Source organism: Pan paniscus, chromosome 8, assembly GCF_029289425.2.
Source record: "Pan paniscus chromosome 8, NHGRI_mPanPan1-v2.0_pri, whole genome shotgun sequence".
Classification (NCBI taxonomy): Eukaryota; Metazoa; Chordata; class Mammalia; order Primates; family Hominidae; genus Pan; species Pan paniscus.
In genome coordinates this window covers 55,222,625-55,280,477 of record NC_073257.2, presented here as the reverse complement: position 1 = coordinate 55,280,477, position 57,853 = coordinate 55,222,625, and the positions used below count along the sequence as shown (strand labels likewise).

At 40.0% G+C, this 57,853-nt stretch overlaps 2 protein-coding genes and 1 pseudogene across 2 annotated transcripts; 1 reads left to right on the top strand and 2 right to left on the bottom strand.

Annotated features, from left to right (window-relative positions):
• Positions 1-440: 440 nt before the first annotated feature.
• On the bottom strand, positions 441-2,035 carry LOC100969258 (eukaryotic translation initiation factor 3 subunit L-like). The gene has a single exon (XM_034931743.3). The coding sequence runs from the start codon at positions 1,407-1,409 to the stop codon at positions 624-626; it is 786 nt and encodes a 261-aa protein (XP_034787634.1). The 5' UTR covers positions 1,410-2,035; the 3' UTR covers positions 441-623.
• Positions 2,036-10,985: 8,950 nt separating this feature from the next.
• LOC117974769 (FXYD domain-containing ion transport regulator 6-like) lies at positions 10,986-14,695 on the bottom strand. Its single transcript, XM_034931742.3, has one exon. It carries the CDS (start codon positions 12,657-12,659, stop codon positions 12,372-12,374), a length of 288 nt encoding a protein of 95 aa, XP_034787633.1. The 5' UTR covers positions 12,660-14,695; the 3' UTR covers positions 10,986-12,371.
• Positions 14,696-15,311: 616 nt separating this feature from the next.
• Positions 15,312-56,903, top strand: LOC100969605 (zinc finger protein 37A-like; annotated as a pseudogene).
• The last annotated feature ends 950 nt before the right edge of the window (positions 56,904-57,853 follow it).

Sequence of the window (57,853 nt, the reverse complement as noted above, 5' to 3'; positions counted from 1 at the left end):
TTTTTGCCATTGAAAGTAATGGCAAAACCCACAATTACTTGTGCACCAACCTAATAGCATGGGAAGTTTCCTGATTACATGCAGCAATTCAGACATATCAAAAAGTTAAGAGTAAAAAATCATGTTACCCCTGAGAAAAAATTTATTTTTACCTTTGGGATCAATATTTTGGTATTATAACAGCAGAAATAGAATATAAGGGAAAAGTTAAAAGAGCTGATGGAAAAGTTGAAGTACAAAGTTACCATTCTAGCCAAGTAAAAAGATTTACCTTTTGAAGGGGAAAAGAAACAAAGGGTAATGATGTGTGATCTGTAAATAATGTGTAAAAAAATATAGTAAAGGTTGAACTTCTGAGATACAAATCTCAGAAGTTTTAAAAAGAAACAGATTTGAGAATTAAAAATTATTACTGTGTGTAATCTCATTGAGAACAAATCTTTTTTTTTTTTTTCTGGCTCCAAAGATCCTTTACTGATATCCACTTGAAACACGTCGGTCCTTAACTTGTTAACTGAGTAGACAGGCTGATGGCTGATCTAGGTAAAGGTTTCACGGTAGCAAAAACACTTCCTGCCTGTAATATATCAAAACAGGTTCCTGAATAATGTGTGTGAATGTCATCAGGGTCTCTGTCCCATCTTCTTCAGGGTTCGATTAAGCTCCTCCAATTTTTGGATCCGACGGATGAAGAAATCCCCATAGCGCCTGGAGACCTTGGTGTCCGCGATGTGGATCATGTCCTTATCAACGTAGAAGTCAACCTCTGAGGCTGACTGAAATTCACCATCCAGGATTGAGATGCCGCTGGTCCACACCAGGTTCTTCATCTTGTGTTTGAAGACAAGAAGCTGGATCCTGAACTCCTGCTCTGTGAGGTCCAGGAAGCCAGCCAGCTTGGCCACAGGCATGGTGGTGTAGAGCTTGAGGAAGCTGTGGATGGTTGAAAGCTGGGCCTGCTGCTGTACTTCATCAGAAAACACCTTCAGCTGCTGCAGGAAGGGCTCTTTGTGGTAGTTGGGGTGCACATTATCATAGTTGGGCACTACAGGCGACAGGAACTTGGGGCAGAAGTAACTGAAAAGTTCTTCATAGACTTGTGGGTCACCTTTCTGCATGCGCAGCATCTTGTCCCTGTGTTTCTTCTGCAGCTGGAGGTGAATGCTCTCATCGATACTCATGGGGTACACCGTGAGGGCAATGGCCAGCAGTGCATGCATCTGCTCATTCTGCTTGTTAATCATCTCATACTTGTATGTGGTCCTCTGGAACATGCTCTTGGTCCTCTGGATGTAGAGGAGGCTGTTGGCAAAGACCCGGATGGCATCCTGGTAGCGACACATCATCAAATATGCAAACCCAACATAATAGTATGTGGTGATCTGGCACTCTGGCACACGGGAATACATACTCTTTTTGTTAAGTTCGATGGGGAAAAAATCTTACGCTTATTTTTTTTAAAAAAAATTTAGTTGGATATTAATGTATTTTTAATATTTTTATTTATTTATTTATTTTTATTTTTTTGAGACAGAGTCTTGCTCTGTTGCTCAGGCTGGAATGCAGTAACGCAATCTCGGCTCACTGCAAGCTCCGCCTCCTGGGTTCACGCCATTCTCCTGCCTCAGCCTCCCAAGTAGCTGGGACTACAGGCGCCCGCCACCATGCCCGGCTAATGTTTATATTTTTAGTAGAGACGGGGTTTCACTTTGTTAGCCAGGATGGTCTCTTTCTCCTGACCTGGTGATCTGCCCGCCTCGGCCTCCCAAAGTGCTGGGATTACAGGCGTGAGCCACCGCACCCAGCCGTATTTTTAATATTATGGCTAATTTTAATAAGACCTTATAAACAAATCTAATCCCAGTCAATCCTGACAGCAAAAGAATTTTGCAACCTTTTATAATATTTTTATAACCTTTTATAATATTTTTACAATTTTATATGAATATATGAATATATTTTTATTTTAATTTTTATAACTTTATATTTTTATTTTATAACTTTTATATCCATTTAATGTTATTTATCTTTTAAATTTTTCTTTAAAACAATCCCTCAAAACCTCTAAGCTAAGCAAAATTATGTTTCCCACCATGAAATTTCAGTTTCTTTTCCTAAAAATCTCCAGATTTAGACCACTCTAATATTTGGTTTCAGATTTTGACTTTTATACTCAGAAGACTTTGGTCTATAATTTCCCTTTCATGGAATGTCTCATACTGTATTTGGTATCAAGATTCTCCTCATCTGATGAAGGCAGTGTGGTTGTGTTTTTTCTGTATCCTATGAAACATTGTGTACAAAAGTGTTTAGAAACAGTACATTTTTCTAAAAATAGGAAAATATTTAAGACAAAACGCTTGGTGGAAGAATCAAAAGTACAAATCAGTAATAATACTATAAAATATGTTCATAAATCCATAGATGAATTGGAGTGGGGGAAACAAAAAAATGAGGAAGAGATTTTGAGTACAAGTGAACTGGCCTATTTGAAGAAACCATGATCGGAAGATGAAAGTGAACATATCTCAGCAACAGTACATAAAATTCCCCATATTTGAGCGTTCTTTGTATGACATTCCGAAATTGACAAATACTGTCAAACTTGAACCTCGAAGCTCACAGAGTGACGGTTAGAATGGAAGGCAAGATATGCTTCATCACATGATCACAGTGATAGGTCACTGTAGAATTTTCAAATGAATACATGCCACATTATGGGGTCCAACTGCTGCTATTTTGACATGGGTAAAAGGGTCACTTAGAGTATATGTTGCATTTCAAAAACTGAATCTCAGACCCACAGTATTATTCTCTGTGTATGAAATAAATGTTAAATGAGGAAAAAAGACCTCTAAAATATATTTGATAGTGAACATTTTAGAGTGAAGAGGGAAAAAGCTAATGTGTTGAGAATAAAAGGAGTTCCTTGCTTGAGTTGAAATGCTCTCCTCACCCATTTCTACTGTTCCTGAATCACTGGACATTTCTAGATTAAATAATTTAAAATTTGTTCCAGATTTAGTTTAAAAAGCACTATTATAAATTTAGTTTGAAAAAGTAATTATATAAAACCTTCTTTTATCACTTATGTATATTACCTATTTTTTCTCTCTATGCAACTAAGTTTATGTACTTATTTCTGAATCTCTTTGAATTTGTTGAGAGATCCTCTATTCATGTATGCATAAAAGGCTGGCTATTCACTGAGACATTAAGAAAAATGAAGCACTATATGTTCAACAGTGGGTTGTTTGAAAGCATATGATACTTTTTTAAATGGAGACTTCTGATAACCCTAAATTCCAGGATTAAATATGTGTTATGGCACATCAATCAGCCTGATCACACACATTCTTATGATCTGGTCATGAGAATTAGGAAGGGGAAGGGAATTGACAAGCCCTTTAAACATGCAACAATGGAAAATTCTAAAACATGAGAGAGTTGTCATGTCTAAAACAAAGTAGATACCCTTTTAGATATGAAATAGTTCAGTACAAATTTCCATCACTGCTGGTTCATTACAAGTTTCTAGAACTATTTTATCAAATGGGTCATTGATGAGATATAAAAACCGCATTAATATAGATGTTGCCATTTTTTCAGGGATTATTTAATTGACAGGGTAGTTGACAGGGTTTGGGAAGGAACGTGTAATGTTTCCTCACTCTGAGTATAGAGTTTTAATGGTTAATCGCTAGATAGAAAAATGTGTATGTGTAAGGCACCATCATAAACATACATATATATATCCAGTGACAGGAATTTCATCACTGTCTGTCTCATATGAAATTTAAGATTTAGTGGTGAAACGTAAGAAAAACTAGAAAACAGAGTCACATCTCTGAATGCTCAATTAGGGGAGAAAATAAAAAGATTTGGTAATATATGAAGAAAATAGAATTATCTGATTGAAGGAACAGCATTCAAAGAGCAGATCAAACTTTCATTTGGTTGAGCAAAACACTTTCCTTCCTGCTGCCACCTGAGTGTCCACAGTGAGTGAAGAGTAAATGAATAAATATAAGCAAAGCCCTTAAAAAGCTTCCTCACAGTGTCAGTGCTATATGATTGTTTAATTAATAAATCTGGAAAGATGTGCAGAAACTTAACCATTATTACTTCCAGAGGCAGAACCTGATAGGCTGTGGAAGAAGGAAAGAAGGAAACCTAGATTTCAATGTATGTTATTTTGTGCCTTGTGAATGTCCTACAAGTGTGTTATTCTTGGCGCTTTTACCATGAATTTTTTTAAAAGAAAGAACCACCACCGTAAAATAATGCATGAAACAACCATTTTATTTTGTTCATGGTTCACAGGGCTAGGAAGAAACAGAAAAGATGGCTTATTGCTGCTTATTGGTGTTTGGGGACTGCAGAGAAGACTCATTGGCGGGAGTTGAATCCACAGCAAAGGGTTGGCATCATCTGGAGGTGACTTCACTCACATGTCTGCAGAGGACATGGGGCTTGGCTTCAGGACCTATAGGAGACCTCCCAGTTACCCTGGGATTCCAGGTAGCAGAGCAGTCTCAGGACATTCAGAGCTTTGACTTGGTGATCAAGGGCACCATAGGTGAGTGACCTGAGTGAACCAGGCAGATGCTCATGGCCTTTTTAAACATAACTCTGGAAGTTACACAGCATCACTTTCATGTCATGTGTCAGTGACAAGTGAGCACTAGTGTCCAGTCTGGTAAGGGTGGGCATAGACCCCCATATCTCAAAGGGAGAATAGCAAAAAAATTGCAAACATCTTTAAAAAGCCACATGCATATTCTAGTTTAAAACTACTCAGGTTTTTTTCTCTCCTGGGCTTCCCACCACAGCTCTGGGGTGATCTTAGGGCTTATGTTTCCTCCCCAACTTGGAGGCAGCAGAAAAAGGGACTTTGGTAGTGGTTGTGGCCAAGAGTCTTTTACTTATGTCCTGGGAGATCCACCCAAGAGAGATGCAGGTCAGCAATCGCCCAGTCTCACTTATAAGTGGGAGCTAAATAATGAGAACCCATGGACACAAAGGGGAACAGCAGACACTGGGCCTACATGAGGGTGGAGTAGGAGGAGGGAGAGGATCAGAAAAAATAATTATTGGGTACTAGGCCTAGTACCTGGGTGATGAAATAATCTGTACAACAAACCCCTGTGATACGAGTTTACCTACATAACAAACCTGCACATATCCCCCTGAACCTAAAATAAAAGGTTAAAAAAAAAGTTCTTGGTAGCTGAGATGCCTCTCAAATATGTGATAAAAGATTTGTTACTTTGTCACACAGGCCAGGGGTAAGGTAATTGTGGGTTTTACTTCTGCCTCAGTCCCTGTGAGTTGATTGACAAGTAAATGCAAATATTCAGGGAAACTTACTGAAGCGTTATGGGGCAATAAAAGCTAATGTCTGCCTTAAATGTTTCTCTATCAAGGAACCATTTAATTGACTCTGTTGAATTTAAAAATCACAAGATTTAGGCCAGGTGCAGTGGCTCACAGCTGTAATCCCAGCACTTTGGGAGGCGGAGAGAGGTGGATCACCTGAAGTCAGGATTTCGAGACCAGCCTGGCCAACATGATGAAACCCCACCTCTACTAAAAATACAAAAATTAGCCGGGCATGGTGGCAGGTGCTTGTATTCCCAGCTACTCAGGAGACTGAGGCAAGAGAATCGCTTGAACCTGGGAGGCAGAAGTTGCAGTGACACAAGATCGTGCCATTGCATTCCAGCCTGGGTGACAAGAGTGAAACTCCATCTCAAAACAAAACAAAACAAAACAAAAACAATTCACAAGATTTAACTATTTGGAATGGAGAGGAGGCTTTATTTCTTATAAGGGGTTACAGCCTGCAACAGGCTGAGAAGAATGCCTCTGGCTAAGACCAGGGACTAGGGACAGCCACTTTGAAGGAATATAGGTTGGGGTAGGAGCATTATGCTGGACAAGTTAGCTAAACATACATCTTCAACAGGTTATAGGAGGAGCTATGAATATGCATGAAGGTGGTCCTGAGGCACATGTATTGAACCAACATGCATGTAACACATGACCCATGTTCACTTTGGGGTGGAGTCCTAACACTTGAATGTATTATAATTAGGTCCTATCAGTCAAAAGGTCTTTACAGGACACGAAGGCACTCAAGTGTGCAATCTCTGTAAAACCAGCCAGAACCAGTTCATGGTGGGTGGTCTTCTTATCAGGAGAAAGTTACTGAAATCAGTCTCTTGTCTAATCAAAGCTGTAGTTATGGTGCTTGGGACAGGAGTTGGGAGCCAATTAGTGTCTGGTGATGAGCTACAATTGTTTTTATTTTGCTTATGTCAAGGCCAGTGTTTATTTAGCTGCTAGAGAAAAAAGAAAAACCTTGTGGCAGTTAGACCATAGTTAATCTTTAAGTTTAGAGTGCTTGACCTAACCCTTGCCTGGCATGGCCTTAGGTCTTGTTTATAATTGGTATCTCATTGCCACAAAAAGTCTGTTCTGCCAGTCTTATGATCTCTATTTTAACATTAATGCTGGTCAGTCGCTGTGTCTAAACCACAAACATGAGGGGGTATAATGAGACATGTCTGACCTCCCATCCCATCATGGCCAGGAACTCAGTTGTAAGATTTTTCTGGGGTCCCCTTGGCTAGGGGGAGTGTCCTTCAGTTGGTGGGGGCTTAGGATTTCATTTTTAGTTTACAATTTCTGCAAAGGGAAAGGCTGCTGATAAACCTTAAACTTCCTGCACTTGTGTTTCAAAGCAATAAATTAGACCTCTTAAGTACTAATGGAGTTGTATACAATTTGTATGGTGGCCAGTTTCCCTTCTAGCCTGAAAGCCCTGTGAAGACAGAGGTCTTGGCTTTTTTATTCCTTAACAGTTTTCTTACTCCCAAATTAGCATGTAGCAGCAGCTACACAGATGAGAATCTCTTTCTTTGTTCCCCACAGTTTCTACCTTGAACAATTCTCCCTGCCAACATGCAGCATCATGTAGCCTTATAGTTTCCCCAACATCTAATATATATTCTTCCAGTAACTGGAGACTGAGATGCTGCAGGGCCAGACAGCTGTGTTCTTAGCCAAGTGACAAGCAAGGCTTTGTTGGGCTCTTTTTACATTATTCACCTTAGAGTCCAAGCTGAGCAACTCAAAACTATACACATGGGGCCAGAAAATCATCAGCCTCTGAGGGTCAGCTATATGATCTTACAAGAGCTCATTAGAGATGAAAAACTGCCTTGTAAATTCCAAAGTGTATCTCTAGCTCAAGATTGCCTCTCTTCATATTGTCTCCTTTTTTCCAGTGGCTCCAATAGACAAAAACTGTAGCAAAAATTGTTAATTTTGGGGACTTGTTCTGTTTCCAGTATTGAGAATTTAAATTCCAAGCTGCCCACTAGCTGCAAAAAGCAAGGAAGTTGTATCACCTTCACTTTCCACTGCAGCTTTTCCTGATAAGTGTGTTCCCTCTAGAATTTATGAAATTGAAAGCATTTAACATTTTATATCAATTTTATCATATTAATACATCTAGATGTAATAGCCACAAAACACAAAGCCATTAAATTTTTTTTTCTGTTGCAAACTAAATCCATAGCAGTAAATCCAGCATTTGCAGTTAGGTTAGCATTACTGCTGTGGGAAAGATTCAGGTTGGAAAGCAGATGGGGGAGGGTACAGGGGATGGTAAAGAAGGAGGCAGCTCTTGCAACAGGGCAGCAGCTGGGCTGAAGAAGAGGCTGGATGGAGTCTTGGTGCCCTCCCCACCCTCCCACCCTCCCACCCCAGCTTTGCTCCAGCCCTGAGAACTTCTAACATTTTTGGGGCCACCTAACACTCACCTTTATAATTTGTCACTGTTGTTTTTTTTCCCTCCCACCTGGAGAAGAGAATAAAAAACAAAGCCAATCCCCAGATGTATACTTTCCCCCTCACTTCATCGAGCACAGCTCAAAGAAGCCAGGGTTGGATCCATTTCTAACCCCAAAGGTCACTGTGGCTTCTAACAGCAGATGGCAGTTCAGCTGCTGCTCTCAAACCATGGAGGGCTCGATAGACACCCAGTTATCAAAGGCTTATCACCATTCCCCTTCATTCTTCCTTTTCCCAAACAGTGATGGAGCCAAATCTTAGTGAATCAGGACTGTTCTAGCAAATTCCACTTCTGGGCCAGGTGCAATGACTCACACCTGTAATCTCAGCACTTAGAGAGGCTGAGGCAGGAGGATCACTTAAGGCCAGGAGCTCAAGATAAACCTGGGCAACATAGCAGGACCCCATCTTTACAGGAAAAAAAAAAAAAAAAAAAGAGCCCGGGATGGTGGCACGTGCTTGTAGTCCCAGCTATTCAGGAGGATACATACCTGTAGTCCCAGCTGAGGCAGGAGGATCACTTGTGCCCAGGAGCTTAAGGCTGCAGTGAGCTATGATTGTGCCACTGCACTCCAGCCTGGGTGACAGAGTCAGAAGTAAAAAAAAAATTGCTTCTGATGCCAACTGTATTGGGGATTCCCAAGAACACTTCTGGGCTAAACAAATTGCTAGGAGGACTGACAGTACTTGGCATATAGTCACAGTATGGCTACAACTTATTACAGCAAGGTCAGCAAAGGGGAGAGGTCACAGGGCCATGTCCAGAGGAAACCTGGTACCAGCTTCCAAGCATCCTCTCCTAGTGGAGCCACATAGGATGTGCTGAATTCCTCCAGCAACACGCTGTGACAACAAATGCAAAATGTTGTCACAGAAGCTCCTTAGAGACTCAGTGCCTGGGCTTTTTATTGGGGGGCTGCTCGTGTAGACACTGTCTATTGTGCACAAATCAAGATTCCAGATTCCCAGAAAAAAAGCAGGTGTTCCGCAGAAACCATACTGTTTAGGTACAGTGAGCCATTTGATCAGTGAGGGAGGAGGGAACCCTTCTGAAATCCAGGTTCCCAAACCTTCCCAAAATTCACATTCCCAGATACCAGACAAGGATAGGATAGCCGTCTCAGGCCACTTCAAAGGCAACTCTACTTCAATTGATTTTTTTTCTTTTCTTTTTTTTTTTTTTTGAGAAGGAATCTCACTCTATCACCAGGCTGGAGTGTAGTGGCGCAATTTTGGCTCACTGCAACCTCTAACTGTCGGGTTCAAGCGATTCTCATGCCTCAGCCTCCAGAGTAGCTAGGGTTACAAGCATGTGCCACCACGTCCAGCTAATTTTTGTATTTTTTTTTAGTACAGACAGAGTGTCACCGTGTTGGCCAGGATGGTCTCAATCTCCTGACCTTGTGATTCACCAGCCTCAGCCTTCCAAAGTGCTGGGATTACAGGTGTGAGCCACCATGCCTGGCCACTTCAACTGATTATTAGTTTGCAAGTTTGTAATGCTTTCAATGGTTCAACCCCTGTTTGATGTTAGTTCTGAGTTCAGACTTATGAGTGACAGACACACTAAGGCAGCTGTGAGATTATCAAATTCACTCAGCTCAATTTTTGTCATGGTTGCTATTACCTATTTTTATTTGTGTATATTTGAATGCCAAATACCAAAATTCAAGCATATACTTTGTGATGAATTGTTTGAAAAGTGGAGATTTATTAAATGAGGAAAGATTCCTTTTGAAGCTTTTTGTGCAGTATGCAAAAATAGAGAAAGGCACCAGCACATAGTAACAGCTAAACGTGGAAGATGTATGATTTCCTCAACTAATACTATATAAAGTGGTAAACAAATTTTTTTATTAAAAAGAATTCAAGGCTGAGTGCGGTGACACACACTTGTAATCCTTGCACTTTGGGAGGCCTAGGTGGGTGGATTGCCTGAGCTCAGTAGTTCAAGACCAGCCTAGGCAACATGGTGAAACCTTGTCTCTACTAAAATTACAAAAAATTAGCGTGGCATGGTGGCGAGCACCTGTAATTCCAGCTACTCGGGAGGCTGAGGCAAGAGAATTGCTTGAACTTGGGAGGTGGAGGTTGCAGTGAGCTGAGATTGCACCACTGTATGATGGTGTCAACTGGGCAACAGAGCGAGACTGCCTCAAAAAAAATAAAAAATAAAAAATAAAAAGAATTCAGATTGAGATATAGTAATTGTAGTGGAAGTTGTAACTATCTGCCACACTATATAACAGCAGCAGTCTTTCAGCTCAAATGACAATTTGAAAGTACTACTGCTAGAAGTATTTTCTGATTCCAAAGATGCAATCAAATTTTGAAGAGCCAGGATGAAATCTACTGCAACAACAACAAAAGTAATAGCTTCACTATGATCACAGAGATGATCAATGATCTAAATGCCTCACCTATTTACAGCAGAGCCATGGATACAAGTAAGCACAAGGCAGAAGATATTTTCCCTTTGCTTCTGAACTGCTTTTGGTGGCGATAACACAAATACAAATTGTGGTTGATGTTTGCATAAAGGCACAGACATGCTTGGTCCAAGCTGAAGTACAGCATGAATGATTCCAACTTGTGGGCCGTCCGACCCACATTCTGCATCATGAGGTCCAAATAGCATCTGATGTTCTTTGCATTTTCATTGAAGTAACTGTCATAAAATTGTTCTCTTACTTCAGCATTTACACGATTAGAATTGAGTGATTAAAGGATTGTTTGATTTTTTTTGGCATTCGATATTCTTCATTTCCTTTGTAGTTAGAAACTCATTGGCTCCTGTAACTAACACAGTTGAGAAAGTTGTTAGTTTATGTAAAGTCTTGAAATAATATTTTAATTCTCAAGAAAAGATTCCAAAATTTTTGTTTACTTTAAAAAAATCCATTGATTGAAGTTTACTTGTTTTTTGTTCATGGTTTTTTTTTTTTTCACTAGGAAACAAATATTTTATTCCTTTTTTCTGTTGTTCAGACAGATCGTGATACAGAAAACAGCAGTCTGGCACAGAGGCTCGGTTGGTTGATTTCCACAGGCACATGGAGGACAGGAAGTGTGGGATCTTGTTTGAGCTCCCGCTGTCATTATGACCTTTGGCCTCTTCCTGTACCCTCTGCAGCAGTGCTGCATGGAGCCTACTGGGTCTCTAACCTACCTCACTCACCTCTCTGACCACTGACAGGCAGCGCAAAGGATGCAGGAGTTCTCTGCTGACCAAGGGGACATGGGCAGAGAAGCAAAGGCCCCTTACTCTCCCTCTGTCCATTCCAGTGTGCTGGCAGCAACAGAATGGGAATCCTTCAGTCATCACCTGCTGGAGACTCAACTTCAAGGACGGAAGCCTGTGTCCACAAAAACTCGGCTGTAGGTTGAAGTCTCAGAAGCAGGAAGGTTGGAGATGGGTGGGATACCAGAGCCCCTGTGGTTATTGCTGATAAGATATGTAAGGGCTACATTCCCCAAGGGCAGATTAGAAGCCCTGCGCCTGGGCTGGGCATGGTGGCTGACACCTGTAATCCCAGAATTTTGGGAGGCCAAGGTAGGTGGATTGCTTGAGGCCAGGAAAAACCCCATCTCTACTAAAAATACAAAAATTAGCTGAGTGTGGTGCTGCCTGCCTATAATCCCAGCTACTCGGGAGACCCAAGCATGAGAATCCCTTGAACCCAGGTTGCAGTGAGCTGAGATCGTGCCACTGCATTCTGGTTTGGGTGACAGAGTGGGACTCTGGAAAAAAAAAGAAAAAAAGCAGCAGCCCCGGACCTGGAATCCCTGGGTGCTATGTGAAGGGCAGGGCAGATGGAGCCCCCTGGGGCTTCCCCAGGGAGAAAAATAACCGTGGAAGGGTATAGTAGCCTCCTGAAGGCAATGCTGGGCTCACAAACTCCTTGCTTTGCTTTGTATCTCTAATTGCTGATCTTCAGAACAGACTGAGGTTGGAGTGGGATAAGGAAGCGAGGTTCTTGTAAAAGGAGTGAAGAGACTCCATAAAGAAAGATGATGAAAGTGATGCAAACCTTCCCAGGTCCCAAGACAACTGGAGACTCCTTCCCATGCTCTAAAGGGAAGGAGCTAGACTCTCCAGGGAAAAAAGCAGACCCCCAGGAGTGAGAGGTGATGGGGGGCAGATAGGAGCAGATGGCCGCATGGCTCAGCCTCTGCCCAGGAAAGTGAGTCCACAGTTCACTAACAGTAATAACCATGAACAAGTAGCCATGAACATTACAGTCAGCAAACACACACACAGACACATCACAGGAGTTGGAGGAGCCTGCAGGCTGCAGTGGTGAGGCAAGAGATTCGTTGGATCATCAGGTGGAGGAATGGTGTTAGAAGGGACAGGGAAGGGCGTTGGGGGACACACAAGTTATTGGCTTCTCTTCGGGAAAGATTTGTTGCTGAAGTGGCTGTTTTCTTAAGCATCAACATTTGCATCTAAAAGTTCAAGCAGCTGCCTTCAGGTTCCAGAGGCTTCCCACTGGAAGGCTGCACTTCATTCAGCTCTCTGCTTTCTGGAGCTTTGTTGCATTTGCAGTGATGAGGTTCTCCACCTGGGCTTCCTCCTCTCCTGGGGTCCTGGGCTTCTGATTGAAACTGCACTTGCATCTGCAACCTAGGATAAGGAGGATCCCAATGGAGAAGAGGACCACAGCACATGCCAACCCCCTAATCCTCAGGGTCTGGTAGTCATAATGAAAAGGGTCAATTTGCTTCTCCCTCTCAACTGCATCGGCCAGGACAATGTGGGCCAACAGGCTGCATAGAAAGATCAGCACCGCCTCCATGGTGCCGGCACAGTCAGTCCCCTCTGAGATGATCCCAGGAGGATGTGTCAAGTCCCAAGGAGGCTGGGAGTGGCATGTTCATAGTTTTCAATCTCTTTAGGGATAGGATTATACAAATTGAAAGAGAAAACAATGTTACTGAAATAATCCATGGCATAATGGAACCTGAACCATTAAAGAAATAATGGAGGCTGGGCGAGGTGGCTCACACCTGTAATCCCAGCACTTTGGGAGGCTGAGGCGGGTGGATCACTTGAGGTCAGGAATTCGAGACCAGCCTGGCCAATATGGTGAAAACTTGTCTCTACTGAAAATATGAAAAATTAGCCAGACATGGTGGCATGTGCCTGTAATCCCAGCTACTGGGGAGGCTGAGGCAGGAGAATCACTTGAATCTTGGAGGCGGAGGTTGCAGTGACCCGAGATCATGCCACTGCACTCCAGCCTGGGAGACAGAATGAGACCCGGTCTGAAAAAAAAAAAAATGGAATATTCACAAGTGTCAAGACTGTTCTTAAAATGGAAAAACATTAGGCCGGGTGCCGTGGCTCATGTCTGTAATCCCAGCACTTTGGGAGGCCAAGGCGGGCAGATCACGAGGTCAGGAGTTCACAACCAGCCTGGCCAACATAGTGAAGCCCTGTCTCTACTAAAATTACAAAAATTAGCCAGGTGTGGTGGTACAAGCCTGTAGTACCAGCTACTTGGGACGCTGAGGCAGGAGAATCGCTTGAACCCAGGAGGCGGAGGTTGCAGTGAGCCAAGACCATGCTACTGCACTCCAGCCTGGGTGACAGTGAGACTCCCTCAAAAAAAAAAAAAAAAAGAAAGAAAGAAAAGAAAAAGGAAAAGAAAGAAAAACAATCATGAGCAGGAAAATAAATTGTGACTTGAAATGATAATCATTACTGTACTTGCCATGATGTCTTCTGAAATACATCTCATCCCTTGAATAAACTGACTCTTTTACGTGGATGGTACTAAATGCTTTTCCAGCATGGGAACAAGTGGGATTATCATCAGTAGTGGTAAAGAAGGGAATAGAAGCCGGGCGCGGTGGCTCACTCCTCTAATCCCAGCACTTTGGGAGGCCGAGGCGGGCGGATCACGAGGTCAAGAGATCGAGACCATCCTGGCCAACATGGTGAAACCCCGTTTCTACTAAAAATACAAAAAAATTAGCCAGGCTTGGTGGTGTACGTCTGTAGTCCCAGGTACTCGGGAGACTGAGGCAGGAGATTCGCTTGAACCCAGGAGGCAGAGTTTGCAGGGAGTTGAGATTGTGCCACTGCACTCCAGCCTGGGTAACAGAGTGAGACTCCGTCTCAAAAAAAAAAAAAAAAAAAAAAAAAAGGAATAGAAATGGAGAAAAATGCTTCTGTTTTGGTCAGTGGACATTTATTTTTTATTTTTAACTTAAACTTCAATAGCTGTTGGAGTACAATTGGTTTTTGGTTATGGATGAATTATAAAATGGTGAATTTTGAGATCTTAGTGCACCTGTCACCCGAGTAGTGTACACTGTACCTAATGTGTAGTTTTTTGTTTTGTTTTGTTTTTTTGAAACTGAGTTTCACTCTTGTTGCCCAGGCCGGAGTGCAATGACGCGATTTCGGCTCACTGCAACCTCCACCTCTCGGTTTCAAGCAATTCCCCTGCCTCAGTCTCCCAAATAGCTGAGACTGCAAATGTGTGCCACCACGCCCAGCTAATTTTGTATTTTTAGTAGAGACGTGGTTTCACCATGTTGGCTAGGCTTGTCTTGAACTCCTGACTCCCACCTCCGCCTCCCAAAGTGCTGAGATTACAGGCATGAGCCACTGCGCCTGGCCATGTGTAGTTTTTTAAATCTCCGGCCTCCTTCCCACCAGCCCCCTTCTGAGTCTCTAAAGTCCATTGTATCACTCTGTATGCCTCTGCGTACTCATAGCTTAGCTCCCACTTATAAGTGAGAACCTACGTTTTTTAGTTTTCCACTCCTGTGTTACCTCTGTCAGTGAACAAAAAGTTATTTTGATCAAGAGATCCAACATACTCCTGAAGAATGGAAAATGCAGGTTTGTCATAAAAGATGGTATTACGTGGTTTAACAAATAAAATTTGAAGAGCAATTCCGAGTTATCTTTACAACAGTGTACAGGCTGTAATGCTCATGTCCAGCGTGTTTTCTCAGGGTGAGCGTCCAGTGGACCAGAACCAAGCAAGTGGAGCCACAGGCGCAAGTGGAGGTGGTGCCGCCGCGGCGCAGCGGGGCCACAGGAACCGACCGTGTCTGGAGAAATTCCACTCCTGAATTCTGCCAAACGAGGAAGTGTTGAGGACAGCCAAATCAGGGAGATGTAATTCATAAGAAACCTGTGTAATTTAAATACTCATAATTTATTTCAGCTAACGAATAAAATTGCAGTATTGCACTCGGTGCATCTGGGAACTAACTAGCAAACGGGGCTGAAACCTCAGGCCGTTTCTAAAGGAGCGGCGCGAGGACTTCTGGGAAATGTAGTCTTCACTTTCTCAGGGAGCGGCGCGAGGGCTTGTGGGAAATGTAGCGTGCACTTTCTAAGGGAGCGGCGCGAGGACTTGTAGGAAATGTAATGTGCACTTTTTGGCCCCGGTCGCGGGAGCCGCTTTGGGCTTTCTGCGCATGTGCGCGGTGTGGCTCCAGGTTTGTTTTTCTCCGGTGCAGCCTGGTAGGGAGGGCTCCCGGCATCTCCCTGCGTCGGGGCAGAGGATGCCGAGGGTAGAGTACGGGAGGGCTGGAGCGAGGGTGGACTGGAGGTGCCGCTTGTCCTGGAGGTGGGAGAGAGGGAGCGGCTTTGCCGCCTGGCCTGCGTCCTAATCCTGCCCTGGTTCTTCTGCTCCCGAAGGGAACGCAGGTCCCGCGCCTGTGACAAGTAAGGTTGGATTTTCTCTTCCCTGAGGTGAAGGATGCCCGGAGGCCTCGGCAGGACCGTGCGGAAACGGGCCTTCTGCCCAAAAGATGCTGCTTCTCTCCTTATTCTTTCCCCTCAGAATCTCGCTGTCTCCTTCCAACCACCTGTGGTCGGCATCCCCGCGTTGTCACTGCGACGCAGAGGCGAGCGAGGGGGCGGGAAGCACCCGCGGGGCGGGGAGGGACCCTGCGGGCGCGGACTCCACACCAAGCCTCTGCTCAGCGTCACCCCGCTTGCTGTGTCCTCGCAGGTCGCAGCTTCATGGCCTGATGCCGTCAGGAAGTATTTTGAAGTCATCGTGGCTGTGGATTGGGGGATTTCTTGTTTCCACTGACCTGTGAGGCCGCGCACGTGGAGGGAGGCACCCCGGGTCCTCCGGCACTGTCCGGCCTCGCCTGTGTCCCTAGTAGCAGTGGGCATTTCCAGACGGTGCAGCTTGTGGCTAAAGTGACAGGAAGATGTAGGAGCTTTCAGTCTTGGATGAGGATTCGAACTGAAGGGCTTAGGCCCAGCTGTCTTGGAGCAAAACATCTGTTGTGGGGTGAGAAGGGAAAGGGGGGGTGAGGGTGCAGGGGCCCTCCTAGGAGGACATCGGACCTGTTGGGCCGAGACCTCATTAGAGATCTAGAGCACGGATGGGAGGAGCAGAGGCTCGATTTGTGTCCTGTCCAGACTCCCACAGGCTGGGTGATGGTGGGAGATTTGTGCCCATTCAGATGTGGCGGCAGAGGAGGGCAAGGCCGAAGGAGCAGACAGCACCGCTTCTTGGGGAGTTGTGAAGGCATCATGCGGAGGGCCGAGCTTAGCAGCCAAGTGGAGGACAGCACCCTCCATGCCTGGATTCGTTACTCGCTCGTTCTAGATGTTGAGCTGCTGGCATATTGCAGCACAACTACAGATGTATGGATGCCCCCATCTTGATCTTACAGAATCAGAGGTGCAGCCGCAAGAAAGGTCTGTAAGTTATCTATTTCGGCTTTATTTAAAAGATGGGATGGGGTGACTGTTGACGTTGACACATTTTGTTGTGGCAGAGTCAAGAACAGACACTGAGTCGCTTGAGGACTCAGGCAGGTGTTTGCTGCATTGACAACAGAGTAAGAAAAAATCCGTTTGCTTTTTAAAATCCAAAGATGGTTTTGAGAACCTGAAACCAAGTTAGAGCAAGTTCGTTTTCCTTCCAAAAAAACTGGGCTCTGCCGGGCGCAGTGGCTCACGCCTGTAATCACAGCACTTTGGGAGGCTGAGGCCGGCAGATCACGAGGTCAGGAGTTCGAGACCAGCCTGACCAACATGGTGAAACCCCGTCTTTACTAAAAATACAAAAAATTAGCCCGACGTGGTGGTGCGCACCTGTAGTCCCAGCTACTTGGGAGGCTGAGGCAGGAGAATCACCTGAACCCAGGAGGCAGAGGTTGCAGTGAGCCAAGACTGTGCCATTGCACTCCAGCCTGGGTGACAGGGCAGGACTCTGTCTCAAAAAAGCAAACAAAAAAAAACTGGGCTGAAAAATACATCACTTTTTTCAAAACCTTGTTGGGATTCTCTGGTTTATAATAAAGATTAAAACCTGAGTATTTTTGTTTAGCATCAGTTTTAATGAAAGTATTATGTTCCATTCTTTGGCTTTTCCTAACTTGCTTAATTAGTTTAATATATTGGTTTGCATACTCTGTTAGAGTACAGCATAAGTTGTTTATAAGTCAGTAGAAAACCAAACGTTTTCACATTTGAAAACTAATGTGTCCAAGCAGTACATAACCATGCCAGAGTCATGCATGGACGTGTGAGTATCTCCCTTTTAGAGATGTTTTGCCAGCTGGGAGGTGGACCTTTTTAGGCAAGTGACATTTCTCATGTTCTTTTCTTATTTGTAAGCTACACCCTCTCGGTTTTCTCTGCTCTGCCAACACTAGTGGAATATGATCACATCCCAGGTAAGTTGTTTATTTTTTCACAGTTTTGCTTAAAAGTAATTATTGAGGTTTAAAAAATGTCTATACATTCATATAAAAGTAGAAATAACATCCTGGAAAATATAGAGGAGAGGTCACATTACAGTTCATGGGTCAAATGCAGCCTACTGTCTGTTTTTTTATGGTCCACAAATGAAGGATGGTTTTTATACTTTTAGGTGGCTGAGGGAAAAAAACCAAGAGTATTATTTTGCTTGGAAATTGTATGAAATTCAGACTTCATTGTCTATGAAGTTTTATTGGGACTCAGCTATACTCATGTATTTATGTATTGCCTGTTGGTACTTTCACACTACAAAGGCAGAGTTGACTGGTTGCAGCAGAGACTGTAATGGCCTACAAGCCTAAAATATTTACTGTGTGACTCTTTACAGAAAATGTTTGCTGATTTCTGATAGAGAGTTGATGAAGAGTAAGACAAAAATGTCATATAGGTGAATGCAGATCTTGTGATCTTACAGTTGTGAAACTGGAACATAAAACAGTTTGTTGGTGGGCTTTATTAGGTGACATTGTGAAACTTCTGATGACAGTCTTGCAGGTACTTAAAAAAGTAGTACAACAAAGTGAGTAATTCATGTGCAGTCCAGGGGAAAACTTAACAGATAGCAAAAGAAAGTATATGATTAAAAAATTCAAATAGGTCGGGCACATTGGCTCACGCCTGTAATCCCAGCACTTTGGAAGGCTGAGGCGGGTGGATCATGAGGTCAGGAGTTCGAGACCAGCCTGACCAACATGGTGAAACCCTGTCTCTACTAAAATTACAAAAATTAGCTGGGCATGGTGGTGCGTGCCTGTAATCCCAGCTAGTCAGGAGGCTGAGGCAGGAGTATCACTTGAACCCAGGAGGCGGAGGTTGCAGTGAGCCGAGATTGTGCCACTGCGCTCCAGCCTGGGCAACAGAGTGAGACTCCGTCTCAGGAAAAAAAAAAAAAAAAAAAAAAAAAAAATCCAGTGAATTGTGTAGCATTAGGACTCATGGTTGTTTAAAGAAACCGTCCTGGTAGGCTAGGGTGATCATGGGTTGTTAGGATGTGGCAGGCTTTGTGACAGCCTTAGAGACTGGGCAGAACTGGAATATTTGCAATAACTTTCGAGGGATTCTACCTAAAAAAAAAAATTGTGGTAAAACACACATCACATGAAATTCACAAGCCATTTTAAAGTATAGAATTCAGTGACTTTAGTACATTCACAATGTTGTACAACCATAACCACCATTTATTTCTGGAATATTTTCATCACACCAAAAGGAAACACAGCACCCTTAATAAGCAGTATTGTAACTTAATAAGCAGTTGCTCCCTTTTCCCCCCTGTGCTCCCAGCCCCTAACAACCAATAATCTCCTTTCTGTCTTTATAGATTGGCCTATTTTGGATATGGCATATGAATGGAATCATACAATTTGTGTCTGATCTCTCACTTAGAATAATGTTTTCAAGACCCATTTATGTTGTAGTTGTATATCAGTACTTTGTCCCTTTTTATGACTGAACAGTATTCTATTATATGGATATATCACCTTTTGTTTATCCATTCATCTGTTGATGGACATTGGGGGTCATCCTGTGTTTCGCTATTGTGGAGAGTGCTCCTATGAGCATTCATGTACAAATATTTGTTTGAATACATGCTTTCAATTGTTTTGGGTATATACCTACAAGTGAAATTGCTGGGTGATATGGTAATTTTACATTTAATTTATTGTGAAACCGACAGTTTTCCACAGCAGGGTGCTTTGCAATCCATAGGAATTTTTAGTTAGCTTTTCTATTTCTGCAAAAAAGTATGTTGAGTTTTTGATAAGTATTGGATTGGGTAAGTATTAGAGTGGGTGATAACACTTTGGGGAGTGTTATCTTAATATTAAATCTTATAATCAATGAACATAAGATTTTTTTTCCCTAGGTCTTCTTTCCTTCATTAATATTTTGTAGTTTTCAGTGTACAAGTGTTGCATATCCTTGCTTAAATTTATTAAATAGTTATTCATTTAAATGCTATCGTAAATTATATGAAATTCAGACTTCAGTGTCTATAAAGTTTTATCGGGACTCAGCCATACTCATGTATTTATGTGTAGCCTGTGGGTACTTTCACACTACGAGGGCAGAGTTGACTGGTTGCAGTAGAGACTGTGATGGCCCACAAGCCTAAAATTTCTTTTGTTTAAATGCTATTGTAAGTGGAATTGTTAATTTGCTTTTTGACTGCTCATTGTAATGAGTACACAAATAATTTTTGAGTGTTGATCTTGTATCTTGTAATTTTGCTGAATTTGTTTCCTACTTCTAGTAGTTTCTTTGTGGATTCTTTAGTATTTTCTGCATATAAGATCATGTCATCTGCAAACAAAACTATTTCATTTCTTTCTTTCTAATTTGGGTTTATTTATTTATTTACTTGGCCTAATTGCTCTGGCTGAAATTTTTAGTACAGTGTTGAATATATGTGGCCAAAGCAGGCATCTTTATTTATTGTTAGTTTTTTGCTTTAGCAATCTTAACTATTTTTGGATGTACAGTTCAGAAGCAGTGTTAAGTATATTCATATTGTACATCTAATCACCAGAATTTTTTCATCTTGGGAAATTGAAATTCTCTACCCATTAAACAATAACTCCCCATTTTCCCCTCCTCCTTGCCCCTGGCAACCACCATCCTACTTTCTGTTTCTATAAGTTTCACTATTTTTGCTATATCTCATATAAGTGAAATCATACAGTATTTGTCTTATTGTGACCGGCTTATTTCACCTAGCGTAATGTCCTCAAGCTTCCTCAGTGTTGTAGCATGTGTCAGAATTTATCTCCTTTCTGATGTTGAATGATATTTCATTGTACCCATGTTTTGTTTATTCATTCATCTGTCAGTGGACATTTGGGTTCCTTCCTCCTTTTAACTGTTGTGAATAATGCTACTGTGAACATGGGGTACAACTATTCTTTGAGATCCTTCTTTCAGTTCTTTTGGTTATATACTCAGAAGTGGTATGGCTGGAACCTATGGTAATTCTATTTTTAATTTCTTGAGGAAACACCGACCTGTTTTCTACAGAAGGTGCACCATTTTACAGTCCCATCCTCAGTACACAGGATTCTGATTTCTCCATATCCTTGCCAACACTCGTTATTTTCTTTTGTTGTTTTGATAGCAGCCATTGTAATGGGTGTATGGTAATTTTTCACTGTGGTTTTGATTTGTATTTCCCTAATGATCAGTGATGTTGAGCATATTTTCATAAGCTTGCTGACCATTTATATATCTTTAATGGAGAAATGTCTGTTCAAATCCTTTGTCCATCTTTGAATCAGGTTATTTTGTTTGTTTTGAGTTGTAGGGGTTCTTTATATATTTTTTATATTAATTCCTCATCAGATACATGAATTGCAAATATTTCCTCCTGTTGTGTTGGTTGTCTTTTCATTCAGTTAACTGTGTCCTTTGATGCACAATTTTTAAGTTTGATGTAGTCCAATTTATTTTTATTTCTGTTGCCTGTGGTTTTTGGTATTATATCCAAGAAAACATTGCCACACGAATCCATTCTCCTATGTGTTCTGCCATGAGTTTTGTACCTTTAGTTCTTAGATTTAGGTCTTTGATTCATTTTGAGTTAATTTTTTTGTTTTTGTTTTGTTTTGCATGTGGCTATCCAGTTTTACCAACACTATTTGTTAGAAAAATTGTCCTTTCCCTATTGACTGTTCTTGACAACTTTGTTGAAAATCATTTTACCATACATGCATGGGTTTTCAAGATTATTTTGGCTAGTTGAGATCCCTTGAAATTCTATGTAAACTTCAGGATGATTTATTTCTATTTCTGTTACTATGTCTTCTTTGTAGACTGAGTTTTTTTTTTTTTTTAAATCAATATGTAGTGTTTTTCTCTTGTAACAATTTTTGATTTAAAGTCTCTTTTGTCTCAGTATAGCCACCCTGGCATTCTTTAGGTTACTATCCTCTTCTGTCATTTCAATTTCAACCTATTGTGTTGTGTGTTTGTATCTAAAGAGAGTGTCTTGTAGACAGTATATACCTGGATCATATATTTATATTTATTTTGCCAATTTATTTTTATTTTTATTTTTTATTTATTTATTTTTTTTTTTGAGACAGAGTCTTACTGCATCACCCAGGCTGGAGTGCAGTGGTGCGATCTTGACTCTCTGCAACCTCCGCCTCCAGTGTTCAAGCAATTCTTCTGCCTCAGCCTCCCGAGTAGCTGGGATTACAGGTGTACACCACTACACCTGGCTAATTTTTTTTTTTTTTTTTTTTTTTTTTTTTTTTAGTAGAGACGGGGTTTCACTGTATTGGTCAGGCTGGTCTCAAACTCCTGACCTCGTGATCCGCCCACCTCAGCCTCCCAAAGTGCTGGGATTACAGGTGTGAGCCACCATGCCCAGCCTATTTTGCCAATTTCTGTCTTTTAGTTGGGAGTTTAGTTTATTTACATTTAGAGTAAATTATAAACTGATAAAGGACTTATACCATTTTGCTATTTGTTTTCCATACGTATTACATCTTTTTTGTTTTCAGTTTTTCTGTGTATGCCTTCTTTTGTGTTTGTTTTTTTCTAATGTGCCATTTTAATTCCTTTTGTATTTCTTTGTAGTCATTATTTACCTAGTGTTAATACTTGGAATTGCAATTAGCATCTTGAATTTATAACAATCTAGCTTGCATTAATACTAACTAAGCCTTAATATTATGTAAAAACTCTCCTCCTATACGGCTTTGTCCCTGTCCTTTGTCTTCTTATTGTCTCATTTTATGCCTTCATAAATAGCGTGCACATTACCATAGATTTATAATTATTGTTTTATGTATTTGTCTTTTAAATCATATAGAAAAAAGAGAGAACATAAAAGCCAAGAATACAATAAGACTGGCTTTTGCATTTACTTACAGTAGTTACTTTTACCATTTGAATTTTTTGTGTGTTTCGATTGGAGTTACTGTCTAATGTCCTTTGGTTTCAACTTTAAGGACTTCCTTTTGCATTTCTTGTAGGACAGATCTAGTACTAATAAATTCTCTCAGATTCTGTTGATCTAGGAATGTTTTAATTTCTCTTTCATTTTTGAAAGGCAGTTTTGCCAAATGTAGAATTTTTGATATATATATTTTTTCTTTTGGCACTTGAAAGGTGCCATTATCCTACTGCCTCTGGCCTTCATGGTTCCTAATAAAAGTCTGGCTGTTAATCTTATTTCAGATCCTTTGTACATGGTTAGTCCCTTATCTCTTGCTACTTTTGAGATTCTTTGTCTTGTGACAATTTATTATTTCTCTCAGTTTGAAGTTCTTTGAGCTTATCCTAATTATAGTTTCTTGAGAGTCTTGGGCATAGAGATTCATGTCTTTCATCAGTTTGGAAGGTCTTCAGACATTATTTCTTCAGATATTTTTTGGTTCCCTTTTCTCCTCTTCATTAGCAACTCTTGTTATTAACTTGTTGGTATGCTTGATGTTGTCTCATGGATCTCTTAGGCACTGTCCATTTTTCACCATTCTTTTTCTCTGCTCCACAGAATGAGTAATCTCCATCAGTGTCTTCAATTTTGCTGATTCTTTGTTCTCTTTGAGCTGCAATCTTTTATTAAATCCTTTGACTGATTTTAAAAAAATTTAGTTTTTGTACTTGTCAGCTCCAGACATTCCTAATTACATTTTTGTAATTTTGTTCTGTATATTAATATTTTATATTTGGCAGGGCATCGCTCACCTGTTTTCTGTTAGTTCTTTGTCTGGTTTCATTTAGCTTTTTGTGCACATTTAGAACAGTTGATTTAAATTCTTTATCTAGTAAGACCAATAACAAAGGTGTCTTTGAGGACAGGTTTTATTCATTTCTTTTTTCTGTGTGTCTGTGGGTCATATTATCTTCTTTGCATTCCTCATAATTTTTTATTGAAAACTGAACATTTTGAATATTAAAATGTGTTAATTCTAGAAATCATATTCTTTTCCCCAGAATTTGTTGTTGCTGTTTATTTTGCATTGTTTGTTTATTTTGTGACTTTTCAAAACTATTTTTGTAAAGTTCTTTGTTGTACATGGTCACAGAAACCTCTGTTCCCTTAGTTTAGTGGTCAGTTTGTGATCTGACAGAGATTTCTTTAATTGCCCAAAGCCAAAACAAAACAAAAACTATTCTGGTCTTTGCATATTGGCCCTGTTTTAGGGCGCTCTTGTAATGGTTTGCCAGGCCATTTACATCTCTGTGTAAAGCTTTACTTCCTGCTTACACTGAGCCTGAAGGTCAACCAGACTGAAAGCTTAGGTTCCTCTCAGGTTTTTTGTGAGCGTGCATATTGCCCTGGCCTTGCACATGACCTCAATTCCCTGGTTTATGCAGGAGCTTTTCAAACCCCTTATCCCCACCCCGGCCCCCATGTATTTCCTTCCCAGTTTTTCCACTCCCAGTTTTATCAGTCCATCTGCTGCTTTTCTCATCTGGCTGCTGAGGCCAGATAATTGCCTTTAAATGCTTTCAACTAGCACTTCCTGGAAGACTAGCCCTGAGAAAGTTCCAAGGCAGGCAAAACAAAGACAAGCCTGTGAGCCACTTCTTCAGAGAGCCCGCATAGACAGATCAAAACACACAACTACAGTTCTCTGAAAACAAAGTGCATACTGTCCACTTTGGCACAGGCATCAGCAAGCCACACCAGAAATGTTCTGGGTTTACTAGGTTTTTAATTAGATTGGAGAATTCTGAAAAGCTTGATGCTGAGAGGGTTTTTTTTGTTTTTCCAGCTTAACTGTTGCTTTAGTTTGGGATGGAATTTTGGAATTACCTATTCCATTTTCAGCCTGCTTCCCACATCAATTTTTGAGTAATTACTCTGTGGCACAACAGATATGCCTGGCCCATCTTGTCCTTTTCCTGCACTACCTTTGCCATCAGCCATTTCTCCAAAGGACATTGTTCTTTCTAGCGGAGGATGGAATTTAAAAACCAAGATCTGGGTGCTCATTGCTAGAGGCTGTCACTGCCTCAGACCCTCTCAATTGACAGAGATAGGAAATACATGTATGTATGTGTACATACACATACATAGAAATACACATGTGTACACTTATTTTTGTATTGGTCTGTCTATACATATTTTTTAAACAATGAGTTTACATAGACATTTCCCAGTTTCAATCTTAACCCCATAGCCTTTCTGTTTTCCATCTTTGTAACTTCTTTCTCCAATAGTGAGAAACCAGGCTATATCATTATCCACAATATTTATTTGCTCCTTCTCCCTGTTTGTATCCAGTCTTTTTTTTTTTTTTTTTTTTTTTGAGATGGAGTTTCACTCTTGGTGCCCAGGCCAGAGTGCAATGGCATGATCTCAGCTCACTGCAACCTCCACCTTCTGGGTTCAAGTGATTCTCCTACCTCAGCCTCTGAAGTAGCTGGGATTAGAGGCATGTGCCACCATGACTGGATACTTTTGTATTTTTAGTAGAGATGGGGTTTCTCCATGTTGGTCAGGCTGTTCTCGAACTCCCAACCTTAGGTGATCTGCCCGCCTTGGCCTCCCAAAGTGTTGGGATTACAGGCATGAGCCACTGCGCCCAGCCTGTATCTAATCTCTTAAACCTGCCAGTGCTACCTGTCTCCTCAGCTCTGGTTTGATCCCTTAGATCACCATCCTCCTGGAATTATCCATACTTGCTATATTAAATATTCAAATCAGATTTGATGTATTAAAAAATTTTAGAAGTTAAAAGGGGCCATTTGACAAAGTCTTATTTTTGGAAAAACATTATTACTTTATGTAAGCTTATCAAAAATAAAATTTCTGCTTATTGGCAGCACAGTATCTAAACCTGTCTCTCCAGGTTGTGAAGCCACTACTTTGTCCATTAAGTTATAAGGACACTTATCTCATTCATGAAGGAAGGCAGAGCTTCCTAATCACCTCCTAAAGGCCATGCCTCTTCATACTATTGCAATGGTATTAGATTTCAACATATGAAGTTGTGAAGGGCACAAACATTCAGACCATAACACTAAGTATTTTATTCTACTGGATACTATCATAAATGGGATTATTTTCTGAATTTCCTTTTGGATGGTTCATTGTTGGAGTATTTTTTTTTACAAAAAACCTAATTGTTATGTGTTGATTTTGTACTCTGCAACTTCGCCGAAACCATTTGTTAGCTCATAGTTTTTTTGTGGATTATTTGCTAAATAATGTTATCTGCAAATAGAGTAGTTTTACTTCTGCCTTTCAATTTGAATGTCTTTTATTTCTTTTTCTTGCCTATTTGCTCTGGCTAGAACTTTTAATACAGTGTTGAATTGCAGTGGTGAAAGCACTATCCTTTGCCTGTTCATGATCTTAGAGGGGATGTTTCAGTCTTTCACTATGGAGTATGTTACCTGTGAGTTTTTTATATATGCACTTTATTATGTTGAAGAACTTTGCTTCCTTTCCTCTGTTTTCTGAGTTTTATTATCCTTGAATGGTATTAGGTTTTGTATTTTTTTCTGCATCATTGATATGATCACGTGTTTATTCATTTGTTTTATTAATGTGGTGTCTTACACTGATTAATTTTCTTATATTGAACCACTCTTGCATTCCTGGGATAGATCCAACTTGGTCATAGTATGTAATGTTTTTAATATGCTGCCAAATTTTGTTTGCTAGTATTTTATAATTTTTTACATCTGTATTCATAAGGGATATTAGCCTGTAATTTTATTTTCCTGTGAAGTCTTTTTTTGGCTTTGGTATCAAGATAATGCTGGCCGGCATTATAAAACTCATGGGAATTAGTTAGGAAGTATTCCCTTCTAATTTTTGGAAATGTTTGAGGAAGATTAGTATTACTTCTTTAATTTGATAGAATTGGCCAGTGAAGCCATCTTACGCTGGATTTTTTTCCCTTGGGCAGTTTTTTAAAAAAATTGCTGATATATCTCTTTACTTGTTATAAGTATGTTGAGATTTTCTATTTCTTCTTGAGTCAGTTTTAGTAATGTGTGTGCTTCTAGGAAATGTGTCTATTTCATTGAGTTACTTAATTTATTAGTGTACAGTTGTTCATAGTATTCTCTTATAACCCATTTTTTTTGTAATGTCACTTTCATTGCTGATTTTAGTCCTTTGAATTTTTTTTCTTTAGTCAATCTAGCTAAAAGCTTATGAATTTTGTTCTATTTAAGGAATCAGCTTTTGGATTTTTTGGTTCTCTGTAGTTTTCTATTTTCTGTTCACTTATCTTTGCTGTAATATGTATTATATCCTTCCTTCTGCTAGCTTTGGGTTTAGTTTGATCCTTCTTTGCTAGTTGCTGAAGGTGTAAAGTTATTGATTTCTTTCTTTTTGAAAATAGGCATTTATTGCTATAAATCTCCTTATAGGCATATTCTTGGCTGCATCCCATAAGTTGTGATACAGTCTCTTTACTTTTTCACCTGTTTCTAAGTATTTTTAAATTTCCTTTGTGCTTTCTTATTTGATCATTAAACTTTAATATCCACGTTAAAAATTTTTTTCTATTACTGATTTCTAGCTTTATCCTATTATGGTCAGAAAATATATATTTTTTTTATTATTTCAGTCTTTTTAAATTTACTGAGATTTATTTTGTGCCCTAATCTGTGGGCTTCCCTGTAGAATGTTTCTTGTGCACTTGAGAATAATGCATATTTTGCTATTGGTAGGTAGAGTATTCCACATACTTCTCTTAGGCCTACTTGGTTTATACCATTATTCAAATACTCTGTTTTCTTACTGATCTTCTGTCTGGATATTCTATCCATTAATGAAAGCACAGCAATGAAGTGTCCAACTATTATTACCGAACTCTGCATTTCTTCATTTAAATCTGTCAGTGTTTGCTTTATATGTTTGGTTCTATTTTCTTTGATCTACGTGTGTTTGCAATTGATTTTTTTATTAACACTTTTCCAGTTGTATAATGTCCTTCTTTGTCTCTTATAACAGTTTTTTACTTAAAGTCTGTTTTTTGTTGTTGTTGTTTTTTGTTTTTCTAGTATTAGTGTAGCTACCCAGCACTCTTTTGGTTATTATTTGCATAAATATCTTTCTTCATCTTTTCACATTCAGCTTACTGGCTTTGGATCTACTATGAGTTTCTTGGAGACAGCTTATGGTTAGATCTTTTTCTTTTGTTCCCCTTATTTTCTGTTTTTAATTTTTATGGATACATAGTGAGTATATATATTTATGTGATTTATATACATGAGATATTTTGATATAGGCCTACAATGTGTAAAATCACATCAGAGTGAGTGGGGTATCCATCACCTACAGCACTTATCCTTTCTTTATGTTACAATCAAATTATACTCTTATTTTAAAATGTACAATAAATTATTTTTGGGATTTGTGTCAAGATGGCCGAATAGGAACAGCTCTGGTCTGCAGCTCCCAGAGAGATTGACGCAGAATGCGCGTGATTTCTGCATTTTCAACTGAGGTACTTGGGTCATCTCACTGGGACCAGTGGGACAGTCAGTGCAGCCCATGGAGGGTGAGCCGAAGCAGGATGGGGCGTCGTCTCACCCAGGAAGTGCAACGGGTCTGGGAACTCCCTCTCCTAGCCAAGGGAAGCCATTAGGGACTGAGCCATGAGGAATGGTGCACTCTGGCCCAGATACTGCACTTCTCACACACTCTTCACAACCTGCAGACCAGGAGATTCCCTCTGGTGCCTATGCCACCAGGGCCTGGGTTTCAAGCACAAAACTGGGCAGCCGTTTGGGCAGACACCAAGCTAGCTGCAGGAGCTTTTTTTTCATACCCCAGTGGTGCCTGGAACACCAGTGAGACAGAACCATTCACTCCCCTGGAAAGGGGGCTGAAGCCAGGAGCCAGTGGCCTGGCTCGGCAGGTCCTACCCCCACGGAGCCCAGCAAGCTAAGATCCACTGGCTTGAAATTCTCACTGCCAGCCCAGCAGTCTGAGCTCAACCTGGGATACTCGAACCTGGTGGGAGGAGGGCCGTCTGCCATGGCTGAGGCTTGAGTAGGCAGTTTTAACCTCACAGTGTAAACAAAGCTGCCTGGAAGATTGAACTGGGTGGAACACACCACAGCTCAGCAAGGCTGAGACTGCCTCTCTAGATTCCTCCTCTCTGGGCAGGGCATCTCTGACAAAAAAGGCAGCATTCCCAGTCAGGGGCTTATAGATAAAAGCCCCATCTCCCTGGGATAGAGCACCTGGGGGAAGGGGCGGCTGTGGGCACAGTTTCAGCAGACTTAAAGGTTGCTTCCTGATGGCTCTGAAGAGAGCAGCAGATCTCCTAGCACAGCGTTCAAGCTCTGCTAAAGGTCAGACTGCCTCCTCAAATGGAGTCCCGTGTCTCCGGACTGGGAGACACCTTCCAGTAGGGGCCAACAGACACCTCATACAGGAGAGCTCCAGCTGGCCTCTGGCAGGTGACCCTCTGGGACAAAGCTTCTAGAGGAAGGAACAGGCAGCAATCTTTGCTGTTCGGCAGCCTCTGCTGGTGATACCCAGGCAAAGAGGGTCTGGAGTGAAACTCCAGCAAACTCCAGCAGACTTGCAGCAGAGGGGCCTGACTGTTAGAAGGAAAACTAACAAACAGAAAGGAATAACATCAACATCAACAAAAAGGACATCCACTCAGAGACCCCATCTGAAGGTCACCAACATCAAACACCAAAGGTAAGGAAATCCATGAAGATGGGGAGAAACCACTGCAAAAGGCTGAAAATTCCAAAAACCAGAATGCCTATTCTCCTCCAAAGGATCACAACTCCTTGCCAGCAAGGGAAGAAAACAGGATGGAGAATGAGTTTGACAAATTGACAGAAGTAGGCTTCAGAAGGTAGGTAATAACTAACTACTCCAAGCTAAAGGAGCATGTTCTATCCCAATGCAAGGAAGCTAAGAACATTGAAAAAAGATTAGACGTATTGCTAACTAGAATAACCAGTTTAGAGAAGAACATAGATCACCTGATGGAGCTGAAAAACACAGCACGAGAACTTCATGAAGCATACACAAGTATCAATAGCTGACTCGATCAAGCAGAAGAAAGGATATAAGAGATTGAAGATCAGATTAATGAAATAAAGTGAGAAGACAAGATTACAGAAAAAAGAACAAAAAGGAATGAACAAAGCTTCCAAGAAATATGGGACTATGTGAAAAGACCAAATCTATGTTTGATTGGTGTACCTGAAAGTGATGGGGAGAATTGAACCAAGTTGGAAAACACCCTTCAGGATATTATCGAGGAGAACTTTCCCAACCTAGCAAGAGAGGCCAACATTCAAATTCAGGAAATACAGAGAATACCACAAAGATACTCCTTGAAAAGAGCAACCCCAAGACACATAATCGTCAGATTCAGCAAGGTTGAAATGACGGAAAAAATTTTAAGGGCAGCAAGAGAGAAAGGTCAGGTCACCCACAAAGAGAAGCCCATCAGACTAACAGCAGATCTCCCTGCAGAAACCCTACAAGCCAGAAAAGAGTGGGTGCCAATATTCAACATTCTTAAAAGAATTTTCAACCCAGAATTTCATTTCCAGCCAAACTAAGCTTCATAAGCGAAGGAGAAATAAAATCCTTTACAGACAAGCAAATTCTGAGAGATTTTGTCACCACCAGGCCTGCCTTACAAGAGTTCCTGAAGGAAGCACTAACCGTGAAAAGGAACAACCAGTACCAGCCACTGCAACAACATACCAAATTGTAAAGACCATTGACACTATGAAAAACCTGCATCTACTAATGGGCAAAATAACCAGCTAGCATCATAATGACAGGATCAAATTCACATATAACAATATTAACCTTAAATGTAAATGGGCTAAATGCCCCAATTAAAAGACACAGACTGGCAAATTGGATAAAGAGTCAACACCCATCAGTGTGCTGTATTCAGGAGACCCATCTCATGTGCAAAGACACACATCAAAATAAAGGGATGGAGGAATATTTACCAAGCAAATGGAAAGCAAAAAAAGCAGGGCTTACAATCTTAGTCTCTGATAAAACAGGCTTTAAAACAATGAAGATCAAAAGAGACAAAGAAGGGCATTACATAATGGTAAAGGGATCAATGCAACAAGAAGAGCTAACTATCCTAAATATATATGCACTCAATACAGGAGCACCCAGATTCATAAAGCAAGTTCTTAGAGACCTACAAAGACACTTAGACTCCCACACAATAATAGTGGGAGACTTAGCCCACTGTCAATATTAGACAGTTCAACAAGACAGAAAATTAACAAGGATATTCAGAATGTTAACTCAGCTCTGGACCAAGCAGACCTAAGAGACATCTACAGAACTCTCCCACCCAAATCAACAGAATATATATTATTCTCAGCACCACAACATATTTATTCTAAAATTGACCACATAATTGGAAGTAAAACACTCCTCAGCAAATGCAAAAGAATGGAAATCATAACAGTCTCTCAGAACACAGTGCAATCAAATTAGAAATCAGGATTAAGAATCTCACTCAAAACTGCACAATTACATGAAAACTGAACTACCTGCTCCTGAATGACTGCTGGGTAAATAATGAAATTAAGGCAGAAATAAAGAAGTTATTTGAAACCAATGAGAACAAAGACACAACGTACCAGAATCTCTGGGACACATTTAAAGTAGTGTCTAGAGGGAAATTTGTAGCACTAAATGCCCACAACAGAAAGCAGGAAAGACGTAAAATAGACACCCTAAAATCATAATTAAAAGAACTAGAGAAGCAAGAGCAAACAAATTCAAAAGCTAGCAGAAGACAGGAAATAACTAAGATCAGAGCAGAACTGATGGAGATAGAGATACGAAAAACCCTTAAAAAAATCAATGAATCCAGGAGCTGGTTTTTTGAAAAGATCAACAAAATAGAATAGCCAGAAGAATAAAGAAGAAAAGAGGGAAGAATCAAATAGATGCAATAAAAAAATGATAAATGGGCTATCAGTACTGATCCCACAGAAATACAAACTACCGTCAGATAATACTATAAACACCTCTATGCAAATAAACTAGAAAATCTAGAAGAAATGGATAGATTCTTGGACACATACACCCTCCCAAGTCTAAAGCAGGAAGAAGTCAAATCCCTGAATAGACCAATAACAAATTCTGAAATTGAGGCAGTAATAGCCTACCAACCAAAAAAGGTCTAGGACCAGACGGATTCACAGCCAGATACTACCAGAGGTACAAAGAGGAGCTGATACCATTCCCTCTGAAACTATTCCAAGTAATAGAAAAAGAGGGAATCCTCTCTAACTCATTTTATGAGGCCAGCATCGTCCTGATACAAAACCTTGCAGGGACACAACAAAAAAAGAAAATTTCAGACCAATATCCCTGAAGAACATCTATGCAAAAATCCTCAATAAAATACTGTCAAACCAAATCCAGCAGCACATCAAAAAGCTTATCCACCACAATCAAGTTGGCTTCATCCCTTGGATGCAAGGCTGTTTCAATATAGGCAAATCAATAAACATAATCCATCACATACACAGAACCAATGAAAAAAACCACATGAATATCTCAATAGGTGCAGAAAAGGCCTTTGACAAAATTAAACACCCCTTCATGCTAAAAACTCTCAAAAAAACTAGGTATTGATGGAATGTATCTCAAAATAATAAGAGCTATTTATGACAAATCCACAGCCAATATACTGAATGGGCAAAAACTGGAAGCATTCCCTTTGAAAATCAGCACAAGACAAGGATGCCCTCTCTTACCACTCCTATTCAACATGATATTGGAAGTTCTGGCCAGGGCATTCAGGCAACAGAAAGAAATAAAGGGTACTCAGATAGGAAAAGAGGAAGTCAAATTGTCTCTGTTTGCAGATGACATGATTGTATATATAGAAAACTCCATCGTATCAGCCTAAAATCTCCTAAAGCTGATAAGCAACTTCAGAAAAGTCTCAGGATACAAAATCATTGTGCAAAAATCACAACCATTCCTATACACCAATAATAGACAAACAGAGAGCCAAATCATGAGTGAACTCCCATTCACAATTTCTACAAACAAAATTAAATACCTTGAAATACAGCTTACACAGGATGTGAAGGACCTCTTCAAGGAGAACTACAAAACACTGCTCAAGGAAATAAGAGAGGACACACACAAATGGAAAAACATTCCATGCTTATGGATAGGAAGAATCAGTATCATGAAAATGGGCATACTGCAAAGTAATTTATAGGTTCAATGCTATCCCCATCAAGTTACCATTAACATCCTTCACAGAATTAGAAAAAACTACTTTAAATTTCATATGGAACCAAAAAAGAGCCCAGATAGCCAAGACAATTCTAAGCAAAAAGAACAAAGCTGGAGGCATCACACTACCTGACTTCAAACTATACTACAATGCTACAGTAACCAAAACAGCATGGTACTGGTACCAAAACAGATATATAGATCAATGGAATAGAACAGAGGCCTCAGAAATAACACCACACGTCTACAACCATCTGATCTTTGGCAGACCTGACAAAAACAAGCAATGGGAAATTGATTCCCTATTTAATAAATGGTGTTGGGAAAACTGGCTAGCCATATGCAGAAAACTGAAACTGGACCCTCTCCTTACACCGTATACAAAAATTAATTCAAGATGGATTAAAGACTTAAATGTAAGACCTAAAACCATAAAAACCCTAGAAGAAAACCCAGACAATATCATTCAGGACATAGGTGTGGGCAAAGACTTCATGACTAAAACACCAAAAGCAATGGCAACAAGAGCCAAAATTGACAAATGGGATCTAATTAAACTAAAGAGCTTCTGCACAGCAAAAGAAACTATCATCAGAGTGAACAGGTAACCTACAGAATGAGAGAAAATTTTTGCAATCTATCCATCTGACATAGGTTTAATATCCAGAATCTACAAAGAACTTAAACAAATTTACAAGAAAAAAACAACCCCATCAAAAAGTGGGTGAAGGATATGAACAGACGCTTCTCAAAAGAAGACATTTATGTGGCCAACAAACATATGAAAAAAAGCTCATCATCGCTGGTCATTAGAGAAATGCAAATCAAAACCACAATGAGATACCACCTCCCACCATTTAGAATGGCAAGCATTAAAAAGTCAGGAAACAACAGATGCTGGAGAGGATGTGGAGAAATAAGAACGATTTTATACTGTTGGTGGGAGTGTAAATTAGTTCAACCATTGTGGAAGACAGTGTGGTGATTCCTCAAGAATCTAGAACCAGAAATACCATTTGACCCAGCAATCCCATTACTAGGAATATACCCAAAGGATTATAAATCATTCTACTATAAGGACACTTGCATATGTATTTTTTTGTGGCACTATTCACAATAGCAAAGACTTGGAACGAACCTAAATGCTCATCAATGATAGACTGGATAAAGAAAATGTGGTACATATACACCATGGAATACTATGCAGCCATAAAAAAGGATGAGTTCATGTTTTTTGCCGGGACATGGATGATGGTGGAAACCATCATTCTCAGCAAACTAACACAAGAACAGAAAACCAAACATTGCATGTTCTCATTCATAAGTGGGACAATGAGAACACATGGACACAGGGAGGGGAACATCTCACACCAGGGCCTGTTGGAGGGTGGTGGGGTAGGGGAGAGATAACATTAGCAGAAATACCTTATGTAGATGATGGGTTGATGGGTGCAGCAAACCACCATGGCACATGTATACCTATGTAACAAACCTGCATGTTCTGCAAGTGTACCCCAGAACTTAAAGTATAATAAAAAAAATTGTTGACTATAGTCACCCTGTTGTACTATCAAATACTTGATCTTATTCATTCTAATTACATTTTTGAATGCATTATTTGAAGAAATTTATCCACTCTGCCAATCTCTGCCATTTTTCTTATTTATTTAATCCTAATTTCTCTTTTAAGACCAAATCCAGATGAAAACTTGGCTTATAATCTTTTAACAGTTCCCTTGTTTGTCGTGAATCACATTTCAACCCAAAGGATTCCCTTTAGCATTCCTTGCAGAGTAGATCTGGTAAAAAACACACTCCCTTAGCTTGTATTCATCTGGGAATGTCCTCATTATTGACAAGCATGTTTCCCATGCATAGAATTCTCAGCTGACAGCTTTTTCTTTCAGCACTTTGAATATATCAATCCAGTGCCTTCTAACCTCCAAGGTTTCTGCTGATGATCTTTTTGAGGTTCTTTTGTATATGACAAATTGCTTCTCCTTTGCATTTGATTCTCTGTCATTTTTTTTTTTTTATGACTGTTTGCTTATAACATGACTTGGTGGATGTATTTGAGTTTATTTTGAGTTTATTGTGCTTCCTGGATGTGTAGATTTGTGTCTTTCACCAAATTTAGGGAGTTTAATTTTGGCTTTTCGGCAAATACTCTATTTCCTTCTCTCTCTTGTATTCTTCTACATTTCCCATAATGTTTTTGCTGGTCAGCTTGATGGTGTCCCATAGGTGCTTTGGGTTCCATTTATTTTTCTTAATTCTTTTTTGCTCTGATTCTCAGACTTGATAATTTCAATAGTCTTATACTTAAATTCACAGATTATTTTTGGCATTCCCAAATCTGCTGTTGAACTCCTCTGGTGAATTCATTATTTCAATTATGGTACTTTTTAGTTTTAGAATGTCTATTTGGTGCTTTTTTATAATTTCAATCTCTTTATTGATATTTGGTTTATAAGTTGTTTCATGGTTCTCTCTGGTGCTCGTATGTTTTCTTTTAGCTTTTGAGCATATTTAAGACAGTTGATTTAAAGTCTTTGTTTAAGAAGTGTTATGTTTGGTTTGCCTCTGGGATATATCTGTCAATTTCTATTTTTCCTTTGATTGGACAACACTTCCAGTTTCTTTGTATGCTTTGTGATTTTCTTGTTCCTGTTGAAACTGGGTATTTTAATATTATAATTTAGTAACTTTAGAAATCACTTTCTCATTCTTCTCTAGACTTTGCTGTTCTTAATTACTGAAGTCTTCAGTATCCATTTGTTTTTATGAATTTTTCAAACTTTTTTTTGCAGTCTTACGTGTGGTCACTGAATTCTCTCTCTTTAGCTTGTGTTCAGGTAGTGTTTTAACAGGCATTTTTCCTGGAAGGCCAGATTTCAAACAACCACCACCAAACAAAAAAGAAAAAGGAAAAGAAAAAGAAAAAACAAAAAACTAAAACAAAAATACAACAAAACCCCTTTCTTATTATTTGCAAATTGGCTCTGTCCTGGGGCACTTTTTAAGCACTTAGCCTGGTCCATTTAGAACTTCATCTTAGTCCACTGTACTGAGGGGAGGAGCCAAGATGGCTGAATAGGAACAGCTCCGGTCTACAGCTCCCAGTGTGAGCAAGGCAGAAGATGGGTGATTTCTGCATTTCCATCTGAGGTACCGGGTTCATCTCACTAGGGAGTGCCAGACAGTGGGTGCAGGTCAGTGGGTGCATACACCGTGCGTGAGCCGAAGCAGGGCGAGGCATTGCCTCACTTGGGAAGCATAAGGGGTCAGGGAGTTCCCTTTCCTAGTCAAAGAAAGGGGTGGCAGATGGCACCTGGAAAATCGGGTCACTCCCAACCGAATACTGCGCTTTTCCGACGGGCTTAAAAAACTGCGCACCAGGAAACTGTATCCTACACCTGGCTCGGAGGGTCCTATGCCCACGGAGTCTCACTGATTGCTAGCACAGCGGTCTGAGATCAAACTGCAAGGCAGCAGCGAGGCTGGGGGAGGGGCAAAGCAGCTGGGAAGCTCGAACTGGGTGGAGCCCACCACAGCTCAAGGAGGCCTGCCTGCCTCTGTAGGCTTCACCTCTGGGTCAGGGCACAGACAAAAGGACAGCAGTAACATCTGCAGACTTAAATGTCCCTGTCTGACAGCTTTGAAGAGAGCAGTGGTTCTCCCAGCATGCAGCTGGAGATCTGAGAATGGGCAGACTGCCTCCTCAAGTGGGTCCCTGACCCCTGACCCCTGAGCAGCCTAACTGGGAGGCACCCCCCAGCAGGGGCAGACTGACACCTCACACGGCCAGGTACTCCAACAGACCTGCAGATGAGGGTCCTGTCTGTTAGAAGAAAACCTAACAAACAGAAAGGACATCCACACCAAAAACCCATCTGTACATCACCATCATCAAAGACCAAAAGTAGATAAAACCACAAACATGGGGAAAAAACAGAGCAGAAAAACTGGAAACTCTAAAAAGCAGAGCGCCTCTCCTCCTCCAAAGGAACGCAGTTCTACACCAGCAACGGAACAAAGCTGGACGGAGAATGACTTTGATGAGCTGAGAGAAGAAGGCTTCACACGATCAAATTACTCCAAGCTATGGGAGGACATTCAAACCAAAGGCAAAGAAGTTGAAAACTTTGAAAAAAATTTAGAAGAATGTATAACTAGAATAACCAATACAGAGAAGTGCTTAAAGGAGCTGATGGAGCTGGAAACCAAGCCTGGGGAACTACGTGAAGAATGCAGAAGCCTCAGGAGCCGATGCGATCAACTGGAAGAAAGGGTATCAGCGACGGAAGATGAAATGAATGAAATGAAGTGAGAAGGGAAGTTTAGAGAAAAAAGAATAAAAAGAAATGAGCAAAGCCTCCAAGAAATATGGGACTATGTGAAAAGACCAAATCTACGTCTGACTGGTGTACCTGAAAGTGACGGGGAGAATGGAACCAAGTTGGAAAACACTCTGCAGGATATTATCCAGGAGAACTTCCCCAATCTAGCAAGGCAGGCCAACATTCAGATTCAGGAAATACAGAGAACACCACAAAGATACTCCTCGAGAAGAGCAACTCCAAGACACATAATTGTCAGATTCACCAAAGTTGAAATGAAGGAAAAAATGTTAAGGGCAGCCAGAGAGAAAGGTCAGGTTACCCTCAAAGGGAAGCCCATCAGACTAACAGCAGATCTCTCGGCAGAAACCCTACAAGCTAGAAGAGAGTGGGGGCCAATATTCAACATTCTTAAAGAAAAGAATTTTCAACCCAGAATTTCATATCCAGCCAAACTAAACTTCATAAGTGATGGAGAAATAAAATACTTTACAGACAAGCAAATGCTCAGAGATTTTGTCACCACCAGGCATGCCCTACAAGAGCTCCTGAAGGAAGTGCTAAACATGGAAAGGAACAACCGGTACCAGCCACTGCAAAATCATGCCAAAATATAAAGACCATTGAGACTAAGAAGGAACTGCATCAACTAACGATCAAAATCACCAGCTAACATCATAATGACAGGATCAAATTCACACATAACAATATTAACTTTAAATGTAAATGGACTAAATGCTCCAATTAAAAGACACAGACTGGCAAATTGGATAAAGAGTCAAGACCCATCAGTGTGCTGTATTCAGGAAACCCATCTCACATGCAGAGACACACATAGGCTCAAAATAAAAGGATGGAGGAAGATCTACCAAGCAAATGAAAAGCAAAAAAAGATGGGTTGCAATCCTAGTCTCGGATCAAACAGACTTTAAACCAACAAAGATCAAAAGAGACAAAGAAGGCCATTACATAATGGTAAAGGGATCAATTCAACAAGAAGAGCTAACTATCCTAAATATATATGCACCCAATACAGGAGCACCCAGATTCATAAAGCAAGTCCTGAGTGACCTACAAAGAGACTTAGACTCCCACACATTAATAATGGGAGACTTTAACACCCCACTGTCAACATTAGACAGATCAACGAGACAGAAAGTCAACAAGGATACCCAGGAATTGAACTCAGCTCTGCACCAAGCGGACCTAATACACATCTACAGAACTCTCCACCCCAAATCAACAGAATATACATTTTTTTCAGCACCACACCACACCTATTCCAAAATTGACCACATACTTGGAAGTAAAGCTCTCCTCAGCAAACGTAAAAGAACAGAAATTATAACAGACTATCTCTCAGACCACAGTGCAATCAAACTAGAACTCAGGGTTAAGAATCCCACTCAAAACCGCTCAACTACATGGAAACTGAACAACCTGCCCCTGAATGACTACTGGGTACATAACAAAATGAAGGCAGAAAGAAAGATGTTCTTTGAAACCAATGAGAACAAAGACACCACACACCAGAATCTCTGGGACGCATTCAAAGCAGTGTGTAGAGGGAAATTTATAGCACTACATGCCCACAAGAGAAAGCAGGAAAGATCTAAAATTGACACCCTAACATCACAATTAAAAGAAGTAGGAAAGCAAGAGCAAACACATTCAAAAGCTAGCAGAAGGCAAGAAATAACTAAAATCAGAGCAGAACTGAAGGAAATAGAGACACAAAAAACCCTTCAAAAAATTAATGAATCCAGGAGCTGGTTTTTTGAAAGGGTCAACAAAATTGATAAACCGCCAGCAAGACTAATAAAGAAAAAGAGAAGAATCAAATAGACACAATAAAAAATGGTAAAGGGGATATCACCAGAGATCCCACAGAAATACAAACTACCATCAAAGAATACTAAAAACACCTCTACGCAAATAAACTAGAAAATCTAGAAGAAATGGATAAATTCCTCAACACATACACTCTCCCAAGACTAAACCAGGAAGAAGTTGAATCTCTGAATAGACCAATAACAGGAGCTGAAAATGTGGCAATAATCAATAGCTTACCAACGAAAAAGAGTCCAGGACCAGATGGATTCACAGCCAAATTCTACCAGAGGTACAAGGAGGAACTGGTACCATTCCTTCTGAAACTATTCCAATCAATAGAAAAAGAGGGAATCCTCCCTAACTCATTTTATGAGGCCAACCTCATCCTGATACCAAAGCCTGGCAGAGACACAACAAAAAAAGAGCATTTTAGACCAATATCCTTGATGAACAATGATGCAAAAATCCTCAATAAAATACTGGCAAACCAAATCCAGCAGCACATCAAAAAGCTTATCCACCATGATCAAGTGGGCTTCATCCCTGGGATGCAAGGCTGGTTCAATATATGCAAATCAATAAATGTAATCCAGCATATAAACAGAACCAAAGACAAAAACCACATGATTATCTCAATAGATGCAGAAAAGGCCTTTGACAAAATTCAACAACGCTTCATGCTAAAAACTCTCAATAAATTAGGTATTGATGGGACGTATCTCAAAATAATAAGAGCTATCTATGACAAACCCACAGCCAATATCATACTGAATGGGCAAAAACTGGAAGCATTCCCTTTGAAAATCAGCACAAGACAAGGATGCCCTCTCTCACCACTCCTATTCAACATAGTATTGGAAGTTCTGGCCAGGGCAATTAGGCAGGAGAAGGAAATAAAGTGTATTCAATTAGGAAAAGAAGAAGTCAAATTGTCCCTGTTGGCAGACGACATGATTGTATATCTAGAAAACCCCATCGTTGCAGCCCAAAATCTCCTTAAGCTGATAAGCAACTTCAGCCAAGTCTCAGGATACAAAATCAATGTACAAAAATCACAAGCATTCTTATACACCAACAACAGACAAACAGAGAGCCAAATCATGAGTGAACTCCCATTCACAATTGCTTCAAAGAGAATAAAATACCTAGGAATCCAACTTACAAGGGATGTGAAGGACCTCTTCAAGGAGAACTACAAACCACTGCTCAGTGAAATAAAAGAGGATACAAACAAATGGAAGAACATGCCATGCTCATGGGTAGGAAGAATCAATATCATGAAAATGGCCATACTGCCCAAGGTAATTTACAGATTCAATGCCATCCCCATCAAGCTACCAATGACTTTCTTCACAGAATTGGAAAAAACGACTTTAAAGTTCATATGGAACCAAAAAAGAGCCCGCATCGCCAAGTCAATCCTAAGCCAAAAGAACAAAGCTGGAGGCATCACACTACCTGACTTCAAACTATACTACAAGACTACAGTAACCAAAACAGCATGGTACTGGTACCAAAACAGAGATATAGATCAACGGAACAGAATAGAGCTCTCAGGAATATCGCTGCATATCTACAACTATCTGATCTTTGACAAACCTGAGAAAAACAAGCAATGGGGAAAGGATTCCCTATTTAATAAATGGTGCTGGGAAAACTGGCTAGCCGTATGTAGTAAGCTGAAACTGGATCCCTTCCTTACACCTTATACAAAAATTAATTCAAGATGGATTAAAGACTTACATGTTAGACCTAAAACCATAAAAACCCTAGAAGAAAACCGAGGCATTACCATTCAGGACATAGGCATGGGCAAGGACTTCATGTCTAAAACACCAAAAGCAATGGCAACAAAAGCCAAAATTGACAAATGGGATCTAATTAAACTAATGAGTTTCTGCACAGCAAAAGAAACTACCATCAGAGTGAACAGGCAACCTGCAAAATGGAGAAAATTTTCGCAACCTAGTCATCTGACAAAGGGTTAATATCCAGATTCTACAGTGAACTCAAACAAATTTACAAGAAAAAAACAAACAACCCTATCAAAATGTGGGTGAAGGACATGAACAGACACTTCTCAAAAGAAGACATTTATGCAGCCAAAAAACACATGAAAAAATGCTCACCATCAGTGGCCATCAGAGAAATGCAAAACAAAACCACAGTGAGTTACCATCTCACACCAGTTAGAATGGCAATCATTAAAAAGTCAGGAAACGACAGGTGCTGGAGAGGATGTGGAGAAATAGGAACACTTTTACATTGTTGGTGGGACTGTAAACTAGTTCAACCATTGTGGAAGTCAGTGTGGCGATTCCTCAGGGATCTAGAACTAGAAATACCATTTGACCCAGCCATCCCATTACTGGGTATATACCCAAAGGATTATAAATCATGCTGCTATAAAGACACATGCACACGTATGTTTATTGCGGCATTATTCACAATAGCAAAGACTTGGAACCAACCCAAATGTCCAACAATAATAGACTGGATTAAGAAAATGTGGCCCATATACACCATGGAATACTATGCAGCCATAAAAAATGATGAGTTCATGTCCTTTGTAGGGACATGGATGAAATTGGAAATCTTCATTCTCAGTAAACTATCGCAAGAACAAAAAACCAAACACCGCATATTCTCACTCATAGGTGGGAATTGAACAATGAGAACACATGGACACAGGAAGGGGAACATCACACTCTGGGGCCTGTTGTGGGTTGGGGGGAGGGTTGAGGGATAGCATTGGGAGATATACCTAATGTTAGATGATGAGTTAGTGGGTGCAGTGCACCAGCATGGCACATGTATACATATGTAACTAATCTGCACATTATGCACATGTTCCCTAAACTTAAAGTATAATAATAATAATAATAATAATAATAAAAAGAACTTCATCTTAGTCTTCACTACTTGCTTGAACCGAGCATAGAGATTAGCCAGAAGTAAAACCTTAGGGTCTTTTCAGGTCTTTGCCAAGCTTCTCCTGTCCTGGGTTTGTGCTTGCCATTCTGAATTCCCTAACCCATTTATACCTAGTGTTCCATTATTGGAATGCTAAGCCTGTGGGGGTTATTTATATCTTACTGCTTAAGGTCATTTCAAGGTCTGATTGCAAAAATTAATAAAATTGTAACCTCAGGCATAAATGGGCTATAACGTACACAGTGCTCTTGATTGCCCTCATTCCCCCCCCAAAAAGTCTCTCTTTAGCTTTTTTTTCTTCTAGAATTCATTGTAGAATGGAATTTATCTTCTAGATTTATTTATATTTTAGAAACTATTCTTTTATTAACTCTTCTTCAAGTTTTTATTTTATGATAATTTGTGCAATTTTATACATTTAGATTTGTACAATTCTGCATTTTACATCCATTTTGTATTCTTTCTTTCTTTCTTTCTTTTTCTTTTTCTTTTTTCTTTCTTTCTTTTTTTTTTTTTTTTTGACAGAGTTTCACTCTTTTTGCCCAGGCTGGAGTACAGTGGTGCGATCTTGACTCACTGCAACATCTGCCTCCTGGATTTTCAAGTGATTCTCCTGTCTTAGCCTCCTGAGTAGCTGGGATTACAGGTACCTGCCACCACGCCTGGCTAATTTTTGTATTTTTAGTAAAGAAGGGGTTTCACCATGTTGACCAGGCTGGTCTTGAACTCCTAACCTCGTGAGCCTCCCGCCTTGGCCTACCAAAGTGCTGGGATTACAGGCGTGAGCCTCCACACCTGGCCTATTTTATTTTCTAGTAGTGTTCACAGAGTATTTGTTTTGTTTTCACAGTTAGGCAAATATTAACAATGATTTTGGAACGCTGTTTTTTTCTTCTCTGACATATATATATTTTTGAGATGGAGTCTCACCCTGTTACCCAGGCTGGAGTTCAGTGGCACGATCTTGGCTCACTGCAACCTCCACCTCCCGGATTCAAGAGGTTCTCCTGCCTCAGCCACCTGAGTAGCTGGGATTACAGGCATCCCTGCCATGCATGGCTATTTTTTGTATTTTTAGTAGAGACGGGGTTTCACCATGTTGGCCAGGCTGGTCTTGAACTCCAGACCTTAAGTCTCTCCCAAGCTTCAGAATCATCTCTGTAACCTTCCACTGGACATGCTCACTTCCATGACATGAAGACATTCCAAGAGCTGCATGGCCTGCATGTGTCTTATTGTCACTCTGTACTCTACCTCCCCCAACACCCAACCTCCTGGTTCTAATTTCCAGACCTTCTAAGGCCCCTATACAGGCCCTCTGGAAGTAGCCCTTCCTCTCTTCCTTTGCTTAGTGAATTCCCTCTTCCACATCTCCACTGCTGCCCCTTAATATAGACAATCTACCTCTAATGCTGCTCTCCAGCACAGTCTCCACTGTACTTTGGTGGCATTGCTTCCTGAGTGAAAACTGAATTATGTTACAGGGATTCAGGTGTGTATTTTCAGTTCACCATCAACTTCTGCTATTTGCATCAATGACTTGGAGTTGGGAGAGCAGGGAGCCTGTGGCCTAAAGGAAGTGTGCAAGATTATTGTGTTTATGTCATATACTGCCAGTCCTTTAGGGCATGGGAGGAAACTATCAGCATGCCTATTTATATTTTTATCTAAAAAATGAGAACAAAATTAAGCTTTCCTTATATGTGGACTGTATTTTATTTACTTTATAAATAAATATAAACTAAACTAGTAGTTGCTAAACATTTTTATGGATTAGATGAGTGATAAATATTTGGAGAACACTAACAGGATTAAAGCCAAAAGTATTTCCTAGTCTCCCTCATCTCCCATGCCTCTGCAACCTTTATCTCATCACAGGTAAGACATGCTCTTATCCTGTTAAGCAATTCCATTGACTTGCCACATATTTTTTCAGGTTTTTAACCTTTTCTTAAGTTTTTGTTATATGTTTGCAAAGGAACTGAAGTTTTATCAGTTCAGTGAAGTCTAATATGTTGACACACTCTCACATGAATTTGCCCAGAACACTTTTATGATCCATCTGTGTTGCACATATCTGTGGTGTGAGTCCTTTAAGTCCTGTGGTAGATATGTCTCTGTATGTATGTTTCCTTATGAGAAGATATGTTCCTCTCTTGTAAGGAAGACTCTTGTATTCAAATTGGAATACCCAGAAACTAAGAAAGCTCTAGGCACACGTAGGTACTAAATACTTTTGCATCAAGTAATTAATGCACCAACAGGATATTTCTGCTATGATCTTTTACCCACAATGTGTAACATAAAACAACATATATCATGGAGGCCCTTTATAACATTTTCTATTTAATTTTCAACAACAAAAATGGTAAGAATTAGTCCCTAAACATCTTTTCTCACATCAGCTGATTCTTATTGCATCAGACTGAGCAGAACTGTGATTTTCCAGGGATCAGTGTCATTTAGGGATGTGACTATGGGCTTCACTCAAGAGGAGTGGCAGCATCTGGACCCTGCTCAGAGGACCCTGTACAGGAATGTGATGCTGGAGAACTACAGCCACCTTGTCTCAGTAGGTAGGTAGGAATTGTTTCCCATGTAGAAGGCCAGAATGCATGTCCTTTCTTATCAATAGAAACTTGTGGAAATTTTGTAAAATATAACATTTAGCTTTGAAATTTAGAGGTCAGAGACAATGTATCCCTTTTGGATACCAGAAAGAATATTTTCCTCTGCCCCATGACAGGATTAAATGAGGTGTGTGTGTGTGTGTGTGTGTGTGTGTGTGTGTGTGTGTGTGTATACTGTTTGGGGTATACTGTCTTCCTCCTTCAGGGAAACCCACCCAGTTTGTCAGAAGTAATATAATTCTCATTCACAGGGTATTGCATCATTCACAGGGTATTGCATTCCTAAACCAGAAGTGATCCTCAAATTGGAGACAGGCAAGGAGCCATGGATATTAGAGGAAAAATTTCGAAGCCAGAGTCATCTGGGTGGGTTAGTGCCAGATGGAATTTAAAGGTAGGCAGATCACAAAGGGTAAGTTCAGATAATAAGACCATTGAAATGTTCTTCAGGAATCATATTTTAGAGGCTCTAGACCTTTGGAAGTAACATGTTGACATGACCCAAATATCCAGTGACTCTGAATCACCCGGCATCTCCCAGTATCACTTCCATACACACATCTTTTTTTTTTAATTGTGGTATAAATTATATAGTTAAGTCACAGCTTAATAAAATTAAATATATATGTGAATATATATATATATATGTGAATATATATATATATATATATATGAGACACTCATGTATCCATCATTGAGATGAATATATAGAGTGTTTTTCAGCACCCCTGGAAAGCTCCCTCTTGTGGTCTTCCCATTCAAGAGCATCCCTCCTTCTATAAAATATTAAATATATTTTTCTATACATGCTTTTTGGAGTTGCTCATTCGTTAGCATTCTACCATATTCACATTTTTTTACAGAATTATTTTAAAATAGCCTGGGCCCAGTGGTTCATGCCTGTAATCCCAGCAATTTGGGAGGCTGAGGTGGGAGAATCTCTTGAGCCCAGGAATTTGAGACCAGCTTGGTCAACACGGGGAGACCCTATCTCTGTCAAAACTTAAAAAATTAGCCAGGCATGGTGGCACACACATGCAGTCCCATGCCTGGCTGATTTTTGTGATCTCAGCTACTGGGGAGCTGAGCTGAGAGTCTTGCTTTAACCCAGGAAGAGGCTGCAGTGAGCTGTGTTTGTGCCATTGCACTGCAGCCTGGGTGACAGAGCAAGATTCTGTCTCTAAAATATAAAAGGCATTTAAAATTAAAATTAAACATTCAAACAGTAATGATTTCAGCGTGAAGCCTGAAAAAATTTGTGTTTGAAAAAGCTCTCTGGGTAATTCTGATAAACATTATTTATTAGGTACCATGATATAAATATCTATGTAGGGCACTGAGAGAAAATCATAGGTAAAGTAATGGCTGCCAGGAACATAGTTGGTGAACGAAAACAGAACTGCATGAAATATTTTAAAATTCAGTGTTTAACAAAGAATATTGTTATAGCAATCCAGCTGATGTTTGTGCTTAAATGAATTATACAAATGGTCCTTTCATGTTTTTTAGTAAATGAACCTGGAAGTGGTGGGAAAATTTGGGAAGGCAACTTTTTAAAAACACTGTTAGACTGTAAGCTGACAATGAAAAAAAATCAGTATAAAATTATGATGGGAACGAGCAATTTATGAGGGACAAACAGATGAATTTACCTAGAGTGAATTACATTCATTATAGACTTGTAAAGGAATGGCTTGGTTCTAATCTGAATCTAAACGTAAAGATATGTCTACTTCAGTGATACCTTGTTAAAAAAAAAAGTGTTTGTTCTTGGAACATTGGACTCAGTATAATATAGTACAGTTGATGGAATAAAGGGCAAATCCCATAGCCGGAATAGAACCATAAGCCTGTTCCTGTGGCAACGATGACTTGTTCACTCATTGATTTCACTCTTATTGTTGTATATTTTTATTCCTAGTGAATCAGAGCTAGAAAAACAATTAAGCCAGATGCAGTGGCTCATGTCTGTAATCCTAGCCCTTTTGAAGGCCAATGTGGGTGAATTGCTTGAGGCCAGGAGTTTGAGACCAGCCTGGCTAACATTGCAAAATCCTGTCTCTACTAAAAACATAAAAACTAGCTGAGCGTGGTGATGCATGCCTGTAGTCCCAGCTACTTGGGAGGTTGAGGCATGAGAATCGCTTGAACCCAGGAAGCGGAGGTTGCAGTGAGCTGAGATCATGCCACTACACTCCAGCCTGGGTGACAGAGGAAGACTCTGTCTCAAAAACAACAACAACACACAGAATTGGAGCCTGGATTATAGGATTATCTATGAATTAGAACTTTTAGAAATTTGATTTGTTGCTGCTGTGTTGAGTTGAAAAGAGGTATAAGACTGGAAGTGTGCACATTGTTGTCATAATGTAGGTGTGAGGAGATAATGGCTTAAACTGAGCCTTCAAACATAATGCTAACTTTATTTCTCTTACATATCCTTGTCAACTAATCTTTCTTGTCACTCTGTATTTCAGAATTAATTAATACCAGTAGAAACTATTCAAGAACGAAGTTCAATGAGTTTAACAAAGGTGGAAAATGTTTCTGTGATGAAAGCATGAAATAATTCATTTTGAAGAGGAACCTTCTGAATATAATAAAAATGGGAACAGCTTCTGGCTGAATGAAGACCTCATTTGGCATCAGAAGATTAAAAATTGGGAGCAACCTTTTGAATACAATGAATGTGGGAAAGCTTTCCCTGAGAATTCACTCTTCCTTGTACATAAGAGAGCTTACACAGGACAGAAAACATGCAAATATACTGAACATGGGAAAACCTGTTATATGTCATTTTTTATTACTCATCAGCAAACACATCCAAGAGAGAACCACTATGAATGTAATGAATGTGGAGAAAGTATCTTTGAGGAATCCATTCTCTTTGAACATCAGAATGTTTACCCATTCAGCCAGAATTTAAATCCCACTCTAATTCCGAGAACCCACTCAATTAGCAATATTATTGAATATAATGAATGTGGAACCTTTTTCAGTGAAAAATTAGCCCTTCATTTACAACAGAGAACACATCCAGGGGAAAAACCTTATGAATATCATGAATGTGGAAAAACCTTCACCCAGAAGTCAGCCCACACAAGACATCAGAGAACACACACAGGGAAAACCCTATGAATGTCATGGATGTGGGAAGACCTTCTATAAGAATTCAGACCTCATTAGAAATCAAAGAATTCACACAGGGGAGAGACCTTACAGATGTCATGAATGGAGAAATCCTTCAGTGAAAAGTCATCCCTTACTCAACATCAGAGAACACACGCGGGGAGAAATCATATGAATGTCATGAATGTGGGAAAACCTCATTTAAGTCAGTTCTAACTGTGCATCAGAAAACACACAGGGGAGAAGCCCTATGAATGCTATGCATGTGGGAACACCTTTCTTGGAAAATCCGACCTCATTAAACATCAGAGAATTCACACAGGAGAAAAACCTTATGAATGTAATGAATGTGGGAAGTCATTCTCTGAGAAGTCAACCCTTACTAAACATCTAAGAACACACAGATGGGAAATCTTATGAATGTATTCAATGTGGAAAATTTTTCTGCTGCTACTACAGTTTCACAGAACATCTGAGAAGACACACAGGGGAGAAACCTTTTGGATGTAATGAATGTGGGAAAACCTTCCATCAGAAGTCGGCCCTAATTGTTCACCAGAGAACTCATATAAGACAGAAACCCTATGGATGTAATGAATATGGAAAATCATTCTGTGTGAAGTCAAAACTCATTGCACATCATAGAACATACAAAGGGGAGAAACCCTATGAATGTAATGTTTGTGGAAAATTATTATTAAGTCAAAACTAACTGTACATCACAGAACACACTTGAGGTGAAACCCTATAAATGTAGTAAGTGAGGGAAATTACTCTGGGTGAAGTCAGAACTTTGTAGAGCAGAGAACATAAAGGGTGAGAGAAATCTGTTAATATAATGATAATGAGAACACCTTTGCCCTGAAGTCAGTTCTCACAGTAGAGAAGAGAACTTAAAGAGGGAAAAAACAATATGAAGATATGGAATGCAGGAAAACATTATTCTGGGATTTGGGCCATAGATTATGTTTAAAAACTAAAAGTGAAAAACACTTATTGGTGAATGAATATAGGAAACATTTTGCTCAATGCCACACCTCAGTAAACATCAGAGAGTTCACACAGGGTGAAACCTGGCTCAGCATCCCTAAGTTGAGAAGGGATGCATTTTTTTTTGCTACTACTACAGTTTCACAGAATATCTGAGAAGACACACAGGGGAGAAACTTTTTGGGTGTAATGAATGTGGGAAAACCTTTCACCAGAAGTGAGCCCTAATTGTTCACCACAGAACTCATATAAGACAGAAACCCTATGGATGTAATGAATGTGGAAAATCATTCTGTGTGAAGCCAAGAGGCCACAGAAAATGCACAAACTATAGGAAAGCATTTACTATGAGGTTATATTTTATAGAGTATATGTAATAAGAAGTACCTTCTTAGTGAACATCAGATAGTAGAGGAAGTATTTTTAACTGTATCCAATGTGTGGACATTTTAGGTTAAAATCTAAATTTAATATAGACCAGAGGTGTTGAATTGCAGGATATCTAGCAATTTAAGAAAATGTAGAGAAAAGGTTTTTTTTGTTTTTTGAGACAGAGTCTCGTTCTGTCACCCAGGCTGGAGTGCAGTGGCATGATCTCGGCTCACTGCAAGCTCCGCCTCCTGGGTTCATACCATTCTCCTTCCTCAGCCTCCCAAGTAGCTGGGACTACAGGCGCCTGCCACCACACCTGACTAATTTTTTGTATTTTTAGTGGAGACAGGGTTTCACCATGGTCTCGATCTCCTGACCTCGTGATCTGCCCGCCTCGGCCTCCTAAAGTGCTGGGATTACAGGTGTGAGCCACCACGCAAAAAAAGGTTTTTATTGAGAAATAGCATTTTACTTTGCCTATATCCAGTTCAGTTCATTGTCAAGACTGCTGTTTTCTGACACTTGAAAAGATGCCACGCTGGAGCCAATGACTATAACTAGGTCAAAGATTTATTGCTTAGCCATATGTAAAATAAGGGAAGAGTTTTTAACAAAGGGAACCATAAGCAAGAGTGCTTTTGTATGTCCAGGAAGAAAGAGACCCTTAATCTGGGGCCATAGGACAGGAGCCCACCAGCAGGATTTTTGAATAATCCTGGGGCAGACTAATTTCGGGTGACCCGTCTCAGAATGGTGGATCAAGGGGGCAAGTCAACTTGCCTTGTATGCAGCTTAAGAGGATTAGTAGAAGAGAGTGGGTCCAGATTTCTGGTGGTTTCTGCCCTAGCAGATGTCCAACACATAAGCCAGGACATTCTGCTGTGAGTGACTTATTGTACCCAACTCTATTTCTCTCCAAAGTGAAATACATTTTTCATAGGTGATATAACTTTTTAAAATGTATATGGAGATATAACTTAAATATGGGGCTTTGAAAAAGCACAAATAGGCTGAGCATGGTGGCTTGCACCTGTAATCCCAGTACTTTGGGAGGCTGAGGTGGGCAAGACCTGAGGTCAGGAATTCCAGACCAGCCTGGCCAACATGATGAAACCCTGTCTCTACTAAAAATACAAAAATTAGCCAGGCATGATGGCACACATCTGTAGTCCCGGCTACTAGAGAGGCTGAGGTGGGAGGATCACTTGAACCTGGGAGGTGGAGGTTTCATTGAGCTGAGATCATGCCACTGCACTCCAGCCTGAGTGACAAGACACTTTCAAAAAAAAAAAATAGATTTTGCTATTGGGTAAGGTATAGTAGTCGGCAGCAGAATGGACTGATTGAGGACAACTATAAAATTACAAAAAATATTTAAATGCAACTTATTGCTGTAGAAGCAAAGAGAACTAAAGGAGCAAAATTCTAGAGAGTGGTAAATCCCAGAAAGCACATGCACAGAATGCAGCTCTTTGCTCTGGGGACCCTTTCCACTTCTGGCTATAGGGAAGAACCTGAATACTGAACTTGGTTCAGGCAGAGAGCCATACCCTGGTGGTCAGGGGAAGGCATGGGGGGGACCAGAAACCAGGAGAACAATCAAGACTGCAATTAAAAAATGGATACATTAGGGGCTTCAAACACATATAATTTCTCAAGAAATTTCTAGATATCTCATGCTGCATAGGGCAGGAGGCTGAAAAGCTAATTTGAGAAGAAAACAAGTAGGATTTTTGTTTTGTTTTGCATTTTGCAATATGGAGGAGAAATGATTAGACCTTAGGAAGTGCCAGTGGGTTGGTCCTTTCATGAATATGCCATCAGTAAAAGCCCTGGAAACAAGGTCATACCAGAGATTCATTGTGCCTTGTCACAACTGCAAACAATATCTGAGTGGAATATTCAAAAACTTGCTTAGAAAGAAAACTCTAGGACAGATGGCTTCACTGAAGTTATTCCAAATATTTAATAAATAAAGCATACCAGGCTTTTATAAACTCTTCTAGAAGAAAAAAGTTGGAACTTTTCCAATTCAGTTTTTCAGGCCAGTGCAACCTTGATACCAAAACCAATAAAACAAACAAACAAAAAACATAAAGCTATAGACCAAAGTCTCATAGATTTAGATGCAAAATCCTAAAATTGAAAAAAAAAAGTCTAGTCATATCCATAAACTGTATCATCACCAAGAGATGTTTATTAGGGCAATCAAAAGATGATTTATTATTTTTTAAAAAATCAACGTGGCCTTCCCTTCCTCTTTCTTTTGATTCCCCTCTTTGAGTTTTTATGTGTCTCTTTTGCCTTCCCTTCCCAGAGTGGAGGAGTTAGACCTGCATTGTGGGATGAGAGGAGTTGTGGCTATGTGTCTGCTGGCACCAAGAGGGCTGAGGGTGAGGTGTGGAAGGGACGGGGAGGAGATGGGCAGCATTGTTAAGAGATTGGTACCACTGAGCAAATATGTTGAGAATGATGATGGCAAGGTTTCTCCCTGTTAGAGAAGGTATCTGTAGAAATAGGAATGAGGAGAGCTAGAAAACCTGGAGTGTGGGATTAGAATAGAACTCATATCTTTTAAATACATAGGAACAATAGAGAAATTGTTGGGTGTGCCCATATACATATATTTTGTGATTCATTCTACCGAGAGGACATAAATGCAGTGACAGCTCAGTAACAGTAAACACACCAACTGCCAAGTTATTATTTCCTAAATACTATCCACAAAAAAGGGGACCAGGGATGATTCCTAGTCGGAGATTGGGAGAAAAAGAAGATGAGCCTGAATCATTTCATGTACCTAACAGAAAGAAAATACTCTGGCTGGGCTCAGTGGCTCATGTCTGTAATTCTAGCATGTTAAGAGGTCGAGGTGGGTGGGTTGCTTGAGCCCAGGAGTTTGAGACCAGCCCAGGCAACATGGCAAAACTGTCTCTACAAAAAATATAAAAATTAGCCAGGCGTGGTGGCATGCACCTGTCATCCGAGATACTCAGGAGGCAGAGAGGTGGGAGGATCACTTGAGCCTGGGAGATTGAGACTGCATCGAGCTGTGATCATGCCACTGCACTCCAGCCTGGAAGACAGAGTGAGACCCTGTCTCAGGAAAAAAGAAAAAAAAAAGATGTTGCTCAGCAAGTTAATGGACAAACTGTGCAATATCCAGAAAACTTTAACATTCTTCAAAGAAATAGAAAACACAACCCTAAAATTTATATGGAAACCACAAAAGACCTAGAATAGTCAGAGTTATCCTGAGCAAAAGGAATCAAACTGGAGGGATCATATTACCTGACTTCGAATTATTCTACAGAGCTACAGTAACAAAAACAGCATGATACTGGCATAAAAACAGACACATAGGAACAGAATAGACAACCCAGAAACAAATTCATACATCTACAGTGAACTCACTTTTGACAAAGTTATGAAGAACATACATTGGGGTAAAGATAGTGTCTTTAATAACTGGTGCTGGGAAAGCTGGATATCCGTATGCAGAAGAATGAAACTAGACCCCTATCTCTTAACATATACAAAAATCAAAATTAATTAAAAAGTTAAATCTAAGACCTCAAACTATGAAACAGCTAAAAGAAAACATTGGGGAATCTCTCCAGGACATTGGAGTGGGCAAAGATTTTTTGTGTAATACCTGACAAACAGGCAACCAAAGCAAAAGTGGACAAGTGGGATCACATCAAGTTAAAAACCTGTATTGCAAAGGAAACAACAAAGTGAAGAGACAACCCATAGAATGGGAAAGAATATTTGCAAACTATCCATCTGTATTAGGCCATTCTTAAAGTACTATAAAGAAATATGTGAGACTGGGTAATTTATAAAGAAGAGGTTTAATTGGCTCACAGTTTTGCAGGCTGTACAGGAAGCATGGTGCTAACATCTGATCAGCTTGTAGGGAGGCGTCAGGAAGCTTCCAACCATTGTGGAAGGCAAAAGGGGAATAAGTATCTCACATGGCAGGAGCAAGGGCAAAGAGAGGGGGAGGGAGGTGCCACACACTTAACCAGATCTTGTGAGTACTCAGGTCTTGTGAGGGTTGCTTGAGGTCAGGGATACCCCATTTACCCTGATGTGTTCATATACATTTCATGACTGTATCAAAATATCTCATGTACCCCCATAAACATATACACCTATTTGTACCCACAAAAATTTAAAAATAATTTCAATGTTTGAAGACTCATTATTAAAATAATAGCAGTTTCTATAAATTTAATATTTCAATAAAACTCCCAATATTTATTCTTAACACTGGAAAAACTTTTCCAAAATGCATATGGCAGAAATATGGGCGTTGATGAAAGGACAGCATCAATTAATGAGGGATCCTCCCCCTTGACGAAAATACCTTCCACCAAGACCCACCTTTAATGCTGAGGATTACATCTCAAAATGAGATTTGGGCAGGGACAAATATCCAAACTATATCACTAGCTATATCAGGAGCTGTAACTATAACTATATCAGGAACTATAACAATTCTATAGAAAAAAAATTAATCTGAAAACTGGACAAAAATCTGAATAGGCATTTCTCGAAAGAAGACATACAAATGGCAAACAGGCATATGAAAAGGTACTCAACATCATTGATCCATTAGAGAAATGCAAATCAAAACTACAATGAGATATCATCTCACCCCAGTTAAAATATCTTCTGTCCAAAAGACAGGTAACAACAAATGCTGAAGAGGATGTGGAGAAAAGGGAGCCCTCGTGCACTCTGGAAGTGTATATTAGTACAACCACTATGGAGAACAGTTTGTAGGTACCTCAAAAACTAAAAATAGAGCTACCATACAATCCAGCAATTCCACTGGTAGGTATATACCCCAAAGAAAGGAAATCAGTATATTGAAGATAAATCTGCACCATGTTTACTGTAGCACTACTCGCAATAGCCAAGATTTGGAAGCAATCCAAGTGTCCATCAGCAGATGAACGGATAAATAAAATATGGTACGTATACACAACGGAGTACTATTCAGCCATAAAAAAGAATGAGATCCTGTCATTTGCAACATTATAGATGGAACTACAGATCATTAAGTGAAATAAGCCAGGCACAGCAAGACAGACATCACATGTTCTGACTTATTTATTGGAGCTAAAGATGAAAACAACTGAACTTCTAGAGATAGAGAGTAGAAGAATGTTTACCAGAGGCTGGGAAAGGTAGTGGGGGCATGATGAGGGGGAATTGGGGAATGTTAATGGGCACAAAAAGGTAGAATGACTAAGACCTAGTATTTGATAGGACAACAAGGTTACTACAGTCAATAATAATTGTACATTTTTAAGGTATAATTGAATTGTTTGTAACACAAAGGATAAATGCTTGAGGTTATGGATATCCCATTTACCCTGATGTGATTATTAGACATTGCAAGCCTGTATCAATATATCATGTACCCCATAGATGTATACACCTAGTATGTATCCAAAAAAATTAAAGTAAAAATTTCAATGATTAGGAAGACCATTATTAATATCAGTTTTCTTTAAATGTTTCTGTAAATTTAATACAATTTCAATAAAGCTTCCAATATTTATTCTTAGTACTGGAAAAAGTTTTCCAAAATGTGTATGGCAGAAATAGGGCCAAAATAGGCAAGAAAACTATTTTTGAGATGTCAGTTTTCCTCAAATTGTTCTATTAATTAAACACCACCTGAATTAAAATTTGACAGTGGATTATAAATTTATGTGAATATTCAAAACAATTGTGAATACATGAGTCCAGAACCACAGCCATACCCCATGAGGTGCTTGGGACATTTTCAGCAAATGTGCCAATGAAATCCAAGGGGAAAGACACATCTTCAAAATGTGGTGTTAACTTTGACTCCCCAAAGCATATATAAGGCCTCAACTCATCATAGATCTAAATACAAGAGCTCAAAGTTAAAACTTATAGAAGAAAAACTGAGAAAATTTTTGTAGGTTTGAGTTAGGTGATGATTTCTCTATGGACAATACAAATATGGAATATACACAAATTTAATTCACTTAAAGTAATAAAAACGATGTACTCACTTTAAACTTTGATAAATTAGATTTTGTTAAATTCAAAACTTGTGTTCTTAAAGCACACAATTAAGGAAATGGAAAGGTGAGTTATGGACTGAAAAAAGTACTTGTAAAACAGCTTTGGATAAGAATAGAAGAAAAATCCCAAAAAGAAAATTGGTGAAAGATTGGTATGAAAAGTTCACTACAGAAAAAATATGAATGGCAAATAAGCCTGATTTGGGGGATTGTTTTCAATACCAATGCTAATTTTTGGAATGTCCTGTGTTTAATTTTTTGGAGTGTGTGATTTGCAACATGCCCCTGCTGCATGGAGGAAGAGGAGATGGTAAAATGAACAGAAGTAATCATTGTAAACATAAAGTCTCAACCACTATTAATATGGGCCAAATTTCTGATCTTGAAACCAGCTCAATTTTCCTATGCAGTTGATGTTTATGGAGGCCTTTTTTGAGGGGAATAAACATAGAAATTGACTGTCAAACCATTCTTGCATTGCTGTAAAGAAATACCTGAGACTGGGTAATACAAAGTAAAGAGGTTATAAAGGAAAGAAGTTTAATTGGCTCAGGTTCTGCAGGCTTTGCAGGAAGCATGGTGCTGGCATCTACTCAGCTTCTGGTGAAGCCTCAACTTTCAGTCATAGCAGAAGGCAAAGCAGGAGCAAGAGAGAGGGAGTTGGGGGATGTGCCAGATTCTTTTAGATGACCAGATCTTGGGAGAATTCAGTATCAGGAAGACAGCACTAAGCCATATGAGGGTTCCATCCCCATGATCACCTCCCACCAGGACCTACCTCCAGCACTGGGAATTACAATGCAACATCAGATTTAAGCAGGCAAAAATATCCAAAGTATAGGATTGACCTCCCAGTCTTAAAGGTTGAGAAATTTAACATTTGTCATCTGAGTTTCTTTCTCAATAAACTGATCATTAGGACTCCCACATAGTTTCATGGAACTGAAACTTTACAGATCACCACAACTGGACAAGGAGAGCTGTTGCCAGTTGACTCCTCCTCCTTCTCTCCCGTTCCTGTTTTCCCACAGGTGGTTACAATGAGATGCTAGACCTCTCATCTAACCACCTGCTGCCTGTTGATCATATTCCTTACTCCCCTTAATTCCTGTCTATATAAACTCCTAACTTTAGTTGGGAGAGAGACGGATTTGACGGTTAGACTGACAGCATCCACAATAAATCTCTTCTTCCCTGGCAATACTCGTCTTAGTGACTGGCTTTCTGTGCAGTGAGCAACCACACCTAGGCCAAACCCCTGGTGTTCAGCAACAATGCATTTGCTCTACTTGATCCTCTCAGCTAATATCTTTGTCTTGTAAAAACTTGCCTCACAGCCTCTCAGATCAGGGGATGCTCAATGAGGAAGAAAACATTAAGAACTATGTTATCCAGTTTTGTCTAAGGCTGCTGTGATCGGGCAGTTCACTGTGCAGTGAAAAACCTCCAGAGCAACATGCAGCAGCCCTGTCATCACCCTGTGATCACCCAGATGACAGTTCGCACACCTGTGAAGCCAACTATAACCATAACTGGAGCCCAGGCCGAAGCTTTTTGCTGATAACGAATGAGCTGGAAAGATGGGGTTGGCCCATGTCTCTTTGCATTGTATCTAAGCAATGTAGTTTGGGCCCTAGAAAAGAGTTCTACCTGACAATGAGCCATTCTGCCAAACAGTCAACTGGGGATTTCAAAACTTGGACTTGAAGGGATTTTCGGTATTCTCTAATAAAGATGAACTCTATGTCTATATCTTTTTGTATTTTCAAGTGCAAAAAGTAAACATTTTTGCTCAAATATTCCAATTTCCAAAGAATTCATATAACGGTATTGAATTGACCCCCAAATAAATGTAAGCTGAGAAATTGGGCAAGGCTGATAATGTTCATCTCCTCTCATGTTCATGGAATAGGGGATGTATCTAGTGAGATTTATAGTTGTATGGGTCTTGCTGTTGACTTTTTTTGGACTAGTTTGAGACATTCAAGCCCTAGAATCCTTTAAAAATCAATAAGATCGATTGAGGACCCTCAGAATGTCTGCTCTTTTCATCTTTTCAATTACGCCAATCACTTTCTTCACTGATGACAAGCACTCAAATTGTATTTCTCTCTTTAATGCTAATATACGAATGTTAGACATGAAAAACAGAAAACAAAGTGTGTATATAATGTGTCTGATACTTGGTTTTAAGTGAAACCAGTAATGTTCCAACTAAAGATGTGCTTTCCTAGTGTTACACAGCTCATTCAGGTGGTGCATTTCTCTAAGTGCACTGCTGGTATATGATGGGTGTTGGGAACAGGCCCCCCAAAATCTGGCCATAAACTGGCCACAAAACTGGCCATAAACAAAATCTCTGCAGTACTGTGACATGTTCATGATGGCCATAATGCCCACGCTGGAAGTTTGTGGGTTTACCGGAATGAGGGCAAGGAACAGCTGACCCGCCCAGGGTGGAAAACTGCTTAAAGGCAGTCTTAAGCCACAAACAATAGCATGAGTGATCTGTACCTTAAGGACATGCTCCTGCTGTAGTTAACTAGCCCAACCTATTCCTTTAATTTGGCCCATCCCTTCGTTTCCCATAAGGGATACTTTTAGTTAATTTAATATCTATAGAAACAATGCTAATGACTGGTTTGCTGTTAATAAATATGTGAGTAAATCTCTGTTCATGGCTCTCAGCTCTGAAGGCTGAGAAACCCCTGATTTCCCACTTGACACCTCTATATTTCTGTGTGTGT

What these genes read in the sequence shown, in the direction of transcription:
- LOC100969258 (XM_034931743.3), bottom strand. Translation starts at nt 1,409, where the DNA reads ATGTATTCCCGTGTGCCAGAGTGCCAGATCACCACATACTATTATGTT.
- LOC117974769 (XM_034931742.3), bottom strand. Translation starts at nt 12,659, where the DNA reads ATGGAGGCGGTGCTGATCTTTCTATGCAGCCTGTTGGCCCACATTGTC.